General features: G+C 39.4%; 1 long non-coding RNA gene across 1 annotated transcript; it reads left to right on the forward strand.

The window, feature by feature from the left end:
• Positions 1-15,000: 15,000 nt before the first annotated feature.
• LOC145295818 (uncharacterized) lies at positions 15,001-45,781 on the forward strand. The gene is made up of 2 exons (XR_013869887.1): positions 15,001-15,263; positions 43,077-45,781. It is a non-coding gene; the product is annotated as an uncharacterized LOC145295818 (long non-coding RNA).
• The last annotated feature ends 18,055 nt before the right edge of the window (positions 45,782-63,836 follow it).

A 63,836-nucleotide genomic window follows, 5' to 3' on the forward strand; every position in this document is an offset into this window, starting at 1 on the left:
GCTGTCTACATATCCATAGTCCGAACAACTACTACCGTCGTTTTCCTGGTCATAATATTGGGTTCTGGCCATCTGCACCTTCTTTTTCCTCAATACATTGGGCTACGGTTTGCGCAAGCAAAAATAAAAATGCAGTAGGACGTTTTCCGACACGCACAGCATGGAAAGATGGAGGTAATAAACCAGGACATGGAGAAGCACAAAGGGACCAGTACAAACACTGGAAACACGGCAACCGTATGCACTCGGTAAATACCTCCCAGAGGGACAATGAAGGGATTTATAACAAGTTTGAACAAATGTCTTTCGACTCTATTCAAGAACAAGGCGACAGTCGGACAGAGGTTTTCACAAACCTTGTAATCAAGCTTCCCAACCTCCCAGGCACCCATTTTCCGAAAGCTAAGGTTGACACAGGAGCCAAAGGCAACATACTTCCATTACGTACCTTCCGGAAGATGTTCCCACACCTAATAAGTGCAGCAGGACAGCTACTCCCCGGTGCAACAAAAGATGAACCAACTGTTCTAACAGCCTATAATGGGTCTCATATTGCCCAACATGGATCCGTTAAAATAACTTGTTCACACAAAGGAATATGGAAGACCATCAAATTCTTTGTAGTAACAACAGAAGGGCCTACCATCATAGGACTACCTTCAATCAGAGACCTGAGACTGGTAACGTTACACTGTGCAATCCAGGAAACATCAGTCTTAGTACGTTAAACACAGGATCTGGTAAATATGTACCCAAACCGTTTTGACAATATCGGCAATTTTGAGGTTAAATATCACATTGTCCTGAAACCAGACAACACCCCTGTCATACATGCACAAAGAAAATGTCCTATACATATGAGGAAGGAAATCCAGACCGAATTGGAAAATATGACAAAACAAGGCATCATACGGAAAGTAACCGAGCCTACATCATGGGTCAGCAGCTTGGTTTATGTGCGGAAAGGCAATGGAAAGCTCCGTCTGTGTTTAGTTCCAAAAGATTTAAACAAGGCCATCATGAGATGCCATTACAAGACCCCAACAATGGAAGAACTTGCACATGAACTCTCTGGTGCCAAATATTTCTCCAAGTTGAAGATTCTGTTTCCAGCGGATGCCTTTTGGCCTGGTGATGTCTCAAATGTGTTTGCCCAGAGGATGGACATGATTCTGGAGAAGTGCTCTGGCACCTTAGGGCTAGTTGACGATGTCATTGTCATTGGAAAATGTTGCAGAATTAGCAGTAACCAAAATGAGAAATAGAGAGCTTACCTTGGATACGTCTGTTTTGGGCTGAGCGGAAGAGAGAGTTCCAAGATGGCGTCCATGGGCTTTTATTAGCGTTTACCCAATGTAATTATCGTTGAATCACGTCTGCTCTCACGCGATTATGCAAATATGTCGTTCCCGGCCGCTATAAAGGCAGGACACTAGAAAGGAGAGGGAGCGTTCTGCAGATTGTGTATAAGTGATTCTGGTGAGTAGATTGTGCGTGTTACGACCCACGTGTCTGCGAGAAGCGAGTTTTTGTTCCGTCTGTTTTTAGTTGTATTTTTTTTGTTTGGTTTGCCTACTACATTTTTGTTTCAAGCTATTTAGGCTCGACTATGGCGAAGGTGCGTATAAGCAGCGATATTATCAAGCCGTTCTCTGGTGAAGGAGACGTTGTAGCGTGGCTGAAAAAGTGAGACTTGTCGCACAACTTCAGCAGGTGGATGATGTAGTGAGTCTGCTACCTTTATATCTGGAAGGTGATGCACTGGCCCTCTACATGGAAATGGAGGAGGACGATCAAAGAGAAATAGACAAGATTGAGGCCCGATTAAAGGAGGCATTTACCGACGACGCGTTTGCAGCATACAGAAAAATAACTATGGTTAGATGGGCTGGCGAACGTGTGGATGTTTACGCCAACAAAATCAGGCAGTTGGTTTGATTGGCCGGATTCACAGGAGATGGCTTAGAGAGACTCACAAAATTGACTTTCGTCACTGGGTTCCCTGATGCTATCTCAATTGCTCTTCAACAGGTGCCGAACATCAAAGTCCTGACCATGGGGGAACTAATGTCGAGAGCAAGAATTTTGATGACGACTGGGGAACACAATCAGGACGTGGTTGCTGCCACACGCCCACCCAACAACCACAGGGCCCAGAATATTCCTGTTAGTGTAACCTGTTTCAAATGCAATACAGAAGGCCACTTTGCAAAGGACTGTCGAAAACATGGAACACGGTGTTACCGTTGCGGTGAGAGTGGACACTGGGCTCGGAATTGCTCGGGAAACGAGCACAGGGAGGACATATAAGCGCCAGTCTCCTTCCCCACCAAGATGCGAACACGATGCTCCCGGTGATAAGCATCCATGTTGATAGGACGCGATGTTTGGCGCTTATTGATACAGGATGCTCTAGGACTATTTTACATGCAGACCAGTGTCGGTCTTGGAGAAAAACGAATGTAAATGTCAAAACAATTGGTGGAATGTCCCATGCATGCTGCGGTGTTGGAGTGGTCTCTGTGTCCACTGACGAAGGTGTGTCTGCCAGAATCGATGTGTTGGTGGTGTGTGGCAAACCGCTGAGGCTTGACTTACTTCTAGGGATTGACACCATAAAAGCTCTGGGCGGTGTCGTTGTCAACCCTACAGGATCAGTGCGGTGGGCAACAGGAAAAATATTAAATGCGCAGCCATTTCTATTAATGAACCAGATTTCACTGCCACCTTTGATCATCAAAACCGAATGTGGACCGCATCGTGGAAGTGGTCTGAGGACCCCCCATCCTGAAAGACTACATAATCGAGTGTCAGAATACCCAGTGCCAGCAGAAATCCGTGAAGAATACACACAGGAGCTCTGCACCTGGATAGATAATGGTTGACTCGTGCCGTACCCAGAGGATAAATTGGGACCTCCCAAAGGCCTAATTCCCCTGATGGCTGTGATGCAGCAGAACAAAGCCAAAGTGCGCCCGGTAATGGACTACCAGGAGCTAAATCATTACGTAGAAACGTTTACGGCCAACGCAGATGTTTCTGCGGCTAATCTGCGCGAATGGAGACAAAAAGGTGCTAACGTATCTCTACTGGACCTCAGGAGAGCATACCTACAAGTCCGAGTCCATGAGACACTGTGGCCATACCAGACTGTGGAAATCGATGGGAAAAAATATTGCCTGACCCGTCTGGGGTTTGGTTTGAATGTGGCTCCCCTGATCATGAGAGCAATTGTCAGCGAAGTATTGTCTCAGGAAGAAGTTGTAAGCCGCACAGCATCTGCTTACATTGATGACATTTTTGTCAACGAGGACGTGGTGCCCGCGACCCATGTAAGAGAACACCTAGCGCAGTTCAGGTTGAAGTGCAAGAACCCAGAGTGGTTGAAGGACGGTGCACGGATACTGGGATTGGTGGTCTGGATGGGACACAGTGAACTACGGTGGAAGCGAGGAAATGCAATTCCAGAGGCTCCCAGCATTGTTACACGACGAACAATGTTTTCCCTGTGTGGTCGACTTGTCGGGCACTTTTCGGAGTGCGGTTGGCTTCGTGTGGCTTGTGGAATACTTAGAAGGAGAGTAAGTTCGGTAACAAAGGGCTGGGATGATGAAGCAAGGGACGCCGTACTGCATCGTATGATGTTCGAAATCTTGGAATCTGTGCAGCGGAATGATCCGGTCCGGGGAAATTGGTGTGTGGATGGCAAAGAGCTGAATGTATGGGTCGATGCTAGCTCCCTAGCAATTGGTGCAGCCTTGGAGATGCGCAAAACTGTGTTGGAGGATACATGTTGGCTGCGACCTGAAGGTGACTCTCAACATATCAACTTAGCCGAGCTGGATGCCGTATTGAAAGGTATCGATTTGGCTCTACAGTGGCAGAGTAAAGTGCTACATATAAAGAGAGATTCTGTCTGCGTATACCATTGGGTCTCGGACACGCTAACTGGAAAGGTGCGAGTGTGCACCAAAGCAGCAAGCGAGATGCTTATTAGGAGGCGACTAAGCACTCTAAAGGAGCTTGTGAAAGAGTACGGGCTGGACGTGACGCTGGTTTCATCAGCACGAAACATTGCTAACCGATTGACACGAGTACCACAGACGTGGTTTGAGGCAATGAAAAAGAAAAATGGGCTTGACCCGGTGATAGGCGTGGTTCACACCGACGAGCTGGATGAGAGTCAAATCATGGCTATTCACAAAGGTAGTGGACATCCGGGGGTGCGACGCACTACCTACTTTGTCAGGAGAAGTTGCCCAACCACGACAAAAGCAACCGTTAAAACGGTTATACGGAAATGTGAGGAATGTCAGTCCATTGACCCAGCACCAGTTAGGTGGGAAAAGGGAAAGCTGGAAGTTAACGAGAATTGGCAGAGAATTGGAATGGATATCACGCATTATGGCACCTTCCATTTTTTTAACTTTAACAGGCTGTGGTCTATCACGTTTCTCCATTTGGAGAAAATTGGCGAGGCAGGACTTGGCAAGTGTGATCCATCAGTTGGAAACAGTGTTCTTCAAGTGTGGCTCGCCGCATGAAGTCCTTTTAGACAATGACACGGCTTTCTGCAGCAACGCATTCCAAGCATTTGCACATAAATGGGGAGTTCACTTGCGATTCCGTTGTGCGTACACTCCAGCCGGGAATGGCATAGCGGAGCGATGTCACCGTACAGTGAAATGAATAGTGGCTAGAATGCGCTGTCCCATACAGGAAGCTGTCTACTGGTATAACATCACACTAAGAGACGACATATCTCCCTTCACTGCGCCTGCCAACAGGATTTATCAATACAAAGTTTGAGTAAAGGAGACCAATCTCGTAACTGCATCCGCAGATCCCAAGGACAGCTCTTACCAGGTTGGAGATCGCGTGTGGCTAAAAGACCGCAAAATCAATGTAGCACGAGGTTTGAGCAGGGTGAGGTGACCAAGGTAATCAGCCCTCAATCGATTTTGGTGGACGGTGTGCCTCGCCACGTGAAAGATCTGCGCCCTCACCATTATGTTGTTACATCAGAGGAAGAGGAAGACAGTACAATGTCTTCTGAACGAGCAGAGAGTATAATGCAGGACGATGGAGAGCCATATAATACACATACTGAAGAAGCGGAAGGGGGACCACCCGTCCTACCTTTACGAAGGAGTACCTGACAAAGATGGATACTGCCCCCTGTCCCTGCCCTGATTGTGAAACACCGCCTATGGAACAGACTGGCGGCAATAACGGTGGTAATGAGGAAGATGACAAGGAGGAAGTGCTGCCTCCGGTTCTTCGAAGAAGTACCCGACAAAGACGACTGCCCCCCTGCCCCGTTTGTGATCATGAGATCAGGGGGGAGTGTAGCAGAATTAGCAGTAACCAAAATGAGAAATAGAGAGCTTACCTCGGATACGTCTGTTTTGGGCTGAGCGGAAGAGAGAGCTTCAAGATGGCGTCCATGGGCTTTTATTAGCGTTTACCCAATGTAATTATCGTTGAATCACGTCTGCTCTCGCGCGATTATGCAAATACGTCGTTCCCGGCCGCTGGAAAGGAGATGGGGCGTTCTGCAGATTGTGTGTAAGTGATTCTGGCGAGTAGATTGTGCTTGCTACGACCCATGTGTCTGCGAGAAGCGAGTTTTGTTCCGTCTGTTTCTAGTTGTATTTATTTTTGTTTGTTTTGCCTACTACATTTTTGTTTCAACCAAAAAGGAGCATGATAGAAAACTCCACAATCTAGTGAGAATTGCTCAAGAGGAAGGACTGTGCTTCAACCACGAAAAGTGTGCCATCAATAAGAAACAAATTTGTTTTTTTGGCGCAATCTATGATCAGAATGGTATGCACCCTGATCCCAGCAAGGTAACAGAAATAAAAATGTTACCTAGTCCAGCAAACACTACCGACCTGCAGAGGGTGTTGGGAATCATCACATATATGGCACCTTTCATTCCACACCTGTCCGATCTCACAGCACCTTTGAGAGATCTCCTAAAGAAAGAAGTGGAATACCAGTGGACAGGAAGTCACCAGAGATCCCTCCAGCAAATCAAGGATCTAATTTGCAAAGACATGTTGCTATCATACTTTGACCCTTCCAAGCAAACTGTTTCCAAGTCGATGCATCAAGTAAAGGATTCGGCGCCGCATTCCTGCAAGGAGGTAAACCCATAGCTTTTGCATCCAAGTCCTTAACAGAAACTGAACAACGCTATGCCAACATAGAGCGGGAGCTCCTTGCAGTTGTGTTTGGCTGCGAACGATTTCGGACTTATATCTATGGAAGTGCGTTCCAGGTGGAAAGTGATCATAAACCCTTGGAAATGATCAACTTAAAAAATTTGGTTGCAGCTCCACCTCGCCTCCAACGCATGCTACTACGTTTGCAGGGGTATGATATGACAATTGTATATCGCTCTGGAAAAGATATGGGACTAGTAGATGGATTCTCAAGGTTACCAAATAAAAAAAGCTAAAGAAGCCATTGACTTGGATCTGATGGTGGATTTTGTTCAATTTTCAACCCAAAAGCTAGCTCAGCTAAACCAAGCAACAAGTGAAGATGCCACACTATGTGAATTGAGGGACATTATTCTTAGAGGTTGGCCCGACACTCTCAGAAAAATGGGCAAGAATATGAAACCTTATTGGCCCTATCGAAACGGACTGTCCATTGAAAATGGCATATTATTGAAAGCAAACAGAATAATAATACCTAAATTGATGCAACAAGAGGTATTACAGAAAATACATTATGGGCACCAAGGGATGGAGAAATGTAAACTCCGAGCCAAAAGTTGCGTTTTTTGGGACAACATTAACAAAGACATCGACAACATAGTACAACAATGTCCCATTTGCCAGCAACACCAAAAAATGCAGAGTGCTGAACCCCTGATGCCCCATGAGATTCCAGTGAGGCCATGGCAGATAGTGGCTACCGACTTATTTCACATTGAAGGTCTCAACTTTATGCTCATTGCGGACTATTATTCCAAGTTTCCATTTGTGCGAGTGTTGAAGGAGTTCTCCAGTCAGGAAGTTATTAAACTGACAAAGCAAATATTTGGAGAACAAGGAATTCCAGAGAGAGTGATAAGTGACAGTGGCCCACACTTCAGCTCGATACATTTCAAGCAATTCGCAAAAGAATGGGGTTTTGAACACCACACATCCTCACCTAAGTTTCCGCAGTCAAATGGCTTTGCTGAACGCTGTATCCAGGGAGTGAAATCTGCATTCAAAAAAGCTGCCTCAAGCGGTCATGACTTGGATATGGTACTATTATGCTTGCATTCGACTCCTTTAGATTATACCCTTACCTCACCAGGTGAGCTTATATACCAAAGGAAGTTAGCAGGGAACATCCCAGTCAAATGCATCAACCAAAATGCTAACAAGGAGAAAATAATGGAACGACTGTATCAGAAGCAAGAAAAACTGAAGGTGTACCATGATCAACATACAAAAGAGCTGCCCAGACTGCCCATCGGACAACCTGTACGTGTGTTAAATAAAGAAGCAGGTGAGTAGTCTCCTGCAGTTGTCACACAATTGGACCAAGAACCAAGGTCGTACATAGTACAGACCCCCTCCGGAAAAACTCTTTGTCGAAATCGACAGCATCTTAGAGTAATCCCCTCCAGAAGCATAGCACATCCAGAGATGCACTCCACTGAAATTCCTCAGGAACCTAGCAGGGACGGTTCATCAAGTATAGAGACGGACAGTACACAATGTCAACAGGCACCTTTCAAACGTACACCCCATGGAGTGCCAGACACGGGCACCTATAGCAATCATACGACAGTTCAAACCATCAGATCTGGACGTGTCGTCAGACCTCCCAAAAGATTCAGAGATGAGACAGTTACTAACTGACTTTTTATTTTCTTTTTTATCTCATCATTGTAAATAAATTACTTTTTTTTCTCTTTCCTTTTCAATTATTGAAAGAAGAGGGATGTGATAGTATGAACCATTACCTCCCCTTAAAGTACTCTTCAGTAAAGAAGTCTCGCATATACCTTCACTTCCATTTGACACGGAACTGCAGTTCAATAAAAAATGGAGACCGTATTCCGTTTCTCATAAATGAATCTCATGTTTTGGTATTCTTTTACATAATGTTTCACAGTTGACAAATTAAAGGTGAATTCTGAGGAGTTGGTAAACTAAAAAAATACCTTTAATTTTTATATTAATAACAATAGGTACCTCCAATGCGCGCCACAGTTTTAACCCCCCCCTATATGTAACACGATGTAACTATAATTAATTTATTATTATCATCCTTATTTTTTTTACTATTTAAAAGAAGAAGCTTCAAAGAAACTGCTAATATTTTTTAAAAAATGTTTACAGCTTACAAAAATAATGAAAACGCGAGACAAAAATCGTGTTTACATTATCGACGCATTAAAACAACGTTCCTATGTAGTAATGTGTTTTAAGCCGTTGACACACCTATGTTTTAAAAATCTAGCAAAAATCAAATAATAGTCATATTTACCTGCAATTTTCGATATTTATTCGTTATTAAATAAACTTACATATTAAAAGTAGGTTTGGTTTGTAGAGGACCAGGATATATAAATCCTAATCCCATTACAAAAGAAAAATAATGAAACGAATGGAATGAAGGAAACAAAAACTTAATTGCTGGATAAAATAAACGTGTCGTTTATTTACTGTTGAAAAATGAATGTTTTAGATATAACACATGTTCATGTCCGCGCTCGGGTGTAACCATCGTTTGTTGCGGGACTGGTGGTGTAGAAAGAAAAGGAAATGTGTGTTCATCTCACGTTCAAGTCACTATCATTTGTTCACGCATGGGAAGAGAAGTGAGTAATATAGTGGAAATGGGAATGATAGTCCAGCGTGTAGACAAAGACATGTTAGCAGTCAGCTACGCGGAGGTGTTCTTCGGCACAAGTTGTAGATAGAGAGAGAGAAAGAGTGAGAATGTCAATCCAGTTCATGGATAGAGAAAGCGTATAAAGTGTACGTATGGTCTGTTAGCTTTTTGTCCCACATAGTAACAAGTGGCGTGAGGCACGCATACGTGCATGCCTGCTGAAACGGCAGCAGCTGGTGAGCCGACCACTCACCTCGGAAGCTGGTCTGAAAAAAAAGGAAGATGCTGCTTATTGCTCTTGCCTTTATAATTGTTTCCGGTTGTGTTTTACGCATGTGTGGATTTCCTTTGAAAGGGGAAGTGACGTTGTCCATGTGTGAGCGTATGTGAGTACATGTGTGTATGTTAGCGTGTGTGTGTATACATGTGAATGTGAGTGTATGTACGCGAACGTGAATATATGTGCGTGTGTGGACATGTGCGCGTATGTTTGTGTGCGCGTATGTATATGACAAGTAATATTGCTTGAGATGTGATTGTGTGTTTTTGTGTGAGACTAGAAAAGGCTTGCGCAATACTTCCCTTCCTAAGAAAAAAAAATATATATGCAGTGTATATATATTTATATATATTTTTTCTAAGTAATGTTTTCGGTAATTGACTTTTCGTCCTGCTTTTTTGCTGTTGGTGTGATTGTTTGAAAAAACTTCAAAAGAACGGAATGTCAAAAACGGAGTGCATTCATAAAAAAAAAGTATTTACTTACGCGTGGAAAAGGCATTTACTCTTTTTTTAGGCTGACATTTGTTTGTTTGTTTTTTTTTGTTGTTGTGTGCTGACATGTGCAACGAGTTGCTTGGACAGTGAAGTGAATTGTTCGTTTGGAAGGAAAATTTTTTGTGTTGATGTGGTGTGTCCAGTTGACGGTATCTTCGCAAGTCAGTCTGCGGTAGTATGTGCATTGTTTGGATGGTTGTTAGTTGCGCATTCGTTCTTGTCGAATGATTAGTGTGGTTGCTGGCTGTTAACGAAACTTCCAAGTTGTGAGTTTATCAGCATGCATGGTGCATCTCAACTCGTATTGTTGATTCAGCTTCTTCCGATGTGTTGATAGGGATGTCCTGTAATTGTTTCTTTGTTGTTGCGTCTGCTGTATGGAAGAAAATGTGTATAGGCCTATGTGATTTTGCTCCTCGCGGTTGGAGCAGGGTAATGTCAGGAAACCGTGAAAAATGTTTGTCGAGCTCGAATTTTTCTTTATATTCGGTATGAAGTCGACAGCTCCGTGTTTATTTTTCTGCTGACTCTGACGAGGGGTTTCGTCATTGCTGTTTGTAGTAGTTATTCCTGTCGGTAGTAGTTCACTTGTTTTTCTTTGTTGAAAAGTTCGTTTTTTTTCTTTATCAAATAAAACGCACGTCTCGCTCAAAACAATTAATTTCAAAATGTAGGGGCACCATGCTTGTTCATTTCACATCGGTCAGTCACCGGTTTGTTGCAAATTTGTGGTTATAGAAGGAAATGTGTGTTCCTCACGCGTTCGTGTGTCACCAATTTGTTGAGGTGGTGAAAATTAGGAATAATGAATTGAATAAATAAAACATAAACATCATTAATGTTATGTTAAAAAAAATAAAATGAACAGTTTTTCTTGATTTTTTTTTTCTCAGTAACATAATTATTCGAATTACAACAAAAAAATAAGGATTTCGAAAAAATAATTATTTTTAAAAAGCTTTAAATGATATGTAGTGAATAATACATAGCTTACCTGGGTGTAGCTGCCGGAGGTGAGGATGCTCTCCCAACAGTCAAGAAGAACAATAGCCTTGTGGTTATTTATACTAATAGAGTAAGGTAATTCTTATAAAAACCTTCCTCCTTTGTGGAGAGTTACTTCATTTTTTTTTTTTTTTTTTTTTTTTACACAGTGATCACCACTTATCAAGGCCCAGAAGCCACTCAGGGATAAAGGTTATTGCAAGTACATTACGTTAGTGTGGAGATTTGCTGAAGTGTTTAATTAAGGGGGCGGTTCATTAGGAATTTGTTAATATTGGACTTGAAGACATCCAAGTGGTAGTCCGGAGGGAAGCAGGCAGACGGAACAGAGTTCCACAGGCGTGCAGTTCTAAGAAAGAAGCTTTGTTCATGGAATCCGCGTTTTGATTTAGGTACAGATATAGATTGGGGGAAATTTTTCACAGTGGATTCAGCTAGACGGGTGTTTTTCGTGAAAGATTTGCGAGGGGGGACCAGAGATTGGAGTTCAGACGAGCACCTGCCATGGAAATAACGATAAAACAAGGATAGGCTCGCAACGTCTCTTCTGTGGGAGAGAGGTTGCAGGGAAGAGAAAAGGGCATCCCCCACTAAGCCACAAAGTCTATTTTGTACTCTGTCAAGGCAGGATAGGCTGTTTTTAGCAGCTCCTGCCCAGATATGACAACAGTATTCCATCCTTGGACTTACTTGGCTTTTATATAGATAGAGAATTGCATCATTCTTTTATTTTTATGTTACTGTGGTTACAAGACCCGAGAAGAAGGTCGTGAAGGAAATTGTATTTTTTTCGCAACCTCACTTCAGGTTAGCTACTCTCAGTTATATGATTTTTTTTCAACAATTTGCGAAAAAAATACACTAGTTCAACACAATTTCTAATGGAACTTTGAGCGTCATTAGTAACAGCAATTAGTGACAATTCTGAAAATTGTTCAATTACCCATACAAGGATATGGAAACCTCTGATACTTCAGCTGTGGCAGATTCCAGGGAGTGACACCATAACCAGATTTCCATTCTGAAGATGAAAATCAAGGGTAGGCTTTGTTTGTCCCGTGGCACAGAGATTACTCCTGCTATATTTTCTGTATTCCACAGGGAAATTTTGGAGTATATCAACGAAATTGAAATCTCCATCTGCAAGTTGCAACTTTCCTGTGTCTCTGAAGAGGAAAGAGAGTTTATGGAGTCCGATTGGCTAAGTTACCAGCTGAATATACGGAAGGAATTAGAAGATCTCTCTCTCCTGTTACATCCTCCAGAGGCTAGTGGCTATTCAGAGCGACCTTCCCTTCCTTATACGCCTGGACCTTCTATGGATAGAGCTCATTCACCATTCACTGTTAGACTTCCTCAAGTTCAAATCACTGGACCAACGTTCAGTGGTCATGAAATGGAAAACGATAGAATGAGTTTTTACAATTTTTTATCAAGATTTGAAAATTGTGCAACAGGCATGGCAAATGATGCAGAAAAATTAAACTTTTAAAAATGCTCTCTTGTCTGGGAGACAGCTGCTGCTGATTAATCACTTGAGTTGCGTTGATACAAATTATCAGCAAGCACTCGCAGTATTAAAATGAGAATATTTAGATGTTAGTGACATCATTGATAAGATATTCCAAGATATTATCGATTTCTCCCCCAAGGGGAAGAGTTCTTATGAGGATCTTGGTAGTTTCATCTGCAGAACAGCTTCCATTCTGGAATAACTGGCCAGCTCTCTCGATTGTGATTTCTCTGAGGATGGTCCTGCGGGTGCCCGATTAATGGCCAAAATACTTTTTTTTAAAATTTCTGAGAGCATTGAAAGGGGAGCTTATTCAGTTATGCAGCTCTAGAATTCCTTCTCTGTCAGTTTGGATGCGAGACACCAGTGAGGCTATTAAATGCTTGCTAATTAAAGGTGGCGGGTTGCCTGGTTTTTCGGATATCCATCAAAACAATTCTCGGATAACCGTTTCAAAATCTAGAGCCACTACAACCTGAGATGTTTCTTTCCGCATAGATTCAGATTGTCAGTCTCCTTCTGGTTACTCGAGTAAACTACCTCCTCTGATTTGTGTTACCTTCGGTCGAGGAGGAAGAACTATCTCTGTAAACTGCCTATTGGATACTGGCAGTGGCAGAACGTATTTGTCTGGTGATGTCTTGCACTCCTTGAGTTCCTTGAGTTCTGACAGTTTGGATTGTCATTTTAGGCTGACTACTCTTCTTGGAGAATGTGAGCAAATATACAGAGAGGTGAACTTGGATGTGGACTTTAGGTCTGGTCATGTGGGGCACTTTCCGGTTCTGGTTGCCAACTCATTGGAACTATCTTTATATTTAAAAAATTGGCATTTGCTGTTGGAAAAGTTCAAACGAACTGGATATTCTCTGACTGGGCAATTTGAGTCGGGCACTGATTTGGTGGCTATAAGTGGAATTATGGGTTTGGATCTGGTGCAACATTTCGGTTCCTTACAGTTGGTGCCTTGTTTGGGGGGAGGGTCTTTCTCTGTTCCTGCTGGTTTGATTCCCTTTGGTGAGGTAGACACTTTTTTTCCTACAAATCCTGCTCCTATTTCAAGAGATTCTACTTTGTTCAGTGCAGCAATGGAGAATACTCCCTAAGTGGAATCATCGCATGTTTGCTTCATCCTGGAAGTCGATCCTACCTATGCAGACCCCTGGGTGGATGTCTTTCCCTCTAGCAATGTGGAAAGAGGATTGGAGAAAATGTTCAGCATTGAGTCATTGGGCATTCAGGATGGAGAAGAGATTTCAGGATATGATCAGGGTATGATTCGGCAGTTCCAGGAATCTATAACATTCAGGGATGGGAAATATCATGTGCAGTTACCCTGGCATGCAGATAAGCTGGCTCTGGTTCCTTCTAATCATGCTATTGCTTTGCACGTTTTGGATTGTGTGTCAGAAGCCTGGAGAAAAAGGGGGTGTACCAAGAGTATGTAAATGTATTCCTTCAGCAGCAACGAGAGGGCATCATTGAGAAAGGTGGATCCTCAAAATTTTGTGGACTATGTATGGGTACCTCATACCTAATACATAGCTTACCTGGGTGTAGCTGCCGAAGGTGAGGATGCTCTTCCAACAGTCAAGAAGAACAATAGCCTTGTGGTTATGTATACTAATAGAGTAAGGTAATTGTTATAAAAACCTTCCTCATTTGTGGAGAGTTACTTCATTCCTTTATTTTTATGTTACTGTGGTTACAAGACCTGAGAAGAAGGTCGCGAAGAAGATTGTATTTTTTTCGCAACCTCACTTCAGGTTAGCTACTCTCAGTTATATGATTTTTTTTCAACAGATATTAAATTCAAATGTTACGCGATATGAAGTTTAAACCAATTTTTTTTTTATATAACAGGTTTCCAACATTAGAAAAATATATTCATATAATATAATATATGACTCTTGAAATAATAAAAATTGCAAAAGAAAAATCGACCAAAAAAAAATTCGTTTCGATTTGATTATTTAAAATGACAGAGGTTGAAATCAAAATTTGCGCTTTTTTTTTCTAAAATATACGGAAGCCTGTAAGGACAAGCATTTGTAGATACATGTATCAACAGAACAGGTTAAAATTAATTTTATCGTCTGTCTAGTTCGTTATTAAAAATCTATGCGCTTTACAAAATATACGATTAATAAATACATAAATGTTCAATTATCAATTTTTTTTTAATCAATATAATATAAATAATGCTCTTCCATGGAAATTATAGCAAACACACGAACTGATGTGTGACGTAGTACACAACACTTTGGAGGTACCTAAATAACAATAATTTAATTTTTTTTTTAATCCTTTTATAATAATTTAATTTTTTAAAAATTCTTTTACAATGATTTAAAATTCTTTTACTATAATTATGTCAATTACTTTTACTATAATTATGTCAATTTTTTACAGGCGGTGAAGACCAAAATATGTCCCATATATTTTCATCATATTTTATTTTATCTAAACTGCAAACAATTATTAGTGTAAACTGACTATTAAAAAAATAACAAAAAAGGGGCGCGATTACGATAAAATGTTGATAAAAAATCTTTTAATGGTAGCTCACTCACCTGTATATTTTTTTCTTAAAATGAATATAAAAAGAATAGAATTAAAAAGTTAAAATATGCGTCCTCGCCCGTTCAATTTCCCAATTTTTTCTATTACAATAATTAAAAAGAAAATTATGTGTTTTCAAACTATTTTCACCCAACAGATTAATTGTTGTTCCACCTCAGCCTTTAAAATGTTTAAAATTTAAAAGCTTAACTCAAGCAAGCGTTCCTTTTACATTTAAATAATAAACGGATTTTTTTACACAAGGAACATAATCATGATTTACACCGCTTCATAATAACATCCCTCTTTTATCAGTTGAAAAGGTTTGCTTTAAATAATTTCAAACTTAAATAGCGTTTTGCCTTTTTTCTCCCAATCATTTATTGTTTAATGAATTGAACATACAAAAGACAGAAATTGTATCGATTTAAAACTTCAAGAAATTTCAACAAACAGACCAAATATCCCCTTTTCAACACAAATTTAACAACAAAAAGTGTCGTCTTTTGTTCGTTATTTTCTCAGGTTTTTCATATTCAGTTTCCTTCATTGAGAGGTAAGATATTTCTCATTCTTCCTTATTTTAATTCATTGTGACATTTAATGGTATTTTTTAATATATATATATATATATATATATATATATATATATATATATATATATATATTACATTGAGCTTCATAAATTAAAGGACTGGTAAAAGGTGAAATATAAGTAAATGAATATATTTTCTCTATCTATCTATATCTATATATATATATATATATATATTAGGCACCGCCAAAACTGGGGGGGGGGCAGATAAGTACTTTTTGACGGACCTTCTTTTTAAAAATCTACCAAAAATCAGGTAATTGTTCAATCAATACGAAATTTTCAGCGATTATTAAGAGAAGAATGAACTTTATAACAGTGCACTTATTTTCCATAAACAATATTTATATATTTTTTTTTTTTTTTGCTTACACCCCCCCCCTTGTTTTGAGGGGGTTCCAAATATGCTTAAAATAATCATCTGAAACTGAACAAAACATATTATGTTGTTGTAAGGGACGGGATTATAGATAAAAAAATAAAATAAAAAAACTTGTTTGCATACCTTATTTTGATGTCTGAATATCAAAACTTCGATTGTGTGTAATTATCCCGCTTTTGAGTTTTGAAGTGTGAAATTCGGTGAATATGTTAAGTAAAATAATTAATTTAAGTTAAGCAAAACAAAATTTTTTTTTTTTAATATTTATACGAAAAAAGTCATTTTAAAATCTTTGATAAATAAATTAACAATTTCTTTGTAGCGAGCCGAATAATGCATGACCATTATTAAACAGGGCATGCTTTGAAGAATCGATACAAAAAAAAAATTCAATAAATATTGTGCCCTTTGTGTTAAAAATATAATTATTTTTTCGATCAAGTTTGGAAACGTTTGCCCTCTTTCGACTACGGTGGACCAAACGCGCTGAAATAATTTTTTTTATTCTGCTTTAAATTTTCCCCCTCCCCATTCTGGAGAGCCTGTCCCCACACACATACACATTAAAAACCAAACTCATACAAATGGTCACCCATCTGGTACTGGCCAGCCTCAGCGTTAATAATACATTGACATTTTCGTCACTGAAAAATAAGTTTTTTTTTTTTTTTTTTTTGGCTTTTTGGTTTTCCGTAGTTTGCTTTTTATCAAGCACAAATGTAAACAGTAATCAAATCGACTCGAAGTAACTGGTTGCCTATATGAATAAGTGGAATTATTTGAAATCCAAGTACTTATATTATAATATTTTTGCATATTCTCATAGAAAATCACCCTAAATCTTAGTTAGACAAGAAATTTAAAATTAATTAAAATTTAATTAAAAATAGTAGAAAAAGTTTTACATTATTCTGCTTTCTATATGATAAAATTCAGGGTTTTATCTTTCTGGAAAAAAAAAAGTTACTCAGAAATAATGGATTTTAATAAATGTAATTTCGTTTTAAAAAACAACAACAACTTGATTTTTCGGCCATTTTTGGCGGTGCCTAATATATATATATATATATATATATATATATATATATACGTGTGTGTATTTTTTTAAAATTTTTTTTGTACTTGCCTTCTCCTCAAATACTGGACCATGCCTAAGAAAGATAAAGATGTTAGTTTACATTGCATTTGAACTTCTGCATGTCAGTAAAGTTTGGGAAGCAGGTAGCAGGAAGAGAATTCCAAAGTCTTGCTGTTCTAGGGAAGAAGCTATTTGAATAGAAAACTTTCTGACATTTAAGGACTTCAACAGTGAAGGGGTATGATTTTGTTGCTAAGTGTGTTTTTCGGGGATATGTACATCGAGGGGGACACAAGTGCAATGAGTTCATCAGAGCATATTCCATTAAAATACTTGTAAAACAGGCATAGGGATGCAATATTGTAGCGATGGGACAGGAGTAGTTGACAAAGTTGGACCCATTATATTGGAGACCCTTTTTTGTACTCTATCCAAGAGGAAAAGACTAGTGGTAGATGCACCAGCCCAGTTGTGGGAACAATACTCTATACATGGGCAAATGGTGGCCATTTTTTTAAATTTTTTTTTTCATGGAGTTCACCACTTATCAAGGTCCAATGGCCAATCGAGGATAAGGGTTATTGTGTGTACAGTAATCAATTGGATAGTGTAGCAATAGTATTGGAGAATTGATAAGGTGTCATTACTTAGGGGGGGGGCGGTTCATCAGGAATTTGTTTGTGTTGGACTTGAAGACATCCAGGTTGAATTCGGGAGGGAAACAAGCAAGTGGAACAGAGTTCCACAGGCGTGCAGTTCTAAGAAAGAAGCTTTGTTCATGGAATCTACATTTTGATTTAGGCACAGATAAGGAGTGGGGAAAATTATTGATGGTGGTTTCAGCTAGTCGGGTGGTTTTTGAAAAAGATTGGCGAGTGGGGACCAGAGAATGGAGCTCAGATGAGCACTTGCCATGGAAATAATGATAGAACAAAGACAGGCTCACTACATCTCTTTTGTGGGAAAGAGGTTGCACGGTAGAGAAAAGGGCATCCCCCACCAAGCCACAAAGTCTATTTTGTACTCTGTCAAGGCAGGATAAGCTGTTTTTAGCAGCTCCCGCCCAGATGTGGCAGCAGTACTCCATCTTTGTACGTACTTGGCTCTTATATAGATAGAGAATTGCATCATTAGTGAGATATCTTCTGGAACAGTAGAAGGATCCCACCATTTTCCCAGCGACCTTGGCCACAGACTTGATGTATTTGTTCCATTTAAGATCAGGAGTAAAGGTTGAACCCAGAAGCTTATCAAAAGATGGGGCCTCCCCTAGACGAGAGCCATCCATTTCAATTGATGCCAGGTGGGGATCAGAGCGTTTATGATGTAGAGATAGGAGCTTGGTCTTAGATGCATTAAAGGTAACCAGCCACCTCTTGCCCCACTGTACCATGCACTCAAAATCAGAGGAGAGAGAATCAGAGAGAACATCATCATTTACAGCCTTTGATGTGTTGCCATAGATGGTTGTGTCATCAGCATAGATGTCAACGAAAGATTTTAGTATGTGTTTTGGGAGATCATTGATGTAGATCGAGAAGCTCTCAGGTGTGAGCAGTTTTCTAGCATGATAGAGGACACCCACATTTCTTGCAGCAGTCTTTGCAATGTCCTCAATGTATTTATTCCAGTTCATATTTCTTGAGAATGTTAAGCCAAGGAGTTTGAAGGAAGAATTCTCAGGTAGGGATTTATTTGTCATGGTTATTGGTGGTTGGAGAGGTTTCTTATCATTGTTAAAAGAGGGCAGCTTAGTCCTACTCACATTAAATGTCACCGTCGATATACGTTCCTATTCAACTATGGTCTGGAGGTCATTTTCTAAGGATCCAGCTCAATATTATAAGGGAAATCATTGATGAATATCAAAAATAATAGTGGTCCAAATATCGACCCCTGAGGCATTCTTGCATTAATGTTATGCTGCTTGGATAAACGTCCATTAATGACAACCTAGATGGTTCTATTGTCTAAGAAGGATCTAATTATATTTAGTATTCATCCAGTTATACCATATGATTTGATTTTGATTAGTAAGCTTTCATGCTAGATTTTGTCAAAGGCCTTGACTATATCGACGGCTTCACCTGCCTTATCCAGTGTGTGGTATATGCATTCAGAGATGACTGTTAAAATATCTGCAGTAGAATTACATTTTTTAAATACATACTGTTTTTCAGATAAAATTACCTTTTGCAAGGTGGTGGACTAGTACTTGATTGATTTTAGCGAAGAAGGGGAGGAGACTTATATGGCGATAATTGAGAGGGTTGGTCCTTTCGCCAGAATTCTTGTATGCTAGTACTACAGATGCCATCTTCCTGCTATCAGAGAAGCAGGATTCAGCAAGGCATTTGTTGTACATGTTGGAAAGTACCAGGACTAGTTCAGCTGAGTATTTCTTTATGAGTATAGCAGGGATGAGATCAGGCCCACATGCCTTGGAGGTGTCTAGGTTTTTATGACATCGTGGATATGAGAAGGAGTGATTTTCAGATCATCAATTGTAGCTTCCGTCCGCATAGGGAAATTTGGGAGGGACTTGTTTGTTGGCTCTAGGGTGGAGGTGGAGGCGAATCGCCGAGCAAGCAGTTCCATCTTTTCGGTTGCCATGCATGCAACCTTCTGGTTGTTGGATAGTGGGGGAATTACTGATTGTCCTTTATTCACTATACTAATATAAATTTTCCAGAAATTGCAAGTTCCTATCTTCTGTGATTCTATGCATTCCCTGGTTATTTCAGGATGTCTTTTTCGGCAGTAGTTATTACTCTCTTACAATAATTTCTAGCATCTATAAATTTTTGCCTATTTGCATTTGACTTGTAATGAGCGAGCCAACAGAGTGCATGCTGTCTTTGTGCAATGGCAGCTGCACAATCTGTAGTGAATCATGGAGGTGAGTGTGGTTTGCTATAATACTTTCGTGTAGCTTCAATGCCCGTTTTACACCATTCAGTTGTCTCATTGGCACACTGTTCAGCCGGGATAGAAAAGATATTGGTCCATGGAGTATCTCTGATATGTTCCCTGATGGCTTCCTAGTCAGCCTTTTTGTAGTATTTTGTTGTTTTGGGCAATGGCTCCTCATCTTAGGGTTAGGATTTGAGTGGAATATCTACTGATACCACTAGGTGGTCTGCGTTTCCAAGTGGACTGTGGTAAGGAATAGGTTTAGAAGTGAAGCTTGCTGGTGGTCACTATCTGGGAGGCAGGTTGGGAACATGACTGTTTGTGTGCAAAAACAAGCCAATTCATATGGTTGACATTAAAGTCACCAAACATACGTATTTGGGCTTTACTATCTAAGGAGAGTGCTGCATCTTTACTATCAGAGACATGATCAATTAGAGTACAGTCCTGACTTGAGGGAGAACGGTAGAGAAAATATAAGTAACTAACGCAACGATGAAAGGCTATTTGGAAACACATAAAGGCCTGGTCATCAGATTCCAGATGTTGCTCTTTAGTTAAGGAGAGAGTGCTTCAAATATAGACTCCAAGCCCATGCATCTGAGTCCTTACGGCAGAGAGAGAGATATCCTGCCATGTTACAGTAGTTAGAAGGGATTGAGGAGGATAGGTTTGTTTCACTTAATCCTAAGATATACGGGACGTTTACTAAGAGGTAAAGCTCTACACCATCTTTGTTTAGTTTAATCACAACATTAAAAATGAAAATATTGGAAAAAATATATTGTATGTACTCGTGATGGAATAAAGTCTTCATACACAAAAAAATTGTTTCATTTGATCAAGTTGTTTTTTTTACAGAGGAAAATCACATTTTGATGAGAACTATCGTGTTGCAGCCATCTTGCTTATTTCACAAATGAAGAGGGGGATGCTTTTAAATGAAAAAGGAATTAAAAAAGGACAGAGAAACTCTGTAAAAGTAGTGAAAAAAAACTAAAATATTTATCTAGGTATTTTTTCTGCCCATGTTTTAAAATAATCTTGTAAAATTTTGACAAACTTTAAGCAGTGATTGGAGTTATCTCCCTTGCTGCCCTCCTCCTCATCCACAAAATAAACAAGATGGACGCGACATGATTGATATCATTAAAGTTTGATTTTCCTCTGTAAAACAACTACTTGTTCAAATGAAGTGATTTTTTTTGTATGAAGACATTATTCTATAACAAGTATGTACAATATATTTTTTTTTCAATATTTTCATGCCTTGATTAAACTAAACAAGTAACAAAAAAAAACATTTTGGATTCCGCCATTCTTGTTGACATCATTTTTAAACAAATTTGAATTTCCGATTTTTAAAATCTTAAAAAGAAATAATTCCAAACACATTTGAGCTAGCAGTTTAAAAAAAAACATTTTGTTTTCATTTTTGGAAGTGTTATACTAGGAAAAAAGGAGACAACCTTACTTTAATAATGTAATTCCGAACAAGTTCAGTAAAAACAGAATAACATAATAGAAAACATTACTTACAGAAACTTTTATTGAATTTAATTAATTTCTTGTAAATTTATACAAGCAACAATATTTGAAATTAATATTTTTTAATTTACTAATATTCTATATTTCAAAATAATTTTGGTGCTTTACAATAGCAATTCAACCAATTGTTGTACAGGAACTTGATAATAAGAAGGGTGAGGAGGTCATGAACATGCTACAAGAAATCATCACGAGAGTGACGAAAGAAGACCCAGTGAAGGGGGAATCATACGTCAGCGATGATGGGGTGATTTGGTGCGATGCCAGCAGCCTGGCATTGGGTGTCATATTAGAGATGGGAGGTATAACTGGAAGATGCAGCGTGACTAAGAAAGAAAAACGACTATTCCCTTATCAACGTAGCCGAACTGGAGGCCATTATGAAAGGAATCAATCTGTCCCTGAAGTGGGGATTGAAAACAATTTAAATCAAATCCGATTCGGCAACGGTAGTTTCATGGATCAGGTCGGCAGTGACTGGCGATAAGAGTTAGGACCAAAAGTGCCACAGAAATGCTGATCAAGCGCAAGCTCAGAGCACTCGCAGATTTGATAGCAGAATTCCAGTTGAGGGTATCTGTAGTGTTAGTCCCATCGGAAAAGAACAAGGCAGATTCGATGACACGGGTAAAGAAGGCCTGGCTGCAAGAGGGAAAGAAGGTTTCCTCGGTATGCTGTGCAGGGGAGGGAGTTAAAAAGTTACATGAAATACACCACTTTGGTCGAGAATGGACGTTATTCCTGGCAAGAAACGTTTACCCAGAAACCAGCGAGGAGGAGATCAGGGAGGTAGTGGAGAACTGTCAGGAGTGCCAATCAATAGACCCCGGACCATCCAGACATGAAGCAGGAGAGTTACACATTGCAGAGGACTGGAAGTGATTGGCCATTGATATGACCCATTATCACCATAAGCTGTATATGTCGATGGTCGACTGTGGACCGGGGAAGTTTGCCATCTGGAGAGAGCATGAGCGATCGGAGGGGTCATCAAAGAAATATTTTTGGAGAGCAGGCCGGTTGAGGAACTGTTAATGGACAATGACCCCGCTTTCTGATCAGAAGCCTTTAAAGAGGTGTGTGATAAGTGGGGAGTAAAGCAATTTTTTAGGGCAGCGTATCGACCGAGTGGCAATGGGATAGTGGAGAGGAATCATCGCACCATCAAGGCTACTGTGGAAAAAAAGCAACATTTCACCCATGGAGGTGGTGTTTTGGTACAAAATCTCACTGAAAACCAGACAAGATGAGACAACTGTGCCTCATAGAGCCATCTTCACATATAAGTGGCAGCATCCGTGCAACTAAACGGTAGGAATTGAGGGTGAAGAAGCTACCATTAAAGTGGGTGAGGAGGTGTGGGTGAAGCCTCCCAATGCAAAATGTACCACTCGCTGGGGGAGGGCGGTCGTAACGGGAACACAGTTGAAGAACAACGTGATGGTGAATGGCGTTCACCGGCATATTCTAGACCTGCGTCGTGTAACCCTGCCAGTGCTCAGTGATGGCAGTGAAGAGGAGGAAGTCAAGATCCATCAAGAAGCTAACGATGCACCCCATTCGACTTAGCCCCACATGTGGTTCTTTACAACTGGACGAGAATGTCTGTAATGAACCTGAAAAGTCAAACCCCAAGAAGTTGTCCCCCAGAGGACTCAACGTGAGAGGAGGAGGCCTGCTTGGATGAAAGATTATGAAGTATCTTATTGATCTCGAAACTCAAGGGGGGGGTATATATGAAAGGGGAAAAAAAATAATAATACTTCAAGGTCAAAAACTATTCAGCGACACGTGTTAGATAGAAACATCAGAATGCAAAAACCGGAGGCTTGCTGCATCGAGGACGAGGATTTCCTGGTGAGGTTTGATGACGAGGGGTGGACAGTGGAATGGAAATGGATCACCGGGCCTCCAGAACTACGAAACAAAGTAAGCTGCTACAAGAAAACACTGCAAGGAGAAATAACAAAAGGATTCGAGGAAGAAGTGGCGAGGTAGTTAGACGAGGGAATGCAATACCCGAAGTCGGAACCAACCTGACAAAACAAGAACTCTTCTTGGTCTACGGGAAACTGGTGGGGCACTATCCAATCGCCAGCTGGCTCAGGATAATGTGCAGCTTTATTAAACGACAAACAGGCACTGATAGCTGGGAGGGCTGTGTGAGGAAGGAGGTCACGAACATGCTACAAGACATCATCGCGAGAGTGACGAAAGAAGACCCAGTGAAGGGGGAGGAATGGTACGTCAGTGGCGGAGATGCGGGGGTGATTTGGTGCGATGCCAGTGTTATATAGCGCCAGGACCCCTAGGTTGGGAACGGTCGTTGTTAGTTAGTTCCCCGCTGCAACAAAACCAAGTAGCCGTCTTTTATTGATCGTCTATGTTGTTTAGTTTTCTGGTTGTTATGGTAACGGCTAAGACGGCAGAGTTATTTCCCCCTTGACTGTGCATTTTTTCTCTCTCAGCTTTATTCAGCTGTCAGCCGCTTGTCAAAATAACGATTCCGACTGAAAGAAATTTTAACATGCACACAAAGGTCAGACGTAACTCAGCATACCAAGTCAAGACGTAAGACACGCTGGCTTTTTATATGAAAATATATTTTATTTTGAAATTATTTTCTCGTTTTACATAGAGATTTTTGATAGTTCAAAATTTAACAGTGTGGCTTACTGTTCATTTCAGTGATGGAGAGGGGGTGTGGAAACGTTATGCTCTCGACAACGCACGTCTCCTATCGGCGGCTCTCTCTTCTCCTCTCTCTCTTCTCTCTTCTGCTTCTCTCTCCTCTTCTGCTCTGCTTCTGCTGGACTCCAAAAATCACCTTTTATATTAGCATATGTTTTTCGCTTGTTTTTTTTCCACTCCACGCTATCTGTCGATCACACTGCTCGATAATAGAACACGTATCTCCTGGTCACGTTTTGACAATTTTTCGCCACCTCTTGACCCAGAGACATCATGACCGATTTCTCTTTAGCTGACCGACTATTGACTTTATTGATACACGTGAATCCATCTCTCATGCTAACTTTATAGACATTCCAAATTTACAAGGAATGTCACGTTTCCTTGTTTTGTAAACAAAAAAATCGTCGTCCGATTTCTCTGTTTACGACGTAATTATTTTTTCGTTTCGACTGGTGGACAATCGATTATTCGATGCCCACCTTTCAAATCTTTTATTATCTTTTTTTTTTAAGAAGTTTTTCTTTTCAGTTATGTATTGGATGGTTCCAGCCATCCATTACATAACACCAGCAGCCTGGCAATACCCCAAATCACCCCCGTGTCTCCGCTGCTGACATACCATTCCCCCTTCACTGGGGAGAGTGACCTAATTAAATGGCTGGAAAAATCAAAGATGTTGGCAAGGTTGCAAAAAATTGAAGACGTGGTCACCCTGCTGCCGCTATACTTGGAGGGGGAAGCCCTCACATTTACCAGCAGATGCACAATGAAGATAAGGGAAAGCTTGTCTCAGTGGAGCAAAGACTGAAATTGGCTTTCGCTGAGAGTCCATTTGAAGCACTCGGCAAGCTTGCAAGTTTGAGGTGGACTAACAAGTTTGTTAGCGTCTTTGCTGTGGATATCAAGAGACTGGCAGGATTGGCTGGTTATGTAGGGAGGAGCCTGGAGAAGATGGTAAAGCCATACCTAGTGAATGGCTTCCCATAAGAAAACTCTGGCAACATCAATTCGTCCGGTACAAAGGGAAGATATATTGCCTGACGAGGATAGGCTTTGGGCTGAGCTCAGCCCCCCAAATTATGACTGCTGTTCTGAACACAGTGCAGAGAATCACTGAGATCAATACTATTGAAGTGGACGATCTCTTGGTCCACGCCAGAGTCCTAGTCAAGAATGTCAAGGGCCCAATCGTGGCTGCAGTTGTGAGTGGAAATAAGTGCACAAGGCCCCACTTGAATGACGAGAGACAGTCGGCGAGGCGACAGGAGTGGAGACCTGCCATCAAATGCTTCCGCTGCCAGGGTCCTCATAGCGTTACAATCAGGATTCGGTTCTGGGGTTCGGGAAGGAGTGAGTCACTTGCTCAACAACAGCACGTTTCTGCCCTCTTCTTTTCCAATCAACCACAACTGTGAACGTCAGCAACATGAAATATTGTTCAAGAGAAGATGTTCATGACTCTTTTCTTTCTGTCCCTCGCCTGAAATCCTCGTCCTTGATGCAGCAAGCCTTCGGTTTTTGCGTTCTGATATTTCTATCCAACACGTATCACAGAATAGTTTTTGACCTTGAAGTATTATTTTTTCTTTTTTTTTAGCTCTTTATATACATCAAGTAGTTTTATGCCTTGTCTAGAGCGATTTTCAAAAGAAAAAAATGCTTCCCGTAGTGGCATTGATCAATTTTTAATCTAAAGGCCACTCGTTCGTACATTGACGACATTCTCATGAAGGAAGCAGAGGTGACAGCGGAGGAAGTGAGAGGCCATGTCGAGAGGTATGGGTTGACTGCAAAACTGGAGGAGTCCGTGGATTGAGGAGCGGCGTTGGGGTTGAAACTATGCCGAAATAGCTTCTAGCATTACAATCAGGATTCGGTTCTGGGGTTCGGGAAGGAGTGAGTCACTCGCTCAACAACAAAACGTTTCTGCCCTCTTCTTTCCCAATCGACCACACCTGACCGTCAGCAACATGAAATGCTGTTCAAGAGAAGATAATCACAACTCTTTTCTTTCTGTCCCTTCCAGGGAATTTTCCCCAGCATTTTTATCCTCCTATCTAGAAAAAAAAAAAGGAAGAGACAGGAAAAAAAGATAGCTTCTCCCATCATGCCCTGCCTTCCAAGATTGCCTTCATGTATATAAATGAGCTAGCTATCCTTTCCTTCTTTCCCAAAGAGCGATACAGATATGCGCGATATGTCTTCCCTTCCCCCCCCCCTTTCGCATATACCCCACAGGTGATTTCACAATGGAGGAACTTCTAACTGTACTAAAGAAGACCAGGAATCATAAAGCTGCAGGTTTAGATAACATACCTCCTGGAATATGGAAGACAGGTGGCTTCAATGACATCCTTCTTGATTCATGCAATACTGTATATAATCAAAAACTTATTCATATATGGAAGGAAGGATGCATACTTCCCTTCCCCAAGAAGGGTGACCTAAGCATACCAAGCAACTCACTCCAATTGCAGCAAAAATCTACAATGCCATGCTTCTCAACCTTATCAAACCAAAGATCAAAGAAGTTCTCAGAAAGAACCAGAATGGATTTAGAAAGAATCGCTCTACTACTAGTTAAATACTGTTAGGAGACTAATCGAAGGAGTCAAAGCCAAAACCATTGAGGCAGTCATGTTCTTTGTAGATTTGTCCTAAGCATTTGACTGCATACATAGAGGAAAAATGGGCAGAATATTAAAAGCATATGGCATTCCAAATGAAGTCATTAATGCTATCGTGATGCTACATGAGCACACTCAAGTAATGGGCAGGTCACCAGATGGAGACACTGAATTTTTCGACATCCACACCGGGGTTCTACAAGGAGATACTCTGGCACCTTTTCTTTTCATTATCTTTCTTGACTTTGTACTTCACACCTCTGTTGATATATACAACATACTAGGCTTCACCCTAAATGAATCCAGAAGCAGACGTCATCAATCAGCACATATAACTGATGCAGATTATGCGCAGACGATATTGATTTTTTTGCGAATAAGTGTGTTCGTTACAATTCTACTTTCAACCGAGTTGTTGTTTGTTTCACTCACCACACTCTTTTCTTCTACCTCTTCTTTTACACACGTCCGTTCGCTTTAGTAACTAAAAATCGTCTGTCCTCCCGCTTTCCTTTCCTCGTTATTTATGGAACCAGGGTACGAGATTCCCTGAGATTCCACGAGACTTTTTTCCACATAAAAGCCTGCGGGCGCCATCTTGATTCTCAATTTGTGCTCTGCAGGCACAAACGCGCAGCCGCTTTAACGGTAAGCAACTTCTTTCTCCACACTCCCCCCTGATCTAATGATCACAGAGATGGCAGGAGGGTGGCCATCGCCGCCGTCGGGTGCTTCTGCGAAGGGGGACAGTGCTGCTCTCGTCTTCGCGTGCGCTCTCATCCACCGCGTGATGGTCGGGGAAGGCTTCATCTCCGTAGAGGCTACTGATATCAGAGTCACTGCTTGATAGGGATGGTGCAAACCAAAGTGATGGCCCACTCGTCTCAGAGTCAGAGTCACTCTCATCATCCACTGGAGGTGGTACATGTGTCGCCGGCCGTAGGTCCCTAACGTGACGGTGTACGCCATCAACCTGGATACACTGCTGACTCACTGTGCCCCGTTTATACTTATCAGTACATCGGTTTCCTGGCGGCTTCACCCACACAGCATCCCCTTTGGCATATTGATTCCATTCTATCTCAGTGGCCACAGTTGTATCGGGGTTGATTCCTTTTTCTCGGACACGGTACTGATAGATTGCGTTTGCAGGAGCCGTTCCTGGAGAGACGCCATCCTTCGGCATGAGATTATACCAGTACACAGCTTCTGCGATGGTGCACTGCTTCCTGGCTGCAATTGTTTTGATGCTGCGATGGCTTCTCTCAGCTATACCATTGCCAGAAGGCATATAAGCGCATCTAAGCCGCAGCCGCACACTCCATTCTTGTAAGAACTGCCTCATCTGATGGCGGCAAAAGGCTGGGTCGTTGTCTGTCAGCACTTCATTGGGCGCATCTCTTTCACAAAACACGGATGACAGCTGGCGAATAATGCTGCAAAAGATTCTGGCACCCGAGGAGTCTCCAGACCGCGAAACGTGTAGGCCCACAATCGATGAGGGTAAGGAAGTGGTTGCCACCGTAGTGTGTGATGTCCATGCCCACTCTTTGCCACTTACCACTCACTCTCAACTCCCCTTTCTTCCATTGTGCTGGAGCTGGGTCGATGCATGGGCAGGCCTCGCAACTTTCCACCACTCTCCGGATATCTTTTTTTTCTACTCCTGGATCAATCATCTTGACAAAGTACAGTGTCCGCTTGATGCCAGGATGTCCACACTGTCGATGAATGTCCATGATGCGTGCTGCATCCACATTACACACAACTGCTGCACATGTGTTTTGCAGATTATCAGAATCTCTCCAAGCACCAGCCAGAAGCCATAGTTGAGGGACTCTTGTCAGAGCATCTGCTCTTTTGAGCGCAGACCTGGTCAACACTACGTCCACGGTCAGGTCGTACTCTGTGATGATGTCGACCAAGGTGGCAAGCCGTCTTCGAATTAACATCTCACTCGATAGAACCTTGGCTTGCCATTGAAGCGCCAAGTTAACGCCCTTCAGTGTGGCATCAAGTTTGGCCAGGTTTATGTGCCTCGAATCATTCTCTGACCGAAGTCAACAGGCATCTTCAATAATGGAATCATATACTGCAAGGGCAACTCCAAGGGCCAGTGAACTAACATCCACCCAGACCGTGAACTCATTCCCACTGACACCACTTTCCCGGAACGGGGTCATCACTGGTCACCCTGGACACAGTCTCTATCAGCGTGCTCCTTAGTGTGACATTGTGTACTGCATCGTCCCATCCCGACGACACGGCTGTTGCACGTCTTTTTATGGCTGGCACGGCCACCCTGAGCCAACCACACACAGGGAAATGGCCTACCATCTTTCCACAAAGCAAAAACACTGTTCATCGAGTGATGTTTGATGAGACCTTGGGAACGTGACTTCCTCTTCTCCTGCAAAGTCCCTCCTTGCTATTGTGCACGTGCAGGCCGAGAACTTTTGCTCCATCGCACAGAGGCTCTGGTTCCTTACATGTCAGTCCAAAGCTCTCAAAGTGCCTTCTAACCGATTGCGCTGACATGAGGCTCTCATTGACGAATATATCATCGATGTATGAGGATGTTGCCTGTTGCACTGCCTCATCTTGCTGCTGGATAGCATGCATGATTGCTGTCATAATGCCTGGTGCCACATTTAGACCGAACCCTAGCCTGGTTAGACAATATCGGGTTCCTCCAATTTCCACAGTCTGAAATGGCCACAATTTCCTCTCAATGCATATTTGCAGATAGGCCCTGCATAGGTCCAGAGTTGCTACGTTCGATCCTTGCTGTCGCCACTCCCTTAATTTGAGTGCACACACATCGGCCCTTGCCGTATATGGGTCGACATGCTCATTGAGCTCACGATAGTCTAGGACGGGGCGGACCTTTTGTTTGGTCTCTTGTACGACGCCCATCAAGGGAATTAGCCTTCGCAGGGGGCCAAGCTCATCCTCTGGGTATGGAAGAAGCCAGCCATTGTCGATCCATGTCTGCAGTTCTTCTTCATACTGTTCCCTTAGCCACATGGGTGGGGGATATTCTGATAACCGGTTCCGCAAGGATATTGGTGGCTGATCGTTTGACCACTTCCAAGACGCCGTCCATGCATTGGTGTTTCTATCATACTCTGCACAAAAGTCAGGCTCGTCAAGAGTTATGGCAGCACAAACGTGTTCCTCACATCGGGAGAACTGTACCTTGCCGGTTCTGTCCACAGTAATTCCACCCAGTTGTGTAATCAAGTCCATACCCAGGAGTAGGTCATACCCGAGAAGCTCTTTCTCCACAACCAGGGCTCGCACGGCTACTGCAGGCCCATCGTTGATGCTTGCATGGATAATGCTCACCCCACAAGAGGCTAGTGAACCTCTGCCTACAGTTAGTACCAGAATTCTCTCTGCTTTCCAAGTGGCACAGCATATCTTGCTCACGAGAATCTGGATGCACTCAGTGTCCACAAGCGCGAGGTGCTCGCTTCCATTAATGTGTATGCTTACAGTGGGTAGCTCAATGACGATCTGGGGAGAAGACTGGCGCTGTAGCTTCTTCCCCTTGCCCGTTTCTCGGACAGATGTGGGCCAGGTGTCCGCGTTTTTTTAACTTGTAGCACTGCGGCCCGTCAAGTTTCCGAGTTGGTTGACGTGACGAAAGACCATCACGGGCCAGATGGTTGGGTCCTCCGCACTTATAGCAGGTTGTAGCTGCGCCCAGGTCCTGCAATCCAACCTGTGATGGTTGTACAGCTGCCGCTTGGTCTATAGTGTTAGGGCTTTTCTTTAGTATTGCTCGTGCCCGCGCCAATATTTCCGATATGTCCATCTCGTCGACTTGGGATGAGGCACGGAGCAGATCTTCCGCACTCTTAGGTAATCCTGCAACAAAGGCGCACACCAAGCCTTTGTCTGACATCCCTCCAAAAAGGACCGATAGCTTTTTTAGTTCAGCCAGATACACATCCACCGTTTCCCGGGATTTAATTTTCGGGCCATGAATTCCTTCCATGCAGTAACTGGATCTAACGCAAATGCTGTAAAAAGGGCGCGCTTGATGCAGGCGAAATCTGTTTTCTTCTTATCAGCCAACTGCTGGTATACTGCATATGCTCCCTCAGTGAGGCGCATTGGGACCATGCCTTCCATACGCTTCACCCCACTGAGCTGACATATTAATTTTACTTTTTCCACCCATTCCTGCTACTGCCGTCAAACAGGGGAATTAGCTTGGGGTCAAATCTTGACGTCGTGCCGAAATAGCTTGTGTTCGTTACAACTCTACTTTCAACCGAGTCATTTGTTTCGTTCACCACATTCTTTTCTTCTACCTCTTCTTTTACACACGTCCGTTCGCTTTAGTGACTAAAAATCGTCTGTCCTCCCGCTTTCCTTTCCTCATTATTTATGGAACCAGGGTACGAGATTCCCCGAGATTCCACAAGACTTTTTTCCACATAAAAGCCTGCGGGCGCTATCTTGATTCTCAATTTGTGCTCTGCAGGCACAAATGCGCAGCCACTTTAACAGTAAGCCACTTCTTTCTCCACAATAAGACTACTGATGTGCAAACACTGTTATGCAAGCTAGAAAAGTCTGCAAATGACATTGGTCTCCTCATTAATATGGATAAGACAAAGTTTATGACTTTTAATGTGAAAGGAGAGATCAGGGCTTTGGTTAGAACAACACTGAAAGAAGTTGCTGAATTTACGTATCTGGGCAGCAACATAGCTTCCACAAAGAGAGATATTGAAATTCGCATCTCAAAAGTATGGGCCGCATTGGATGTGCTGCATTCAGTATGAACTTCAAGGCTAACTGACACACTGAAAAGGCAGTTCTTCAGGGTAGTGGTAGAGTTTGTCCTTGTTTACGGTGCTACAGCCTGGACATTCACTAGAAGAGGAGCAATTTTATGGCAACCTACCTGCCATATCTAATACCATCAGGGAGAGACGCCTAAGATTTGCCAGTCACTGTCTGAGGAGCAAGCATGAATTGATGAGTGATGTATTGCTATGGACTCCACAACACAAACATGCAAGCAAAGGCCGATCTAGATCCATGTACATCCAGCAAATAGCACACAACGACAACTGTAAACCTGAAGATCTGAGGCAACTGATGGAAGACAAGAAACTCTGGAAAAGAAGAGTCACATTGGTCCAGGCAAAGAGCCTGTCCTGATGATCCTGACAATAGTGTGTCGTTCTCAGGGTTGCCAAACCATAAAAATATATTTTAAGCCAAATCTTTCAGAATATAAAGGCCAAATTGATAATTGTAGCAAAAAAAAACATGATATGCACTTATGGTTCCTGTTGTATAGTGTATATTAACAAAAAAATTTTAACAATATAGTAAAAGAGCACAAAGACTTTTTTTATAATCAAAGACACATTCTGTTCCTTTTAATTTTTATTTTAAAAGAATCAAAAATCCTTTAAATTTTATTTCAAAATCAAAATCAAAATTAACATATAGTAATATTTTACTTACCAGAGCTCAATGTAGAGGGTACGGGGGGGGGGGAGTGAAACGAAATTCAGTGTGGCAGTCATTTAAGCAAGAAATTGGTAACTGCATGATCGACTGATTTTATAGTATAGGTTTGTTGTCCATCGATGTAAATTGAATGAAACAACATTTGCATAGAATCGATTAGATGATTATAAAAAATACCCCTATCGTGTCTTTTAACCACAATGCAGTTCTTAGAATCCTAGAAAGGGTAGTTAAGGATCTGGAGAAGAAAGGTCTCTATTATCAATATCTGGACATCTTTAGACAACAGGAAGATGAAGAAATTATAGAGGAAATTACTGTAACTCTAGAAACCTTTAAACATTTCATTTGGATTCCCAATAGACCTGTGCTTAAACTAGCTGACCAGACAACCACGAAAATGAGACCTGTATTCAATTGTTGCTACATAAGGGGCATTCAGTATCGCTGAATAAGGTGGCTTATCTATGAGTAAACCTAATGGAAGATATGTTGGAGTTGTTGATTCGCTTTAGAACCAACAAATATGTGTTATTGCCCGACATAAAGAAAATGTTCCTTATGATTCATCTAGACCTGAAAAACTATCACAATCATTTCTGTTTCTTTTTGAAGAAAGGCAACAACTTGCATTGTTACAGATACTCTATTATCTTATTCGGTTTCAATGCAAGTCCCTTTATATTGAATTGTTTTAAAACATCATGCGGAAAAGTTTCCCTCCGATGAATATTCTCAGGCATTCAGGTCAAAATTTTAAGTGGACAATCTGGTGAAAACAGGAAATGATATTAACACATTGTCTAACACTTTCTCTACATTATACACAACAGTAAAGGAGCGGCTGCAGGAGTATAACTTTGAGATACAATCCTGCAACTCCAACAGTGCAGTGTTTTGTAAAAAGATGGAGGCAGATAGAACCCTGACAAGGTTTGATTCTGGATTGGATAAGGTTTGGGGATATCTGTACAACCTCAACACAATACTATAAAGATCTGTCAACATGAATGCAATGTAACAAAAAGAAAGATGCTTTCAGAAGCTTCCAAAATGTTTGGTCCCTTATCCCTTTACCTTCCAGTAACGGTGAGAAACAGAACTTTGGAGGCAAAAGTCGGATTAGGATGATGAAGTTCCAGAATCAAAAGAAAGTTTGAAAGCGTTGGAGAAGGATTTAACGAGGTTGGACTCTGTATCATTTCCAAGGAGAGTCCTAAATGAGAATAAGCCGATAAAATTGTTCTTATTTTGTGATGCCACTAAAATTGCATAGGATTTTCAGCATATGCCACACAGGATGGGCAGTCTGTGCTGGTTTTTGCTAAAGCCGAAGTAGAACCTTTACAGGATAAGTCTCTTAGGAAAAAAATTGTTCTTTGAAAAGTTGCAGTTTTTATTCGGGGTAAGGTATAATTTGATTTTGTTTATTTTTGGTGAGCATTTTTAAACTCCATGATACTTGTAGTAGGTGTCCCAAACCAAAATTTTATTTTTATCATATCTAAAAAAAAGTAATGTGGGCATGTAGATTTTTGTAAACCATTTACAAAAATACCAAATTTATTTTGGTAGGTCAATTAGCCATCAAGTTATGATCATTCAAAGTTTGTCGGAATGTTGAAATTTGCTATCGTGGCCGAGAAGCAAAATTTCATAGTCTATAACTAAAAATGTAAGCTACTAACAAGTGAAAAATCCTTATAAATGTAATGTCATCTTGTAGTAGATGAAAATTAATACAAATTTAGGCAATAAATATTAGATGAAACCAACTTAAACACTAGGCAAAATCCCTCTATCAACGCGAAAATAGTGAAAATACGACACGGAAAGGCAACTTTAACTGTTCATATCAATTTCATTTTAATAGCTAATGTATTGAATCTTCTTAGTATGATTCAAAACACATTAGAGATCAAGATAATTCTTTCTTTTAATTATAAATTGATAAAACCACTCAATTGTGGACCATGTAAAAGCAGTCAAACAGGCAATTTTGTAAAAAGGGCAAAAAAGGTTAAAAAAATCAGTCAAAAGTATACGTTACTGAAATTGCTGTAAAAATGTAACCATTGAAGTTAGAAGCTTGAAACTTTGCAACTTTACTAATTTTGGGGTGAGGAATTCAAAAAAATGGTTGCCTTGTTTCTAATAACAAAACTTTTTGCCACAGAAATACTTTTACTTTGGGAAATTTAAACTTGCCAAAAAAAGCACCGCCGACAATAATATTTAGAAATTTTTTATACAAAAAAAAGGCACAAATCATTTTTTTTAAACATTGAAAAACTTTCAACTTAAAAAACAAGTAAGAAAGATATTTTAGGTCTTACTACAATTCCTTTCTTATCGATCTTCTCTCAGAATTCTTTCATAGGCTTCTGCTATGGTAGATATCTCAGGAACCCTCCAAATCCTACCATCACTTGAAACTGGTATTACCTCAAAATCCCATCTGTAGACAAATGCTGACTCTATTTGTGCAATGTCATCTGATAAAGGCCATCAAAAATAATCTTTTCTACTTTTTGTTTTGCATTAAAAATTTTACTACAGCCCTGGATGCAGATATAATATCAATGACTTGGCCAATGTAAAAGTTGGTGTCATAGTAGACAGCTACCCATTGTCCTTGATGTTCATAACTGAAGATATCCTGAGATGGATCTTCATCACAACTGCAGGAGTTATCTGAATGTTCAGCAGATTCACTTAGGGAAGACATTTTTTGTTGCTTTGGTGGAGGTGGAGATGAATCAATTGGATTTCTTTTCAAGTAGTCAGAGAGAGCAGCTTCCAGTTGAACTTTATTTCCACTGGTGTTGATTTTGACACCTAAAACAACCTTGAGGTATCTCAATTGGTCTTTGAGTGCTTCCAAACCACTTTCTGAAATTTTTTTTATCTGTTTATCAGACTTCACTGGACCACCATGCTTAATAACAGAGTTAATAATTCTCTCTTTCTCAGCAGCAGCTTGACGTTCTTTTTCCTTCTTTAATCTTTCATTTTGTGCAATTTTTTCTTGGACACGAAGTTTCACAAGGGCTTCTTGTGCATGTTTTTGTCGCAAATGTTTTGCATGTTTTCTGGAGATGCTCAGAATGGATTGCCTCTTTGTTGATGGTATTACTTCCAACCAAGCTGTTGTCCGATTGCGCTTAAGCATATTTGAAGATGATCGATTATGTAGTGATGCATGTCGTTTTGTTTGCATGCTAAAATCTAAATCTCCAAAGGCATGCTCACCTGACAGATTTGTTAAAGGGCAGCTCTTCAAGGCATCTCTCGTCTCCTAATCTACATCTTTTCCAAAAGCACCTCCTTCTAAAGTCATGCAACTGGTGCTTAGTGCCAATGAGGAACTTACTGAGTATCCTGCGCAAACATTCTAAAACAAGTTCAGGGGCTGTGAGACTAATACAGAGAGACACATTGCCTTCCTCAAAGAATTCCCCATTAAATACACCTTTACAGTCAGATTTTAATAACAACTGGGGATTGTTGATCCAGCATTCTAAACTTAGAGCCATTTTCTTGATATAGTGATGGAAGTCAACATACTGAACAGTGCTGTTAACAAGTTTCCAGAAAGGTTTGGTCAAATTAATGTTCAGCAAACCAACTGCAGCAAGTAGGGAATGTAGTCTCTCATCAGAAATGTCAGCCAAAACACTCTGTAATTTCATATTGCAAGATGTTGCAAACACAGATAAAAATAATTTTATGTGCTCTTTATGGTGATATATTGCCAGGGCATTTTCAAATAGAGAATTAAACCTATTTGCCCGATAACTTGTGATTTGAGATTGGTACCCTTCTTTGCTGCAGAATGCCAGCCATTCTGTCCTGCAACCACTTTTATTATTTATGAGTGTATGTACGGGTGACGACAAAAAAAAAATTAATATGCGTTCTGTCACAATTTCTGTTAATGCTGACATAAAAAGTTTTTATGTAATTATTTTCAAATTTTAGGACAAAATAATTTAATATATTTGCTAATATATAGCCTTGGAACTGAGTTTTTATATTTAGTCAGTTTTTTTCTACAAAGCGTAAATGTTGACATGTTTTACGAATCCAAAACAAAGAAACAAAAAATTAGTAAATAAATAATGCTTATTTTAAGTAATTTATTTTAAATAATTTTTTTTTAATTCTCTTTTTTTTTCATAATTAAAAAAACTTATGCTTCTGAACAATAACAAAAACATATACTTTATCGTCATAAGTCACTAGCCGAACGTTTTGTTTATGGAATTTAATTAAAATAATTTAATAATGCTAAAGTTTATCTAACCGAAAAAAATAAGTTTCCGTCAGTCCCACACAACTAAAAATGCTTTGTACACGGTTTTATTAACTAATTTAATTAAAATAATCTAACAATGCTGAAGTTTATCCAACCGTAACCGAAGGAGAAAGCGATGAAAGAACATATGAAAGTTTGAAAAAGCTATAGAAAATAAACTGGCATTATTTTTTAAATTGTAAATTTTCATTTTTTTTAATGACGTTCTAAAAATATTAATTAAAAAAAATATCTTTCTATTACTTTTAAATAATAAAGAAAAAACAATCTCACCTAAGAACTTTGGTAAGTCCATAGTGAAATGAGTTGTTTGTTTATGTTTTTCCGTTCAGTCAGTCAGTAGTTGTGCTGGCTAGCTGACAGTTGATAATTGGTCTCTCTGGCATTAAGTTGAAAATCTCTGTAGGTACCCCAACTTTTATTAGTGTGCGCTCCTTGATTTATGGGGCCATAAACATGACACCAACAGATTATTAAAGAGGAGATATTCCTCTACAAAACGATGCCTTTTTCGGAATTCTTACTATAAAATTTCTTTCATGTTTCTTTCACTGAAGTTTTCAAGTTGGATTTTTTTTTAGAAAAATCACTTATAACCTTTTAATAACCTCACCATGTTATTAAGTGACCTTTTTCTTTAAAATGATACCATTTTTATATACTTAGAGACTCACAATATGAAGTGCAACAAATTTGAAAAACATCAACATTTTTTTTGTGTAAAAAATAAAGCGACATTTACCAAAATTAGAGGCATAACTTGAAAAATCCTGAAAAAAAAACTATTAAGACACAAGAAAAAGAATTATATATCTATAAAGACAAAAGATTAAATTTTATTTAAATCAAAACCATATCAAAATAACCCAAAAAACAAACGAGATATCGCAAGTTGAAGTTAAGGGAAATTTTACTTTATTTACTAGTTTTCGCACCTAAACTAGGCCAGTTTGTGATACCTACTTGTAGATTTTTATTTTCTCTTATCATTTTTTTCGGTTCCCTCAAAACTTAGAATTAACTAAAAGTCATAGGTTTTTCTTTCTGAATTATCATGGTTGTAAATGGTTTAAAGTCACCCCGCAATCCTGTAATGGAACTAAACAACAAAATTTTAAAAGATAAAATGAACAAAAGAAACACAGAATGGCTTATCTGTGGAATTGGAACTAACTGGAGATATAAATAGCAATTGAAGAATTATCTTATCTCTTAACATCTTTGTCAGAATTAATTTTAATTTGACTTTGACCTGTGAAATACCCGGCTCAATATGATCTCCCACTGAGAGAAGGACTTTTGATAATTGCGTCTTTCCTCAGTCGCTCCTACTGACAAATTCAAATGACCTCTTAATAAAGCATGTATTCACTTATGTCATGGTGTGATACTATGGAATCTCTTCTCTAAAACAAGACTATAGAAAATAAGATTAATAGAAAAACGATGTTGGATGCACCAAGAAACACAAAAGCCATCTAAAATATAATTTTTAATCAATGTGTGGCGATTACTGCAACAAATGACTAGGTATAGAGCTTAATATATTTAGTGTTAGTTTACAGACCGTTGCAGAGTGGGAGTGAATTTGGAAACAGCTGATTACAGTTTACAGACATGGTGTTACAAAATTGCTGTCATGTCAGACACATAAATAATGGTTTTTGTCTGACTTTGTTTCCATATTAAACCCCGGTTCCTTGCCATATTCTCATTCTAGAGTCTGGTTTGGAAAAAGTCTCCCCATTTTTGTCTGATTTCGATAAGTTTTGTTTAAATTGCCAATTTTTTGTACCGTAAAAAAAAGATCTGCATGCTATTTCCCTTATCTGTACATGGACCAGATATTCTTTGTTCTATATAAATGGGAATTATAGTCATCTGTTCTCACTTACTTTTTTTTTGATTATTTTGATTACTGTTCTCATCTTGAATGTTTTTTCACATTTCTTGTCAAACTAAAGAATATTTCGATTAAAATTGAGAATCTGTACTGAATTTGGTAAAATCTACTTATAAGTTATGCTCTTCTGCAGGTTGAATAATCAGTCCTCAGTGTGGACGACCTTCAAGATACAATTACAAATTCCTTAGAGTTTTTACCAAATCATGGATGACAGAATGAGAGCATGAATAAAATAAATGGTTCTGTGCAAAATTCTATACAGATTACCGAGTTTGATAGAAAGATTCCCGAGTTCAGCAAGATACACCTGAGAAGGTTAAATCAACAAAAACGGTGTGAAAATAACACTCAAGAACAGTAGTTCGAATAATTCAAATAATCTGAATTATCATTCTTTATCTTAAAGTTTCAGAAATATAATTCCTTTTTTCTATTGTAAATTTCTGTAGGGGCTAATTTTTCCTAGTCTCAATCGCCTTGGTATGTGTTATGGTAAACAATGTCTATGTACCTTTATTGCATTTATCCTCTAGTCTGGAATCACATTAAACAAGGGATATATTGATATGATCGATACTTCAATTTATAAATAAGTGTCAAAGGTTATGGGCCCAGACAATACTTGATGATAACATGCCACCATTATTTCAGCCATCTTGTATTTTTGGCTGTGTTATGAGGTTTTCTGTCATTTTATAACATGTAAGATTGAAATATCTGTTACATGGCAAGTGTTACCTGGCACATTCTGATAATAAGGGCCTGTTAGCAAAGAGCCTTGACATTTTTGTCTGGTGTTTCAGTTTGATTATGAGGGTCATATTCTCCTTCAAGAGTAACGTTGGTGTATTGGCATCTGAAATAGGATGATTAATCAAAGGATAGCAGTGACAAAAAAACATATTTAGAGTTCACAGACAGTTTAGAAGTTGGAGTGAGTTTACAAACAGTCTTTTTTTTTTTTTTTTTTTTTTTTTTTATTACATTTTCACCCCAAACAAGGCACATTGCCACTTTGGTGTAGGGGGCTACTATCAGGGAAACATCTACTGGGGTACTATGTAGGGATTAGGGCAGCAAGATGTTGGTTCACGTTGCACTTGAACTTATGCGTATCAGTACAGTTGGGGAAGCAGTGACCTGGAAAGGAATTCCAAAGTCTAGCAGTTCTGGGGAAGAAACTACTGGAGTAGAAAGATCTTTTACATCTAGGGATCTCTACAGTGTGGGGGTGGGATTTTGCAGCTTGTCGGGTCTGTCGAGGGTGTTCACGTCGTGGGGGCACAAGTGCTTGCAGTTCTTCAGAGCATTCGCCATTATAATACTTGTAGAACAGGCAGAGGGATGCAATGTTTTGACGATGGGACAGAGGCTGAAGCTTAGATGCCAGTTTAGGGCCTATCAGATTTGCGACTCTCTTTTGAACCCTGTCAAGGAGCGAGAGACTAGTAGCCGATGCACCAGCCCAAATATGACAGCAATACTCCATACATGGGCGAATAGTGGCCTTATAGAGGTACAGGATACTTTCGGGTGTTAGAAGTTTTCTAGCACGGTAGAGAGCCCACCTTCCTTGCAGCGGCCCTGGCAATGCCCTCGATGTAATTGTTCCAACTCATGTTTCCTGTGAACGTTAGGCCAAGGAGCTTGAGAGACGTACTCTCAGATAAAGAGTCGTTGGCCATTGCTATAGGTGGTAGAGAAGGTTTCTTGTAATTATTGAATGAAACCAGTTTTGTCTTGGCGGCATTGAACGTGACCATCCATTTTTGTCCCCATTCCACTACTGATTGGAGATCATCCTCTAGTGTTTCTGCCATTACTTTAGATATATGTTCATTTGTTTTCCTGTCGTGCCTGCTATAGAGTGTGGTGTCATCAGCATATATACCCATCTCAGAGACAATTTTGTCGGGGAGGTCATTTATGAATATCAGGAACAGCAGAGGTCAAGGATAGATCCCTGGGGCACTCCCACATTTATATCATATTGTTTAGATGTACGACCGTCGAGGACAACCTGGATTTTTCTCTTATCTAAGAAGGATTTAATTATGTTAAGCATTCTACCAGTGATACCGTATGATCTAATCTACCTGAGGAGACCCTCATGCCATACCCTGTCAAAAGCCTTAGATATATCTAGAGCTACCGCTCTGCCCTCTCCCGCTTTGTCCAGTAAATGGTATATGCGTTCAGAGATTACAGTGAGGATGTCTGCCGTGGAATGGGCTTGTCTAAATCCATATTGTTGGTCGGTCAGAAGTTTAGCATCTGTAAGGTGCTGGACTAGAGCATGGTTAATTAAGGTCTCAAATATTTTGGCAAAAAGTGGGAGGAGGCTAATAGGGCGATAATTTAATGAGTCAGTTCTTTCACCAGAATTCTTGAATACTGGTACCACAGAAGCAGTTTTCCAACAGCCCGGAAAGCAAGATTCATTAAGGCATTTGTTGTAGAGTTTGGAGAGAACTGGAGCTACTTCAGTTGAGCACTTTTTTAATAGCACAGCTGGGATGAGGTCGGGTCCACATGCTTTTGAAGTGTCAAGGTTTGAATTGACAGCAATTGACAACAATTTACAGTTATAATATCTAGTTTTAAGGTTCTGCTGGGGGATATATACAATGCGACATAATTTAATGTGTAAATATCTCCACTAGATCATCTGTAAAATATTAAATATCAAAAATATCAGCAGTTCTAGGAACATATACCGAAAAAACAATTTGCAATTTCCGCAGTTTCATACTTAGAAAATGGAGGTGTTAAACCTGATATAGTGATATGGGTCGAGAGAAAAGAAGCAACTCTAGTAAAAGTTAGTGTACACAGTGATGCTGAATTAACTAGAGCTGAGAGGAAGAAGATAAAGAAAAACAAAGGTTTATGTATGACATGAAAAGAAACTTGAATATTTGGAAGATCTCAATCATTCCAGTAATTTTAGGAGACACCAAATTCATGAAAAAGAATCCTAAAGCTATCAAGCGAAAAATAAAATGGGTAAACCAAGTGCAAGAGAAATACAAACCATTGCTCTTAGAATAACGGTTAAAATCTTTAAAAAGATCTCTCATTTAGAATGTTTGAGATAGTGTGTAAATCTTTGGTATCCAGTACGATCCCCCATCTTCAGCAAAAATAAAATAAGAAAATGAGAAAAAGATAAAAAAGCTTCAAAATATTCCATTAAATCATTAACTCTGCTTTTACTTTACTTAATGATAAAAATTACTAATCTTATCCTACTATGTTCTTTTGCAACAACTTGGTATTGTACAATCTTAGCATTTAAATCAGATGCAACAAAAGGTCGACTATGACCAACAGCCCAAATGAAAAGACTGTGTTCAGTGGGTGCTTCGTTTGCTCACAAACTAAAACCATAATGTGGCTTCTATCCAGAGTGTTACTTGCAAGTGTTTCAATGCAAAACAGTAGTTTTTGTGTCAATATGTAACAATGGATGAACTTCGATGTACCACTTCGGAATGAAGTCCGCAATCAGCTGATTGGCAATATAAGTAACTAAATCACAAGGATCAGCATGCAACATTTGGCCTGTGTTTTTGAATGAACAAAATACCTTGGTCATTGATTATATTGAGAAAGGAAGAAACATTAGTAATGCGTTTGAAAGTAGAAATTGCAAAAGAATGGTCTCAAATAAAGAAAAGTGATTTTTATGAAGCCAATTTATGAAGCCAATGCTCTCTATCATAAACACTAACAAAAACACATGATCATTAAACTCTAAAATTAAAAATAAGATTCAACTTTTTTCTGATTATTTAATTTAGAACGATCCTTAACCTTAACTGAACTGCTACCATTCTATCCAGTGAGTTTGTTTCGCATTGCTCTTTTCTGCTAGCTGACATCTTGAGTCAATGATGTGCATTGGCAACCCATCTAGCCCGTCTTGAGAAGTAGGAGCTATTTACAATTAGTAGGAACTCCTCTAACTTATCCTGAAGGCATAGCAAAAGGGAGAGATGACATCAAAGGTCATCGATTGGGATAAGTATTGTAGTTTAGTGTCATTAAAGGAGTTGCAGTTTTGGCTGACTCTTCCTTGCATCACTCGCCTCCACTCATGTCTGATTCTGCTGCCGCAATGTCTCCCCTTCATAATGGCAGGTGTCCACTTTTCCTTTCATAAAGAGAGGGCAGACCTATGGCTGGCATGTCATCGTTTCACTTCATCAAAATTAATAAATATGAAATATTCTATAATTGCTACAATATTGTGATCAACATATGTTTGCTTATTGTAGAGAAAGTATGTATTTTATTTCAGATGTGCAGATTTGTGAGCATATTTCTTTATTCCAGGATACAATTGTGTAATACTAAAGCTGAGTCTTTTTTGCTTTTGTTCTGAACATAGTATATATTTTCAAAATTATTTGTGATGCATAAAGTTATTCGTAGGATAGATTTCAAACACTTAGAAACCAATTGAATTTGTCTGCTAATAGAGAAATATATTTGTAGAAAAGTTGCTATCATAGAACAAATTATTGTCTTTCTGGTGTTGTTATATTAACAAAGTTCCAGTCAGTCAGGCAGGTGTTCTTCGGCCTTTTTCAATTGTTTTTGTAATAAAAAACTGTAGCCTTTCATGTAGTCTACTGTGATAACCTCTCAGAATTATAACATCTCATAATTAACACCTTTATCCTTATGAACTATATACTGGAATTTATGAGTGTATGAACATTCTAAATTCATGATGATAAATATTGATTCTTGTATATGTAGCAAAGTGTAAATAATGGATTTAAATTATTGTTTCTTTTACAGATGTTCCCGTTTTCCTGTCTGATGAATTTTACTGAATCTAAATTTTCTGATCAAATAAAAGTGAATGTAATAAACAGCAAAGAAGAATGACAGTTTACCTAAATAACAAAATACAAAGAATTCCTTGAAAAACTATTTTGGCAGGAAATGTGAGTGCTGTAAGTGGATTTAATAGAGAAAATACGAATTGGACAAAAAGCACAATGTTGCAAAATTTATGCATGTTTGTATACAGGGAATAGCAACTTTGAATCTTACATTCAAGCTAACATTGGTAATGCTCATTCTTTCAATCTATCCTTTCATATTCAAGTGATACTTGAGTTGTTGTTTCATTTTAAAGAAGAAAAAATCGATGTTTTTATTACACAAAAAATATTTTAAAAACTTTAAATAATGTTATATGTGTGTGTGTGGCCATATAACAGAGAAAGCATATAAGTAAGCAGATGACCTTATAAGAATAATAAGATTAAAACAGGGATATATTTTGATCTAATATATTTCGTCTTTTTGAAGGTTGTATGAAGAACTCATATACAAGTAACAACATTAAAGCAGAAAGCACTCATTCTTAGTCATTAGGTTATAACTTTTGGCTCGTTTTAATAGGTTAACACATTTAATTTACATATATCTTTCTAATGATCTTTTTTCTAATCATCTTTTCCATAGAAAAATGTTAGTTTTAGTATTTGTGATATTTTACTTGGAAATGATGTTAGCTATCCATTTGTTGTTCAATTTTATAGAGATTACTTGAAGAATCAATCTTGAAAGAAATCAATATTTTATAAGAATCTATTTAGTTAGCATTTAAAATTTCAAAATGTCTTGCAGCAAAAATAAATAAGTGACAAATTCATGTTGATTAACAATCTTTCTCTTTTAATCGGGTTTGAAGGGATATGAACTCAAAAGCTGAGATTAGGGGATTTCAATTAAATGTTTTCATAACTTTAATTATTGTCTTGCCTTACAAATACTGTGAATTAGTTGTAGATTTAGAATGTAATAATTTTCTTTAATTTTAAATGAAATTCCCTTTGTTTTTCATTCTACTTCGGTGTAAGTTCTCAGAAATCATGGGGCTTCTTTCTGACACTTGGGCTCTACAAATAAGTTAGTAAAGAAGTGAAAAAACATCAATTCAAACTCTCTAGTGGGTCATTCAAATTTTCAGGCTGACATTCAGGAATGTCAGATAAAAAATTATAATTTTAATTTTTTCCTTTTCCTTGCATATTTTATCAACTTGAATTTATAAATTTAAATTATTTCTGTGTTAAAATAAAACAATGAGGTCTGATAAAACAAAGAATAAAAAAATATTAGGTTTTGTCATTTCAAATGTCTCCAAACTTGAAATGCAACATTTCACCAAAGAGAAACTATTGTAGTAGAAAAGTATGATAACTCAAACCTTGAACACCCAAAGTAATTAAGAAACTAAAATCTTATTCATCATGTCATGTGTTTCTAAACTGACAAGTGTAATGCAGAATCTCACTAAAGAAAAACAAAATTCTAGAAAAGTATTTAACTCTTCTTTCAATGATGATTCAACTTTGGTAAAAAATGCTAGGGAAAAACATTATTCTTGTGAAATCTGTGGTCTTTCTGTCGCAAATAAATCAAACCTTTTGAGACATATTCGAACACACACAGGCTAAAAACCATATTCTTGTATAGGTGTAATTCTTGTTTTAGTGATAAAGGAAATTTAGCTGAACACAGACAAACATACACTGGGGCTGAGAGAACTTAAATGCCTACTAGACACTGTCCTCGAATGTCTAAGGTCTCTCTGTACAGGGGTTTGTCAGAACAACCTGGCATGAGGATACTTTTTCCATAGAAGTAAACCCTGATCAAATATTCAAAATCACATAGTATTCGCTGCCCACATACAGATCTCCTCACTATGACTAACTCACATTAGCTTTTACGAGGAATGGTGCACCTTCTCCAAGTGATGTTACCTAAAGTAATAACACGAAGCTGGATACTCCACCAGACAAGATAAATTCTTGTCCTGGAATCCAGTAAGACCAAAATGAAAGATATACTACAATGTATGAAAACGGTTAATTGGGGAGAGGAAAATTATGTTCTCAATTTCTTTACTAACTCAGTGTTTGAGAAATAAAGAACTTTAATGTAACATTTGAATATCTATGTATCTCATATAGAGTTCAAGTGTTAACCCCTGGTTGTGGGCCCCTTGATTTCTGAGAACTTTGACTGAAGTAAAATAAAACAAAAATAGAAAGATACATAAAAGACAAGGTCATCAAAACAGATATTGTAATATGGAACAAGCCCGAAAGAACTGTGCTCATTATCGATGTCACAGTCCCAAATGACTTTGGCCTTAATAGAGCCAAACGGGAAAATATAACAAAATATCAGGACCTAAAAAATGATCTAAAAACCACATGGTCTCTGAAAGAAATAAACATTATACTGGTTGTGATAGGAACAACTAGTTTAATAAAAAAGAACCTTCAGAAATACTTAGAAGCAATCCCTGGAAGATCAAACTGTAACGAAATACAAATAGCAGCCATAAAGGGAACAGCCTCTATTTTTAAAAGAGCCCTCGGATATAAATTTAAATCATAACAGAATCAAGTGTTAGCTCCAGTAGAGAGCCCCTTGATATCTTAAAACTTACTGAAGTTAAATAAAAAAAAGAAAGAAAATTGCATTTAAAGAGATGATTAGAACCTTAAGGAGATGTATGAGATAGTGAGTGAATGTCTGGCATCCGGTTGGATGTCGGTCACCAGCTAGAACAAAATAAGAAAAATGAAAGCAAAAGAGAATAGTCACAGCTTAATTTATTTAGAAAAAGTCATTAGCTTGTACAAATGTATAATTATAGAAACACATACACACACTTGAAGCAACCCATAGTCTTATAAAGCATGTGATTCTTCATAGAACTCATTATTTACATTTATGCAATCACTCACAAAAAAACAGATTTCTGTACAATATAGCAAAATTTTGGTAGCCTTTACATGCCATCATAAGCCATATTCAGAAAATGAACGATAACATATGAGTTGGAAATTTTGTGGCGGATCGACTCCTCTCTCTACACACTTAATTTAAGCCATCTTACTGTGATGTGCTTACTTCCTCTTTAAACATTAATCAAATTTATTATGTATATGAAAACATTGTTAGTATTAAAACAAAAACATTGGTCATCATGTTTATTATAAAAAAATGAATAAACTATGACCATAAGTGAAAATATTTGCATCATCACCAACTTTTTAAAAAACTCAGCTTGATTGATTTTTCTGCTTAATAAGACAAAAGAAAAATTAAGTATTGTGTTTTGGAGCTGTAAATTAAGGGTTACTATGAACAGTTTGGAAAAAAAGAAGATCAAGAACCAAAAGGAAATTTAACACTATGTGAAAAATGGTGTTGTTAAAAACAATGAAATATGAAAGATTATTGAACACAAAAGCCAACTGACATAACAAGATAAACTAAGATAGAATAACCAAGAGACTATGGAAACTTAAACTGCTAAAATAAATGGCATAATATGCCCCTTCTACTTCCCCTAAACATGATGCCACCAGTACTGATTGCTTCCATAAAAGTATATGTGTACAATTAAGAAAGACAGAAGTGCACTTCCACGGGAGTGGCATTTAGAGTACTGGAATCCTGAGATTTTTACTGCCGTCCACATTCCACAGAAAACCAATAGCCGATATCAGTGAGATATAAATGGCTAATGGCTAATGTAAAAATGGAAATATATTTGCAATGGTGACTGAAAGAAGTGGAAACTCCAAGGAATCTTTTGATCATCAACATATTGCATTAAATTGTTTCATGAAAGATTGCATGAAAGTAAACACTCTTTTTTGTTGGCTCCTCACTTTTGAAATGATATAAGTTTATAAATATTAAAAATTTAATTTTTCTTATAATGAAATTAGATCAAATTGTTAAAATGATTATATGAATCAACGCAACCAAACAATAAATGTTTACCAACCTAATCTTCAACTAACTTCTTGAATTTTTAAGATGAGGATTGATAATTTGTATTATTTAGATTATTCGGACTACTGTTTTCATCTACTATGTCACTGTCCCATTGACCATTGTACACTTATAAACCCTTATCCTCGAGTGGACTCTGGGCCTTGATAAGTGGTGACTCCTTGGTAAAAAAACAAACTAACTTCTTGAATTATTGAGATGAGGATTCATAATGTGTATTATTTAGATTATTCAGACTACTGTTCTTATCTAAGGTAAATGAACCTCCGAACTTCTTCAGCTGTATCGTGCTGAACCGGAAAATGTTTCTGTCAAACTCCGGCATCATCATGGAATTTGAAATGATATGCTTCATTTAATCCATGGGGTTCATGTAGTGGATAAAGTATTTAGTTAAATCCAGTTATAAGTAAGTTATAAGAAGGTTCAATCCTTAGCATAGGAAACATTCAATATATAATTACAAATTACGACTTCTACTCAGTCAGGATGACCAAAGTATGAAAATAATACTCCAGTAGTCTGAACAATCCAAATAATGTCCAATGCCTATTGTCCAAGATTTTGTTTATTGTTTTGTTCATTTCTACTCTTTTTATTTATTCCAGTTTTTCATTGTTCTGTCTCTTTTTTTATTTGTTTTTAATTGTTATTTTTATTTATGTAAAGGGATCTATAGAAGAATTAGCAGTAATCAAAATGAGAAATAGAGAGCTTACCTCGGATACATCTGTTTTGGGCTGAGCGAAAGAGAGAGTTCCAAGATAGCATCCATGGGCTTTTATTAGCGTTTACCCAATGTAATTATCGTTGAATCACGTCTGCTCTCGCGCGATTATGCAAATATGTCGTTCCCGGCCACTATAAAGGCAGGACACTGGAAAGGAGAGGGAGCGTTCTGCAGATTGTGTGTAGGTGATTCTGGTGAGTAGATTCTGCTTGTTACGATCCACGTGTCTGCGAGAAGCGAGTTTTTGTTCCGTCTGTTTTTAGTTGTATTTTTTTTTGTTTGTTTTGCCTACTAGATTTTTGTTTCAAGCTATTTCGGCCCGACTATGGCGAAGGTGCATATAAGCAGCGATATTATCAAGCCGTTCTCTGGCGAGGGAGACATTGTAGCGTGGCTGAAAAAAGTGAGACTTGTCGCACAACTTCAGCAGGTGGATGATGTAGCGAGTCTGCTACCTTTATATCTGGAAAGTGATGCACTGGCCCTCTACATGGAAATGGAGGAGGACGATTAAAGAGAAATAGACCAGATTGAGGCCCGATTAAAGGAGGCATTTACCGACGACGCGTTTGCAGCAATAAAAAATAACTATGGTTAGATGGGCTGGCGAATGTGTAGATCTTTACACCAACAAAATCAGGCAGTTGATTGGATTGGCCGGATTCACAGGAGATGGCTTAGAGAGACTCACAAAATTGACTTTCGTCACTGGATTCCCTGACGCTATCTCAATTGCTCTTCAACAGGTGCCGAACATCAAAGTCCTGACCATGGGGGAACTAATGTCGAGAGCAAGAATTTTGACGACGACTGGGGAACATAATCAGGACGTGGTTGCGGCCACACGCTCATCCAACAACCACAAGGCCCAAAATATTCCTGTTAGTGTGACCTGTTTCAAGTGCAATACGAAAGGCCACTTTGCAAAGGACTGTTGAAAACGTGGAGCACGGTGTTACCGTTGTGGTGAGAGTGGACACTGGACTCGGGAAACGAGCACGGGGAGGACGCATAAGCGCCAGTCTCCTTCCCCACCAAGATGCGAGCACGACGCTCCCAGTGATAAGCATCCATGTTGACAGGACGCGATGTTTGGCGCTTATTGATACAGGATGCTCTAGGACTATTTTACATGTAGACCAGTGTCGGTCTTGGAGAAAAACAAACGTAGATGTCAAAACGATTGGTGGAATGTCCCATGCGTGCTGCGGTGTTGGAGCGGTCTCTGTGTCCACTGACAAAGGTGTGTCTGCCAGAATCGAAGTGTTAGTGGTGCGTGGCAAACCGCTGGGGTTTGACTTACTTCTAGGGATCGACGCCATAAAAGCTCTGGGCGGTGTCATTGTCAACCCTACAGGATCAGTGCGGCTGGGCGACAGGAAAAATATTAAATGCGCAGCCATTTCTATTAATGAACCAGATTTCACCGCCACCTTTGATCATCAAAACTGAACGTGGACCGCATCGTGGAAGTGGTCTGAGGACCACGCCCCTGAAACACTACATAATCGAGTGTCAGAATACCCAGTGCCAGCAGAAATCCGTGAAGAATACACGCAGGAGCTCCGCACCTGAATAGATAATGGTTGGCTCGTGCCGTACCCAGAGGATAAATTGGGACCTCCCAAAGGCCTAATTCCCTTGATGGCTATGATGCAGCAGAACAAAGCCAAAGTGCGCCCGGTAATGGACTACCAGAAGCTAAATCATTACGTAGACACGTTTACGGCCAACGCAGATGTTGTGCGGCTAAGTTGCACAAATGGAAACAAAAAGGTGCTAACGTGTCTCTACTAGACCTCAGAAGAGCATACCTACAAGTCCGGGTCCATGAGACACTGTGGGCATACCAGACTGTGGAAATCGATGGGAAAAAATATTGCCTGACCCGTCTGGGGTTTGGTTTGAATGTGGCTCCCCTGATCATGAGAGCAATTGTCAGCAAAGTATTGTCTCAGGAAGAAGTTGTAAGCCGCGCAGCATCTGCTTACATCGATGACATTTTTGTCAACGAGGACGTGGTGCCCGCGACCCATGTAAGAGAACACCTAGTGCAGTTTAGGTTGGAGTGCAAGAACCCGGAGCGGTTGAAGACAGTGCATGGGTGCTTGGATTGGCGGTCTGGATGAAACACAGTGAACTACGGTGGAAGCAAGGAAATGCAATTCCAGAGGCTCCCAGCATTGTTACACGATGAACAATGTTTTCCCTGTGTGGTCGACTTGTCGGGCACTTTCCGGTGTGCAGTTGGCTTCATGTGGCTTGTGGATTACTTAGAAGGAGAGTAAGTTCGGTAACAAAAGGCTGGGATGATGAAGCAAGGGACGCCGTACTGCATCGTATGATGTTCGAAACCTTGTTATCTGTGCAGCAGAACGATCCGGTCCGGGGAAATTGGTGTGTGGATGGCAAAGAGCTGAATGTATGGGTCGATGCTAGCTCCCTAGCAATTGGTGCAGCCTTGGAGATGCGCGAAACTGTGTTGGAGGATGCATGTTGGCTGCGACCTGAAGGTGACTCTCAACATATCAACTTAGCCGAGCTGGATGCCGTATTGAAAGGTATCAATTTGGCTCTACAGTGGCAGAGTAAAGTGCTACATATAAAGACAGATTCTGTCTGCGTATACCATTGGGTCTCGGACACGCTAATTGGAAAGGCGCGAGTGCGCACCAAAGCAGCAAGCGAGATGCTTATTAGGAGGACTAAGCACTCTAAAGGAAAGAGTACGGGCTGACAGTGGACGTGACGCTGGTCCCATCAGCACAAAACATTGCTGACCGATTGAGACGAGTACCACAGACGTGGTTTGAGGCAATGAAAAAGAAAAACGGGCTTGACGCGATGATAGGCGCGGTTCACACCGACGAGCTGGATGAGAGTCAAATCATGGCTATTCACAAAGGTAGTGGACATCCGGAGGTGCGACGCACTACCTACTTTGTCAGAAGTTGCCCAACCATGACAAAAGCAACCATTAGAACGGTTATATGGAAATGTGAGGAATGTCAGTCCATTGATCCAGCGCCAGTCAGGTGGGAAAAGGGAAAGCTGGAAGTTAACGAGAATTGCCAAAGAATTGGAATGGATATCACGCATTATGGCACCTTCCATTTTTTAACTCTAACAGACTGTGGTCCATCGCGTTTCTCCATTTCGAGGAAATTGGCAAGGCAGGACTCGGCAAGCGTGATCCATCAGTTGGAAACAGTGTTCCTCGAGCGTGGCTCACTGCATGAAATCCTTTTAGACAATGACACAGCTTTCTGCAGCAATGCATTCCAAGCATTTGCACATAAATGGGGAGTTCACTTGCGATTCCGTTGTGCGTACGCTCCAGCCAAAAATGGCATAGCGGAGCGATGTCACCGTACAGTGAAACGAATAGCGGCTAGAATGCGCTGTCCCATACAGGAAGCTGTCTACTGGTATAACATCACACCAAGAGACGACACATCTCCCTTCACTGCACCTGCCAACAAGATTTATCGATATGAAGTTCGAGTAAAGGAGACCAATCTCGCAACTGCGTCCGCAGATCCCAAGGACAGCTCTTACCAGGTTGGAGATCGCGTGTGGGTCAAAAGACCGCAAAATCGATGTACCACGAGGTTCGGCAAGGGTGAGGTGACCAAGGTAATCAGCCCTCAATCGATTTTGGTGGACGGTGTGCCTCGCCACGTGAAAGATCTGCACCCTTGCCATTATGTTACATCAGAGGAAGAGGAAGATGGTACAATGTCTTCTGAACGAGCAGAGAGTATAATGCAGGACGATGGAGAGCCATATAATGCACATACTGAAGAAGCGGAAGGGGGACCACCCGTCTTGCCTTTACGAAGGAGTACCCGACAAAGACAGATACTGCCTCCCCCTGTCCCTACCCTGATTGTGAAACACTACCTATGGAACAGGCTGGCGGCAATAATGGTGGTAAGGAGGAAGTGCTGCCTCCAGTTCTTCGAAGAAGTACCCGACAAAGACGACTGCCCTCATGCCCTGTTCGTGATCATGAGATCAGGAGGGAGTGTAGCAGAATTAGCAGTAACCAAAATGAGAAATAGAGAGCTTACCTCGGATACGTCTGTTTTGGGCTGAGCGGAAGAGAGAGCTCCAAGATGGCGTCCATGGGCTTTTATTAGCGTTTGCCCAATGTAATTATCGTTGAATCACGTCTGCTCTCGCGCGATTATGCAAATACGTCGTTCCCGCCCACTATAAAGGCAGGACACTGGAAAGGAGAGGGAGCGTTCTGCAGATTGTGTGTAAGTGATTCTGGCGAGTAGATTGTGCTTGTTACGACCCATGTGTCTGCGAGAAGCGAGTTTTGTTCCGTCTGTTTTTAATTGTATTTTTTTTGTTTGTTTTGCCTACTACATTTTTGTTTCAGGATCTTTATTGATGTACCCTAAAATAATATTCTCGATGGAACGAACTAGAGATGTATATAAAGTTCAGTAATCTATAATAATGTTTTTGCTCAAACTTTGGTTTCAAACAGAGTTATGATCCTGTCGGCATTGCAACAGGATCGCTCAGATGTGATTAGCCATCAAATGAAAAAATAATTCAATTTAAGTAAGATTAGAAAGTGATTCAAAGTTAGGTTAAAAACGAATGTCAACGGGGCCAGAAATCAAAAAGAAACTTATAGCAATCTTATGTTTTTCAAATGTTGTAAATTATATGACTAAATTATAGAGAAATGAAACCTGAAAATATATTTTTGACAGAATGTTTTTGTTTGTGGAAGATTCAAGTGCCTCCCCTAAATAGAGACTTTTAATATTTTACAATAAAGGAAACAGCGAATTCCCAGTAACTTAAGCTCTTGAAGCAAGAAGTAAAGAGTAATGTTGCAACAGGTTGCCTTATTGCGATCTCCAAGATCATGTAGCAGACTAATATGTGTTCAACACCTCAATGGTTGTTTGAATGTCTCTCCAATGTGGCATGTAGCCGCTTTAAATATAGAAGAAAGGAGGACACGATGCGAAATCACGCGTGCTCCAAAATCTAATATATGGTGTACTAAAAAAGCCATTATTTCTCATTCTAATCCAAGTGCCTGAAAGGTAGATACACAACACACTTATAGGAACATGCCTTTTTAATGTAACATGTATATAAGCAAACCGCACACACATCCATGCATACACCTTTTAACCAACACATCAGTTATCACCCATGTGGTAACCTCCACTTTGCTCAACAGGTGGCGCTCTCAATTTCCTGTTCCATTCTCTCTCTCTTCTTTCTCTTTCCACTCGAGACATAGAGCTGACAACACGTGTTTGCCTTCAATTCAAACCTCAAATGTAAGTGGCAGGCAAATCACGTCCTTGAAAGGGTGTTTATCTTTTCTCAAGACAGCTATGAAATTCGTATAAACAAACTCTTACACACACAATGAACTTCCAACATATGCTTCGACGAACTCTTGCATATATTTATGCACGCATACACACAACGAACGTTTATCTACATGCATGCTAGTTATAAACACACAAATACTCTGTAATGTTTGTAACCTTTCTGTGTAAATAAATATTTCTTGTACATATGTAAATATATGATCCTGGTTCAGCGTGTTTTATTTCAATGTCTCAAATGTACTCATAATGTGCACTTATGTTGATTTTTTTCTTTATTAAGCTGTCCTAGTAACAACGACCTCCAACTATCCAGTTTATCAAACATGCAGCCTATTCACATAACCATTTCATATACGCAGCCTACAAAGAGGGGATCTAGCTGTACAACCGGTATACAAACTGCACACCGGGTCCCTCACACACTCCTGTCTCAAGAGATAAAAAGGAAATCACAAAATAATTTCTGTTTTTAAAGATAGTACGCTTATTCTTTCAGGTATAGGCAATTACAACAATACTAATCAATTTAAATAAAAATTTAAAAAATTGATACAATTAAAATGACAGTAAATAATTTGTTTTCATGGGACAAATTATATTTTCAGCATCAATTATTACTCCGACAAGTTAAACAAATATATTTAGCACTACACTGATAGCAGACTAATCTGCATTTAAGTCCCCATGACAGCTGCCTGAATATCCTCCATGTAACATACACCTGCCTTAATTAAAAAAAATTCACCTGAAAATGTGGATCACGTTTGCCTCAAATCTAATAACTGGCATACTAAAAAGGTCCTATTCTTTTGAATCAAATCCAGGCGCCATAGCAGATAGTTTTCGGCTTATATGAAGAGTTATCTGCATAGCCTCAATAATAAATTCAAGAGTTGAACTCAACGGATTGGTCATTGGAGCTGTTAAGGCCAAAATGTTACCCAACCCAAGCATCTTCACATTGTAGGCTTGTTGGAATAGTATTTTTTGTTAAATTTCCATAACATTTGAAACACGTCTCGTCCGTTTCAATAAACTGTACAAGACGCTGTGAAGTACTTGATTGGATAGAAAATTTGAAAAATTCAGCATGCTCATTTGAGAATTTGAAAGTATATATAGAAAGTGGATGCTACAAAAAGCCAAAAAACGACATCAGAGGACACTCTCTATTGGTTTATAAATGGGGGCGACTTAATTTTAGAACAGGTGATAAAAATAAGTAACCAGAGTTTTAGAGAGAAAGTTCAATTTTAAATAGTACATTACTTCATCACAAGGCGAACAATTCCGACAGACCCTTTAACAGATATTTATCCAAAGTAATCAGCTAATAAGCAAAAGGTTTATAGAAATGTTAATCGAGTAAAATAGCTTAGAATGTTACAGCTTTTTAAACAAAATTTAGTTTTCTCTATGCGCCTTGCACAGGGTACATGACCTACATGATTAGGTAGAGTGTTTTTCTCCACAGTAAGGACTTTCCAATTATTTCTTTAATCGTATTACACCATTTAGTTTAGTAGAAATACTGTCTCAGAATTTCTTTACTTTATTTCCTATATGAAAACCCAAAAGCTCAGCTGTCATTTTGGTTTTCCTGCGCCAAAGAAATTCTCAAATATTAAAATAGAATTTGGAAAGAAGCTTTTGTTTCCCCACGTTAAGGTATACAGGCCGACAATTTCATCATTATGTTTTGTTTATGAGTTCTTAACTATTAATTATTCTGGACTTGAACATTTGAAAGATAAAGGAAAATATAAAATAAAGTTCTTTTATGTGGCTTAAGTAACTATAATTACAATAACTTCAATGTTATTTCTTCCGCTTGTCACACCAATAATTTCCTAGGTAAGGTTGAAACTGTTGTCCAAACTTCCAACTTCCAAACTTCTGTATACGTAACGCACCTTCTCTCGACTCCAAATAAACTTCTGCTAATTCAACTTATTTCTTCGAAATACAACTTCAAAATGAACGTCCCTCTAAAAAATCAACCCTCTTTTATCTCCAACCAGGAGCATCTCATTTGTATATCGGGTGGTCACATTGCAGGCATATAAAGAGATGAGGCAGCCATTTTTGTTTCTTTCTTCTTCATTCATTTCATTCCACGACCGACCCATTAAATTATGCACACATGCTAGTTAGGTAAGTCGCACATTTCCCTACACTCCCCCCTGATCTCATGATCACACACAGGGCAGGGGGGCAGTCATCTTTGTTGGATACTTCTTCGAAGAATCGGGGGAAGCACTTTCTCATTGCCATCTTCCTCATTACCACCGTTATTGCCACCAGTCTGTTCCATTATCCCCTCTTGTGGTTCCCTATGCGGTGTTTCACAATCAGGGCAAGGCAGCAGTATCCATCTTTGTTGGGTACTCCTTCGAAGAATCGCAGGCATCACTTCCTCGGTTCCATTTTCTTCAAGATGTTCCATCATCCCCTCTCGTGGTGCTATAGGCGGTGTTTCACAATCACGGCGGGTGGGCAGTTTTCTTCTTTCTCGGGTACTTTGATGAGGAACTGGTGGTATTACTTCCTCATGTTCGTCATTCTCATCACTATTGCCATTAGTATGTTCCATCATTCCCTCATCTGGTTCTGTAGGTAGTGTTTCTATGCTCACCTATAGGAGCAGTAGGCGATCAGGATCATCCCTGAACTGTATGTGCTCTTCCTCATTATCCTCAGAATCAGAAATGACGTGGTACACCATTAATCAACATGGTCTGAGGACTTATGATTTTGTCTATTTTTCCTCTGCAAAATTTTACAGTGCACCCAGCATTTGGGGGTTTTACCCAGACACTTGATATGGTGTATTGACAATGCTAACCACTGATGGTGTGACATCAATTCCTTTTATACGCTGTTCATAGCAGTAAATCCCATTAGCTGGTGCAGTTTCTGGTGTTGCATTGTCCTTTGGTGTCCCATTATACCAGTACACAGCTTCTGGAATAGAACACTGTGTCCTGGCCGCAATTTTTTTAATGGTGCTGTGACACCACTCCGCTATACCGTTACCTTCAGGAAAATATGCACATCGGTAACGCATTCTAATCCCCCATTCCTGCATAAATTTCTGGAATTCTTGACATTGAAATGTAGTGGTGTTATCAGTCAGAATTTCCAGCGGGGCACCACCTTTAAAAAAGACAGCTCTCAACTGTCGTATAATGCTAGATGTATCCTGTCATGTCAACAGGCGCCATATCGTGAAACGTGTCAGACCACAATCTGTCAAGGTCAAAAAATGCTTACCCTCATAATGCGTTACATCCATTCCTACTCGATACCAGTTGTCCTCCACCTCAAGCTTCCCTTTTTGCCATTGGGACGGTGCCGGATCAATTCGCTGACACTCTTCACACAAGCGTATAGCTGCCTTGATTGATGCTCTTGTAGTTGAAGGACACACTCTTCAGACAAAATATGTTGTCCTCAGAATTCCGGGATGTCCACTCTGCTGATGTATTGTTCGGATCTGGTCAAGTGTTAATTGATCTGTTATGGTCGTGCATGTCTGTTGTGGAGGATCAGATCCCTGCCTCATTACATCAATCCACCTCTTTGGTACTCTAGTCAAGCTATCAGCCAAATTCTGCATTGACGAAACTAAGGTAATGTCCACCTGCAAGCTGTATTCGTCAACTATATGCTTTATTATTGCCAGTCTCCTTCATACTAACATCTCACTTGCAGGTCTAGTTTTTCCAGTCAAGGTGTCGGTCAACCAGTGGTAAACACACAACGAGTCAGTGTGTGGAGATGCACAACCTTAGCCTACCATTGCAATGCAAGATTAAGCCCTTTTAACATGGCATCAAGTTCTGCCAAATTTATATGCTGAGCATCATTTTCCGGACGAAGCCAGCACACATCTTCCACAACAGCACCCAACTATTCCAACACAACACCTGTAGCCAGTGAACTTGCGTCAACCATTGCATTCAGTTCGTTTCCAGATACTTGCCACTCACCCTGGGCAGGGTCGTTTCTATGTACTCTGGACAACATTTCAGCCATCATTTGCTGGAGAGAATCATCATCCACCATGTCGTCCCATCCTTTGGTTACTGCAGTTACTCGTCTTTTTAACACTCCTGTTGCCGATCGGAGCCATCCACAGACAGGTAGATGTCCTACTAATTTACCGCAAATAGAAAACACAATGCGTCTTGTCAATACACTGGGTAACTCTGGAATCGCACTCCCTCGCTTCCATCGCAAAGTATTGTCCTTCTCATAGACCTCTAGGCCAAACACGGGCACCCCATCCTTTAGGCGCTTAGGGTCTTTGCTTATTAACCCAAACGATTCCAGTTTTGCTTGAACCACATATGCAGACATTATATCCTCATTAACGTAGATGTCGTCAATGTAAGCTGAAGCAGCTTTTGCTGTGGTCTCATCCTGCATCAAAAAAGTTTTAATAATAGTTGTCATTATTAAGGGTGCTACGTTTAGGCCAAAACCTAAACGTGTCAAACAATATCGTTTTCCCTTGATTATCACTGTCTGAAATGGCCATATTGACTCAAGGGCACGTATCTGCAGGTAGGCGCTCTTCAAATCCAGCAGTGCTACATTACTCCCTTTCTGGCGCCACTCTCTTAGTTTAGCAGCGCACGCATTTGCATTTCCAGTGAAAGCATCAACATGTTGATTCAATCCTCGGTAATCCATTACAGGCCAAATTCTGTCTTTAGTAGGTTTTTCAACAGCCATGAGCGGAATTAATCCTTTGGGTGGTCCCATACGTTCCTGTGGGTACGGTATTAACCATCCGTTATCAATCCACATCTGAAGTTCTTCTTCATATGCAGCCCTATTCTTTGTGGAAACTGCATACTCTGGAATGGTGTTGCACAGCCGATCTGGTGCCTAGCTCATAGTCCATTTCCACTTTGCAATCCACGCCATTTCGTTGTTGTCAAACGTAGCATATAATTCCTTTTCTTCAATAGATATGGCTCTACAGACTTCTTTCCCTTCTCCAAGCATTACACCTCCAGTCGCTGTGATTATGACGCCTCCTAGTGCTTGTATTGCATCAATTCCAATCAACATGTCATAGCCAAGGGGGTTTTCTTGCTTCACCAGAATGTCAACTTTGGCTGTGTCACCTTTCTCAGAACAGATCGTGACTGTCCCTTCAACACAACATGCTCGGGATAAACCATTGATCGTCATAATACCGACTGGTTGCTCCCGCCACATCTGACAGTGATGTGCACTAACTATAAACCGGGAACACCTTGTGTCTATGAGTGCTGAACACTGCACATCGTCAATTTTAACGCCAATGTTTATTAGTGGGCAAGGGTGGCGATAGTACCTTGCCCCCAACGTCGTTTCCCGAACAGTTGCGAGATATGTGCCCAAACTTATTGCAGCGATAGCATTGTACTGTTCTCTGTGCTCGTGGATATACACACCTCCTATCACTCCGGCACTCCTTAGCAAAATGATTAGCCTCCCCACATTTATAGCACACTGGGCCTACACGCTTATTACTATCTGGGAGAGAATCTACATTGCCTCCATGCGGTTTGACTGCTGCATGTCGAATACTAGTTGCTACTGCAATTGGCTCATATTCATTACAGATGTTTCGAACTCGGGCTAATAACTCGTCTGTTGTCAATTCATCAATTAGTTACGATGCCCGCAACAGTTTGCTGATCTCCTCAGGTAAGCCTACTAAAAAGGCACAGCTTAATATCATGTCATTGACCCCACCAAATAGTACCGATAACTTTCGTAGGTCAGCTAGGTACACGTCAACCGTTTCCTTGGGGTGAAGTCGCCGGCTCGTGAACTGTTGCTATGCAACAAACGAATCAGTACCAAACGCTGTGTACAGTCTTTGCTTTATCTCATTCCAGTCTGGTTCATCCCCGAGTTGCTGGTAGACTGCATAGGCTCCTCCGGTTAACCTCAGAGGAATGACTGTGGCTGGTTCTTTAATTCTGCACAGTTTACAGATCTTCTCAGCCTTTTCAACCCATTCGACGACAGACAGTGGTAGATCAGTCAAACTCAGGTATCAAGCGAAAGTCGAATCTGTCCATTTTTTGCCTTTTGAGTCACCGCACACCGAGAGCCGAAATAGCTTATAATTCAATAACTTGAGTGTCATTTCTTCTGCCCGTCACACCAATAATTTCCTGGGTAAGTTTGACACTGCTGTCCACACTTCCAACTTCCAAACTTCTGTATACATAACGCACCTGCTCTCAACTCCAAACGCACTTTTGCTAATTCAACTTATTTCTTCGAAATCCAACTTCAAAATGAACGTGCTCTCTAAAAAATCAACCCTCTTTTATCTCCAACCAGGAGCATCTCATCTGCATATCAGGTAGTAACATTGCAGGCATATAAAGAGATAAGGCAGCCATTTTTGTTTCTTTCTTCTTCATTCATTTCGTTCCACGACCAACCCGTTGAAGTATGCACACGTGCTAGTTAGGTAAGTTACGCATTTCCCTACAATTTAATTTTATTTCTGCAATGTGTACCGTTGTGTTCTATTTTTTCCTATTAAACATTTTCTTGATAAATATCGACAGTTCTTAACCCACACATTAACACAGAGATGGGGCTTGTCTTTTTTCAAATTCTTTCTTAGCTATGTGTCGATATATGTGTTGTTTCCCTAACTTGTGCTTTATTTTTTACGTGTTTATTTTTAAATTGTTTGTCTGCTTTTTTTATATGCGCTCCAGCTTTGATATCCATTGAATCTTTTTAATAATTTATATTTTCTTACAATCATCCATTAACTTATGTAGGTTAGGTTTGGTTCATTTTCTAAGTTTGTTAGGACACGCCTCCTAATTTCCGCCTTTCGACCAGAAGTCAGTCTTTGCGCAAATACTAAACATGTAAACTTGTCTGCACTGAGATTTGCAAGTTTGAACTCGTCGTAATATTTATTTACCATGGCTGGCTGCATTGCAAAATGATATTCATTATTCTTTTGCAAATTCAGACATTACCAACGCTTATGGAATAAAAGAAAATCGGCTAAATAGTTCTGTAAGTAGTCCCACCGTCTCGGCGAAAGTTAATTCCAATGTTTTTCGAGGTAAAATAAAATCCACAAACTTGTTATGCTCAGCCATTTCTAGTTTCTGTAATAGTAAACGAACCTATTTATATTTTTATCTTTTTAGATTCAAATGTTAATAACTACATTTTATTTCAGTATTTAATTTATCTTTTTATTGTTTTGATTGTTTTATTTAATAATTGATTTTCTCGTCCATAAATATTGTTTATTATATCTACCAATTTGATCTTAAAGATAGCATAGACTCAACAATTATATACTCATTATAGCCCCCCCCCCCCCCGCTTTCTTTTATCTCGCAATTACTTAAAACGTTACTAGCCGAAGTTCAAAAGACTATCACGTTTTTAACGGTTAATTTTTAAAAAATGCCTTTTGAACGCTGAAGTTTTTCAAACTAAAATCCCTTCAGTTTGAGGATGGGAACTTTTTCGGGATAAGTTGTTCCGATATTAATTTATGTTAGATTCAAATTTTGATAAGTACATAAATAATGAATAAATAAATAATAACATTTTATTTCAGTATTTAATTCATATTTTTATTGTTTTATTTAATAATTGACATATTGAAGGCCTTCAATAAGGTATGGCATAAGGACCAACTTCACAAGATTTCCAGCTACGGTATTACTGGAAATGTTTTCTCAATCATTAAATCATTTCTCTCTGATAGGTTCATAAGAGTAGTGGTTGATGGGCAGAAATCAGAGGCCCAGAGTATTAATGCTGGAGTCCCCCAGGGGTCCATCCTTGGCCCAACTCTCTTCCTGATCTACATCAATGATCTCTCAAAATACATACTTAAATCATTCGTTCACATCTATGCTGATGACACGACCATCTATGGTAACACATCAAAGGCCGTAAACGACCAAGTTCTCTCTGATTCTCTCTCCTCTGATCTTGAGCACGTGGTACAATGGGGGAAGAGGTGGCTGGTCACTTTTAATGCATCCAAAACCAAACTTCTATCTTTACATCATCAACGCTCTGATACCCATCTGGCATCAATTGAAATGGATGGCTCTCGTCTTGGGGAGGCTCCATGTTTTGACAAGCTTCTGGGTTTGACCTTTACTCCTGATCTGAAAATGAACACATACATTAAATCTGTTGCCAGGGACGCTGGGAAAATGGTGGGATCCTTCTACCGCTCCAGAAGATATCTCACTACTGATGCAATTCTCTATCTGTATAAAAGCCAAGTACGTCCAAGGATGGAGTACTGCTGCCACATGTGGGCAGGCGCTGCTAAAAACAGCCTATCCTGCATTGACAGAGTACAAAATAGACTTCATGGTTTAGTGTTGATGCCCTTTTCTCTTCCCTTCAACCTCTCTTCCACGAGCCTGTCTTTGTTTTATCTTTATTTCCATGGCAGGTGCTCGTCTGAGCTCTGATCCCTCGTCCCCCCTCGCCAATCTTTCACGAGAAACATCCGTCTAGCTGAAACTACTGTCAATAATTTTCCCCACTCTCTATCTGTGCCTAAATCCAAACATAGATTCCATGAACAAAGCTTCTTTCTTAGAACTGCACGCCAGTGGAACTCTCTGCCGCTTGCCTGTTTCCCACCTGACTACAACTTGGACGTCTTCAAATCTAACATAAACAAACTCCTGACAAACCGCCCCCTTAAGTAAGACACTCTATCAAAACCCCCAATACTAATGATTACTACAATACTATCTCATTGATTACTGTACACGCAATAACCCTTATCCCTGAATGGCCTTCGGGCCTTGATAAGTGGTGACCCCCATCTAAAAAAAAAATTTTTTTTTTTTAAATAATAGGTTTTTTCATACATAACTGTTGTTTATCATATCTATCAAATTTATAGCATAAATAGATTAGGAAATTGTATTCATTTACAGTTGATGAGAGGGGAATCTATCACCATACTTTCCCTTAAACACGCCAACTGGGCTTTTATTAAGTACAATACTTAATAAAAGCATTTTCTTTTCTTTTTTAATGGGGAGTAGAAAATGCATTGTTACTCTCGCTTCTATTTATTTATCCCATAGTCCTCATTTTTAATGGGTGATTTTTCTGACAAAGGTAGAAAAAAAAGTTGTATTCTAGTTGGGCAGTATTTTTCGTGAACAGTCGCCAGAGATGGAAATTTTTTGTTTCTATGCCTATCCTTGTAGCCATGTCACTAGTAAGGGTGCTGGAGGTAAACGTTTTATCTGGGCTGACGTTATCCGCCTGATAGTCAGGGTCCCGAACCTTGGATTAACTATTAATGAAACTATCCTATCAGCAGGTGTAAATACTGAGGCTGCTGTATTGCCATTCTGTGAATGGATTCTGGACGATATAGTAGCTTCTGGTGGAGCCTCTCGATTCCATATTAGTGGGTAATTGTTACGGCTTTAACTTATCATTTGTTTCAAAATAAAAATAATGTTCTTTGTTTCTTTTTTTTCTCTCTTAATTTCCTTTTCTGTCCTGCTCTAAGCAAGTTTGTCGATCTAGTCCAAAAATCCCAAAACTTCATCATATATAAATCTCGCTGTCTGGCTGTGTGTATGTCTGTCTCCGTTTTTCAAATTGTATCTCCTTCCAGACGAAAGATAACTGGACGGCGTGCAGTAGATGAAAATATTGCATTTTTGGTGCAGGATTTTATTAGAGGCATTTATTTGGTTAAAATCATTGCTAGAGTTCAAAAAGGGGGTAAAAATTAACAGAAATCACAACTTGCAAAGTGTGGGTCAATAACGTTGTTCTACATATGCGACGCATATTTTACAGTTACAGTTACATGTTTTACAGAACATACGCATATGATATGCGTATGTTCTGTAAAACACGTCTATTTATTAAGTTATTTTACAACACTTTCACATCGGTTGTTCATTTGGTGCAGTGGATCGCGTGACTGGCTACTAATACCAGTGTGATGGTTTCGATCTTCAACTTTTCTTTTTTTACATTCTGATATTCTTGACTTTTAAATGTTATTATACAATGATTTTACAAGAACACTTTTAATAAAAACAAAAAAACAGAATAATGGTTTATGTACGAAACGAAAATATCATATTTAATATATATATATATATATATATACTAGACTATCCGTGACCCGTTGGGTCAGTATGTTATATTAGATATGGAATTAATGTATGAGCGTGACACTTGTTACGTAAAGAAAATAATTTTTTGTGATATAACAGAAATATTTCTATGAAAGTATATTAAAATGAAAAAAGAATATAAATAGATTTCTATGAGTCGTTCTGTTTATAATTGTTTATTAAAAAAAACATACAGCCATTGAATTATAAGTGGTTTGCCATGCTTATAGGTACATGTGCATTGAACAGATACCAAAATACTTACAGTTAAATTCAAATTTTGATATATCTTTTTTAAAAGAAATTGTAAGTTGAAAGTACAGAATAGTTAAAAAATATTCTCCCCATGTTAAAAATGGCTTTTTAAATAGAAAATGAAAATAAAATGTAACTTTTTTTAAAAATGTTTTCGGATTTATTTATTTATTTATTTATG

This window comes from Euprymna scolopes, chromosome 16 (assembly GCF_053919585.1).
Source record: "Euprymna scolopes isolate OS-2025 chromosome 16, ASM5391958v1, whole genome shotgun sequence".
NCBI lineage: Eukaryota > Metazoa > Mollusca > Cephalopoda > Sepiida > Sepiolidae > Euprymna > Euprymna scolopes.